Source organism: Aythya fuligula, chromosome 2 (genome assembly GCF_009819795.1).
Source record: "Aythya fuligula isolate bAytFul2 chromosome 2, bAytFul2.pri, whole genome shotgun sequence".
NCBI classification, from domain to species: Eukaryota; Metazoa; Chordata; class Aves; order Anseriformes; family Anatidae; genus Aythya; species Aythya fuligula.
In genome coordinates, this window is record NC_045560.1 from 26,793,899 (window position 1) to 26,865,987 (window position 72,089).

Below are 72,089 nucleotides of genomic sequence, written 5' to 3' on the forward strand. Positions count from 1 at the left end.
AACATAACAATTTCTGTGCTCTTTTTGTGCTCTTCTGGAAGGAATTTTAATGTATTTGTGGAAGCATCTTTGCAGGGCTTGAAGTTTTACAATGACTTATTAAGGAGCCCAGGAAAACAAAGCTTTGCCAATGAATGGTGCACTCTTCGTATTGTCGTTGGAATAACAAAACATGCTATTTCAAACTGTAATTATGTGAATTAACAGGAGAATATTGCATATTTCATAGAATTTTAATGCAGTTGAACAAAACAATACACGTGGTAGAATAACCAAATGGATTAATAGTATGTTTGCCATAAAGACTCTTCATAAAAGGAAAAGACACCGAGCGATTCTAAATATTGACATTTTAAATTTCTGTTAGAATTTTCAAAAGTAGAAAGATTGTTTTACAACCCAGGCAATCTTTTGCGTGTATACCTTGAATGTTGAAAACAGTAATAGTTTAAGGACAAAAAAAGATGAAAACACAGGTTCTTCGCAGTCCGTCACTCTTTCACAAGAGCTTATCTCAGAAACATTAGTGGCTCTGTGCTCAGGGGCAGGACTTGAGGCCTGGCTCTGAACTTCAGAGAAGAGAGCTACAGGGAGGAAAATGGGGAGATGGAGAACTTGAGGGTCCGTGTTTGAGCCTAGCACTCCTCCTTGGGATTAAAGGTGCCTAAATTTGTTTCACTGCAAAGCTCTGTTCACACACGTTCAAGTAGAAACTTGGTGAAGTTTGGCAGCTAAAGTCTCTAAAGATTTCCAATACACTTGGCATCTCTCAGGTCTGCAGGAGGCAAGCAGAGCTCAGGAAATTCTGCTTTGACTGTCAAAAAATGTGTTTTGGATGATACCAATTACGTGCTTTGGGTAAAGGAACAAGAAATCCTGTGATGAATGAGCAGCTCAGGCAGAAGCTTAACCAAGACAGAATCTCCTTTTAACATCGACACGCCAGTTACTCAATTGACAGAAGCCCAGAAACAGCTGGCTCTGTCTCCCCTTGACAATCATAGTGTAGTTCATTTATTTCATAAGAAATAATTTCTATTATTTGGTTTCATCCCACTGTGAGACACATACCTGAGTACCCAAGGCCATCCTGATGAATTACTTCAAGCAGCATTTATTATGGCACCTTTTTTCCTCCTTGAAATGGAGCTTTTGAACACAAACCATTTCTGTCCCACTCCCTGTGTCGTGCTCAGCCTGTTTGAGGAACCCTGGTCTCACCCAGCCCAGATTCACAGCGGACAGGCTGTTGCCTCCCCTACAAACTGCAACCACAGCTGGTATCTTCACCGGCCGGGGTTTCTCCAAGTCCTGGGGAAACAGCCTGTCTATTTTCCATGTATACCCACCTGCACGTACAATTTTGAAGCAGGCTATCCCATGCTAGGACTCATCTCACTCCTGCTGAATCAAGGACAAAGCTCTACTCGACTTTGACAGGGGCAGAGTCATTCTGCGGAACTCCAATTATCAGGAGCTTTTTCTAAGTCATTTATGAAACTATTCATTTTGTAGTTGATTCCCACAAAGAGATAATTTTGCATCTTTATGAGGCACACTGGAAGATGCCACAAAATATCTAGCAGGCATTTAGCTGTCATAACAGATCTTTGGCTTGGCTTCTGAATCAGAAAAGTCTGTCTTGGTCTGCAATAGTATGCAAAAAGGAACAGTCTTGAATTTATTTGAATATTTAGAGGGCTTATTACAAACTTCACGGCTCTGAAGTAAGAGATGGAATTTGGTTGTGACCTGCACAATGAAAAGATAGGATGCATAGGACAGGACTGTATGGTTATTTTTGATCATGGCAGGAAATTAAACACCCCGGGGTTCTGTACTTTGACATTTAACCTACAGTCTAGAAAAGAAGATTGCAGATTATCCTGTTATTTTAACAGATGACAATATAGTTTTGTTTCATCCAGATTACCAGAGGTTCTGGAAAGGCATATCATGTCATTACACTCTATATTTAATCACTTATTTTGATTCACAAAGAGAACTCTTCTCGGGACGGTCTTATTAATTTTTAAAATTACAGCAATTATAAGAGCTCAATAAATAGTTCAGCTTCATCTTCTCTAGTCAACACATTCCTGATAAAAGCAAAAAATAAACATGGAAAAGTTCCTCCAGTCTTCCTACCCTTGGAGGTGGGACTGTAGCAAACAACATCACTACTCTGGCAGATTCAGAGGCTCAAAATCTGTCTTCCACTTTTTATTACTGGCTGCTGATACAGAAGCAGCTCAGCACCTGGAGCAATGGGCTGGGACTTTGCAGCTATGCTGTACTACAACTCTTTTGTGCACCCTTGGGAAAAGGCTGAGATGCTACTCATGCAGTCCTAGCCATGGAAATAAATATTCGGTATATTGGCTAAACCACTTTGCCTGGCTTTGTGCTGCCCTGTAGCAGAGCTGGTATCACCTCCCCAAAAACAAAGGCACTACGGCACAGAGATATGCTGTTATCTTTGTAGGATCTGCTCCAGTTTTAGCATAACACCGAGCCAGTGCTCATGAGCCCAGCTGGACACTGAAGAATTCTTTATGGCTTATCTAAATCACAAACCGCAGTAGGGAAAAATTGCCTCCACTTGCTTAGGAGGGGCAGGATGTATCGCCTCCCTGAGGTGCCCATCCTTTGGTGCCAGGAGGTGCTGGAGACCTGGGGAAGGCAATGCAGATATCCCAGTGCCCACAGTGAGGCAGGACTACTGTCACTCCTCTTCTTCATGTTAGCTGAAACTGCAGCTGGACCCAAGCTGTTTATGGCATGGGTGTGCTATGTACAGATGGCTGAGAGTTCACCACATGGAGATGTCACGAATATAATACAAAAGATGGGCAAGATGTCTTTTGGTCCTTGTGGACAGAAAGACAAGATGTTAAAAAAAAAAAATAAAAAAAAAAAATTGCAGATTACAGACTTCACTGAGGTATCCTTGTTAATATTTGAGCCACAAAGCAAGTGTCCAGCAGAGGGCTTAAGTAGGCCACTGAAGGACAAGGACTCCTAAACTCACATGAGATGGATGTAGCAAGACCGCTGTCAGTGTGTGCAGTGTGAGTGCTGGGGTCGTTATATGAAAAATATTTAAATGACTTCTGCAAATGAATGCACGCCGAGGTAACTCAGGGGAACTGCACCATTGCAAATACAACTGATATTACAAGTCAGTTTTTTAACCCTGGTCTTTCAAAAATGTGAAAATCCTGACGGACTCAGGTGTGAACGAAATGCATTAAGTTTAGAAATCCTTCCTAACATAAATATCTGCAGAAAATGCAGTTTGAGAATATAGCAAAACTGACTGAGGATTAGGCCTGCCCAGGGTACATCAGGGGCACTAGGAGAAAACTGCCAGTGAGGAAAACTGGAACTGTGAGAGCTTTCTGCTGCTTCAGCCACTTTTCAGTTAGTTACTGGGAACTTCAGTTTTCCTTCACTGAAGTGCCTGGGAGAATAAATAAACATCAAAAAATAGTAAGGAGTAATGGTTTGTACTCTTTTCTGTATTGCTTGGACATAATGACCCGGGCTTTTGACAAGGCAGTATATTTTTATTACATTTCTCGGTATCCTGGGGAAAGCTTAATGCTCCCTGGGCCTATGGAAATGTTTCCTTTTTGTTTTGAAGAGTCAATTATTCGAGCGGCTGGAAGGAGCTTAACAGGACGGTGTGATTAGGCCGGACTTCTGTCACTGCTGTTGCTGCCTGATTTTCAACCCCTTTTTTTCTTTTGTCAAAATATCTGTGACTGTTGAAGATTTTTCCACGTGGGTGGGTTGGATATGATGTTAAACAGCTGAAAAAACCGTATTGCGAGCTGCAGAGATGAAGCTTGCTCTGCATGTGGGAGGCAGCAGAAAGCGGGAGCTCGGAGATAACAGCGCGGCGGCATGAACCCTCAGCAGCCCCATGAAGGCGGGAGGGCTTCTTATCATAGCTCCCTCTGATACAAGCTTAATAACACAGATAGATTTAAGCTGATGAAGTTTGGTTTTAGTGGACTGCTTTATTGGCTCTGAATTCTGCCCGGGTGTAAAATGCAGTTTTCTTCTGCATTTCTTTCTGGTGGTAGCAGAGCTCGAACGTGAGGGAAGGGCTCAGAGCTGTGCCAGGCAGGGCATGAGGAAAAATGTCAGTGCCGTGAGGGTGGTCACACACTGGGACGGGCCTCTTGGAGAGGAGTGTGGTGGGTGCCCTGTGCCTGTCAGCACCCTGAGGACGTTTGGGCGATGCCCTCGGCGACACGTTTCAGCTTGCGGTCAGCCCTGAAGGGACCAGGCGATCCTCGTGTGCCCGTGTGCCCCTTCCAGTGACTTCTCACTCACACCACATCCCCTCCACCCCCTCCAGCCCCATTTATTCACCCGCCCTCCGCCCCCTTGCGACAGCGGCGCTTGCTCCGGCGGCCGGGCCCCGCCCGGTAGGAGGCCGGCAACGGCTCCGCCTCACGGCCCGGCCGCCGCCGCCATGCCGGGAGGGCCGGGCGGCCCGCGGGGCCTCTACCGCCGGCTGCTGCGGCTGCACCGGGCGCTGCCGCCCGCCCTGCGGGAGCTGGGCGACCGCTACGTGAGGGAGGAGTTCAGGAGGCACAGGGCCGTGGGGCCGGCTGAGGCCCAGCGCTTCCTGCGGGAATGGGAGGCAAGTGCCTGAGGGGCGCCCCGTGGGCAGGGGGCGGCCCCGGGGGGCTGCTCTCCTCGTCCCGTGTGCGGGGAGCCGCCTGCACGCGGCTGTGTCCTCAGCTGTGTGCATATAAACGTATCGTCAGCTGTATGTGTGGATAAACGTAGCAGCTCTGTGCATATAAACATATAACCAGTTATGTATGCACATATGCGTATAGCTGACGATATGTTTGTAAGCATATAACCAGCTATATGTGCATTATAAACGGCAGCCACGCAGCCGCACGTGTGATTTGCATATAATATGTTATTACAGATGTGTATGTATAGCTCCATATGCAGCTAATCGTATAAATACAGTTAATATGTATGTGTAAATAGCTCACACGTGAGCTTTCAGGTCATTTTTGAGCAATCTTCTTCGCTTTGCAGAGTGGTTCCTAAGGCAGCAAGTCCTAAGTGAGTGTTGCCCCCCGTGACCCGGATGGCAGTGACGACAAGGCAGATAGCGCACGAGGAATTGGGACGAGACAGGCAGATAATGCCCAAGTAATTGGGATGGGACAGGCTTCATGGGACAGGAGGTGGCTCTCGAGGTGCTCCCTCCACGATCCTCAGCTCTAGCAGGTGCTAGCGCACTAATAGTCCCCAACAGACCTCTCTTCTGGGAGCTGGTTGGAATGGGCAGTGTGCAGGGCTTCAGACTGGGCAGCTGAAGAGTAACGGGGAGACACCTGGCCCAGCCATCTCTTCTGCTTTTAGCTACAGGGGTAGCTAAAATACAAGGGGCGAAGCAGCTCAGTTAGCCTTGCACTGGGGTGTCACGAGCAGGCAGGGAGAACGCTGCCTGGTTTTCTCTCCAGGGGAAATGAATAAATATATTTTAATTGCCTCTTGCCAACTGATAGATGCTGAAATCGGAAATTTTGTATCATTTTCTCAAATGGCTGATGCTATTATAATTCTCAGTTGCAGTTTATTTGATATTGCCAAAATGTTTCTGCATCACTGCCTCCAATTTTAATGAGCTAAAAAAACAAGTTGCACGTTAACTATTTTCGGTGCTAAAATCTTCTTTGAAATAGTTTTTTTTTTTTTTTTAAAGGAAGACAATGTTTAAATTGAAGAAGCATTAGCCATTTCTGTGAATGTGTTTCTCAAAAGTATTTTAAAAGTAGGTTACAGGGAAAACTGGGAAAAAATAGATTACAAGGAAGAGAAGTGGAATTTTGAAACCTGGCATGCAGTGCTATTAGTTATGATATGTTCAAAGAAAGGAAGCTAATTTAATAACTATTTTGAGAGTGTCAGCGTAAAGAACTTTACAAGTATGTCTCTCTTTTAGCGAGATGCTAGCATGTAGTTAATGTGGCTCTTCTCATCTTTCCTTTAATCTTTTGTTTTGTTCTTGTTTTTTTTTTTTTCTCCCTTAAATCATTATCTACTTCATGGGGGAAATCTGTAAATCAGACTTCCAGATTTTTGGCCTGCAGGAATCTCTGCCTCTCACAACATGCTGTGGTGTGCAGTACCTTGAAGACTTGAACTAGGAAGCTGAGGAAGGTAGCCTGTAGAATACTTGCTTTAGGTAAGAGAAAGATGCTCCACTTCATTTTGGAGTCCTCTTTCTGCCTTTCTTGGGCACCAGGACACTCTTTTTAAATTTTGATCAGAAATAGACTGGAGGCTCCAGAACAGTTCTTGCAAAACACAGCAGCGTACCTGTGAAGGCCCAGTTCTTGAAGGGTGTGTGTGTTGCTCACTCAGTGATGCTGAAGCTGTAACATGCTACTTCATATAGATGAACCATTTTTGTATTTCTTGTCTACATATCTATTTTTATTAAAAAAAAAAGAAGAGTAAAACACAACAAAAAAAAACTTAAATCACTGCTACATTAATGCAAAATGTTTATATTTCATGTCCAGTTTTAACCATTTTTTTGGGGAAAAACAAAGTTACTGCTCAGATAACAGTATTTTGGCATATTGCATGCAAAGCTTTTTTTCTTCCTGATTAGCTTGTTCATTAAAGTACTCATGTACCTTAATGGTTGCAGTTCAGTGCTATAAATATTCAACTTCAATGGGAAAAGTTCTTTCCTCACATCTTTTTTTTTTTGCATGCATGCTATCTGGTACAAAGTGGCACGTTGTCTGATGTTACAGAAAAATAGTATTTAGGAATTTATGTAAGGATAGTGCATCCTAATGTATATTCTTCGTAGGATAGACCAGAAGTTGTGGATAGGATGATTGCACTGACATTTCTTGACTTTGAATGAGGACTCCAATATGATGTGTAATCTTAACAGGGGTACAGTCATTTTGAGTATACGTGCAGGGCGCAGAAACACAAGTAGAAGGTTAAAGAGAGATTTCTGAGATGAAGTTTAAACAGAAATGGAAAAAAAGAGGTGAAAAGACACCCAATTAATAATTGCCTTGGTGTGTGAATGATTCTAGAACAACTTGTCTATGCCCTAATGTTGCTGCAGTGTCAGTTTCCATTAAAGGAGATGAGAAAGGATCTCCTTGTTTCGTACGTAGAAAAAGTGAGGGATTTATTGTTCTGTCCCAGTTTGGGCAGGTCACAAATGACATTTTTTATGGGGAATCTAAACTGACCGGTTTGAAATTACAAAATGGGGAAACTGTTCTTTGAATATTCTTGGAATAGTTCTTAAATAAGACTGGTAGAAATAGTCTGCAGGTACATAAAAAGTTATAAAAATAATAGAACAATACAAAAATTGCATTTTTCCTGTCGTTGCTGTTAGATTAATGCTTTGCCTCTTGAAACCCGCTGAGAAGTAGGAAGGGGAGATGCAAAGAAAGCAAGCTTTGTTTTTCAGGAATCATGGTTGTTCAGGTAGATTGAAATTAAGTATATAAATTATTAATATACGTTCCTTTCTATTTTCTAAATATTTAATATTTTAATTAAAATAATTGGTACTCATTTACAGGAGGTGGCTGATATAATTAGATTGATAGTGATTATTACCTTGGAATGCTATTGAATTAATGTTGACAGATATGGTAAGTGAATTCATTCAAGTCATCTAAATTGTGTGGTAGCTGATGAGAAAGCATACTTAAGAATAGGTAATATTAAGATAATATTGATTACTTCATTCCGGGTTACAAATGATAATGGTGTAGAATATTCAGCTAAGTAATTCAGGTAATCATTTGTTTTACATCATTTAGGTTAATTCTTCTTTTGAGTTGGAAATAGGTCATTTCTTACTTACCTTGTTAAAAAGTCTGACCCTGTAGGCTGGAAGGTCTGGACTTCCTGAGATGAGCAGAATCATCCTGCAGAATTACATGACATTTTCTCACATCAGAGAGATTGAATAAATTGCCTTTGAAATGCTTTGGCCTCTCTTGACTCAGAGAGCCTTTTTATAAGCTTTCAAATTAACTGCAACTGATTTGGGAGCTGGCATCTGCTGTTGTACGCTTGGAAGGAAGGTGACCATTTTTCATTCCTGGTAACATGTCCAGGCATTGTATTGGCAAAATGAAGGTGGAACTGTATCTTTCCACCTGGGGAGCTGGTCACTTAGCCTCTCAAGAATGGCTAATTTTTCTAGTCAGTATGATATCAGGTGTGATAAAAATAATTATCATTCATCAAATTTGTTTTCAACCTTCTCGCTTGCTGTGTTTGGTTTGCCTGGATGATTTGTGGCATGGACCCATAATGTCTCCCAGGACACAGCTGTCATGATGCATCTCTTTCTGTTGGTGGTTGGGTATACTGAAAGTTTTGCATCTTAATTCTTTCAGCTGGTGTGATCCTCCCTCCCCATTTTTGATCTGTGTTAAGCCTCTGGCACTGAAAAATAAGTTGAGAAGTTGAAAAGAGAATTTGAAGAGCAAATATCCGAAGTTGGGTGGGTGGACGAGGAAGCTGTGGCCAGTACAGGAATCAGACAGGGATAGGAGTGGGACATGTGGGTTGCCTTTTCAGCAAATTTATAGGTTGCATAAGTCTGAAACTGCTGCTAACTTTCTGTATTCTGAGTTTCCGTGAAGTACATTATATAAGTGATCTTTTCTTTGCCTGACAAAGAAATACATTTTTGGGGGGAAGTGAAATATGACTTTCAGGTTTTTGCCATTTTATGACTTTAATAAAAACTGTGAAATAGGATTTAAGAGTAGTATTTCATTGTAACATTACCGGATACGTTGGAATTTGCTTTTAGTGATTTTTATGGCTATCTGGATGAAAACCTTCTTATTAAGAGTAAATTCCTACTGAGACTTACGTATTTAGCCCCCACTTAGGGTGTTCACTGGGTCTTAATTTGTAAGCGCAAAATTGGAGACAATTTTCTTGATTCTCTCTGATATTTCTCAAAAAGCAGGAAGGAACTTCTCACTTTTCTGAGAGCTGGGTAGTTATGGCTGATGTGGGATTTGGGTATGGCTGGACACAGGGAATCAGCCCTGCTCTGCCTTACTGCCAGGGGTGTCCTGCTCCGGTGTCAGATGTGAAGCCTGCCTCTGTCAGATGGCCCTTGGGTGCAGCACCCATGATCTGGTGAGTGCCCTGAGCCAGCTTTCATGTGTAAAGCTCCTTTTGACCACAACTAAACCCAAAAATCCCTGTAACAGAATTTCACGGTGAAGCATCCTTTTGATATTGTGGCTTTACTCTCATCTTTTCAGTGCTCCTTCCAATACAGGTTTAGAAGCAGGAGTGGGGACCTGCTCCTCTTCCATGGAAGCTGCAGAGAGCCTGGGAGCTGGACACAGCCAGAAGCAACATCTGAGCCATTGGGGTCTCATCAGACAGCCATGGCTGCCAGTCACTTCAGGTTATACCCCTTGCGTACACCAGTTACCTTAGGTTATAATAAATTAATTGTGAGGTGAATGCCACTGAAGTGATGGAACTTCATAGAAACATTAGTGCTTTCAGATTCAAGGACATCAGGGGAAATTCTGTGTGTGCCTGCTCATGGACACTTTTAAAATGAATACAGCTTTGTGACAGTCAGCATGTGATTAGATCTCTAAATAAGAAACTAGCAATAATGTCAGACCCAGTAGAAACACAACCAGCAATGACATTTGCAGAATTGCTGTTTTTAAAAAGTAACTCAGGTTTCCATCTAGTGGCTGTATAAAATTCTGTCCAAGCTATGCGAGGCACAGCATATGCATAACCATGCTATGTAGCGTATCGTAGTACTTGTGTATGTGGTTAAAAATCAGGAAATAGCCTAAGGGCAAAAATTACATGCATAATAGCACATAACTCTGAGGGTCTCCTTATTTTTAAAATGAAGTTGTAGTGGTCAGGAATCAGTGATTTTAGTGGTGTGCACTCAGGCCCCTGAGTAGTTTTTAATCTAACAGTTTATTTCATTGCTGTAAATTAACCTCGTTCTGCTTTTTCACAGTTCCTTGGCAGCCATTTCAAAAAGTTTAACTCAGTACAGGTCTACAGAAAAAAAAATAAGTCTTAAAAGTTGTCTGTAAGTTGTATGTGTACGAGTCTTGTTAGATTTCTTGTTTCCTCTATGACTTAAAAGGAGAGAAGAGGAGATGGGTATTCAGATTATTTTGTCCTCATTTTGCTCTTCTAGCAGTGTCTGTTTTTCTTACATAAGTGTTTTACAGTAGAATTAAAAAATCCTTATCAGTGTGGGCTTTCAGGTGGAGATGATAACAGGACAATTGATCGACAAATGACTTTGTAGTGGGTCAAACAGACAAACTGGCTATAAATTGGAATTGCAAATTTATCAGGAGTTCTGCTTGTTTGTATTTCACTGAGACCTTCCTTGCAGCATTTGTTTGGTACTTGTGTGAATATTGTCAGCTTGTAGTGTTTTGTAAGCATGGTAGGTGTTACCGTGTTTTCAATGCGTTTCCACTATCAACACTATAAACACTGCCAACTTTCCACAAGTGCTGTCAAGTACCATATTTTGTAATTACTGCAATAATATTATGAGTGCTGTAATTGCCTATACTGTATGGATGTGCTTTTCTGTTCTGTGTAGACACAAAATTGATATTTTTCTGTGAGTTAAAATGGAATCTGGAGCACATCTAAATAATTGTTGCAGAACTGTTTTTTTACCTTTCAGCATCATACTGAGGTATCTGCACAAGTGATACACAAACTGGAGGATTTTTAAAGCCCCAGATTTGTATATAGCATGTCTGAATATACAGCTAATGTGTTTGAACCCATTAAAGGGTCAAGGCTCTTTTATACAGTTCACTAATAGTAGTGTGAGTTAATCAACTGTGTTTTTGCAAGAAGCTCAACCTCAAATTTCAGCTTCATAATCTTGTGTTTAGCACCATTTTTATCTTTTTTTATTATTATTATTTATTTTTTGCTGGCTTTCATGATGCTGAAAGCTTTGGCTGTTTTAACGCTGAAGCTGATTCTGTCTACAGTTATATATCTCCTAATTGATATCCTAGTGATTATACTGCAACTCACTCCTTGGAATAAACTGAGCAGAAAAAATATCCTGAAATATTTTTATTTCCGTGCCTGTTAATTAAAAACTACATTTTTTGAAGGCTGTGATTTGAAAATCTTACTTAAGTCTGACAAAATGTTGGACTTGCTGGTTCTTAAAGGTTAATTCCAGAAGTAATGTTAATGGGATTTTTTTTTTTTAATGAAATGATCATTATACTAGAAGTAAGTTGCAAGCAATCTTGCAAGTAGACTTAACTAAGTTTTATATCTTAAGGCTATGTGAGGAGTTTAATATGCTCTTGTTAATATGTTCCATTTTTTTGTTGTTATTCTTGCAAGGATGTTAGTGAACAACAGAGCAGAGTAACGTAAAAGACATCATGATGCCTTTTTTTTTTTTTTCTCTTAACTAGGTAAAGCTGTAGAATACCTTCTAAGATTGATCTTGCACCCATCTTCCAAGAATGACTAGCAACTGATCCATAAAATGTAGATGCTTATTCTCTTGCTACGTGGGAATTGCTGGACAACATGAAATGGATACACTAGTTTTATGCTTTTTTTTTTCTTCCTGAATTATTCTGTTCTATAATTTAGAGGAAATGGGCAGATGATTAGGTCACTGCAGCGTTCTCTAATTTGTTTTCCCATTTTTCTGAGGCCTGGTAGGAGGGTGAGACTTGAGACATCCCCCCATCACCATTGTTTCTTTTGAGATGGCCTGACTGGAGGTATGGAACTGTGTTGCTGGTATGGGGTGAATCAGAGTGATTGGTTTATTTTCTGTAGACCACCAAATATCACTTAGCACATAATTGGTCTCTTGCCTTTTACAGTTGCATAGCGGAATTGAATTGAGTTTAAATATTAAATAAAAATATAATAAATATTTTAGTATTATATTTGCAGTTTTTCAGGGTTTGGCACTTTCAAGCTTCAGGCTGCAGTGCCCTTATAATGTAGTCAGCTGATTTTTGACTTTGTTGATACATCAGGAGTGAGTACCCTTCATAAGACTGCAGTTCTTGAAGTGTGCGCGTGGTGGCAGCAAATACTCAAATTTATAAGGCGCGTTCCCATACCAGGAACAAGTAGGGCTTTGAATCTTCTGATACAAAGTTGAATTTTCACAGATTCATTTCTTGCTAAAATGTGTTTTGAAATATGTAGTGTAATTCACTAAACTACTGCTGCAGATTTTGAGAAGGCTTTTTTATTTTAAATATGTTCCGTGCTTTCCACCTGATGTAGCTGTAATTGTCTCTTGCGGTGCTTTCTGGTTTTGACTTGCACTGGGGTAGTTTGCTTCCCCAGCAGCAAAAGCTGTTACCAACCTGAGTAGTTTGCAATATTTAGTGACTCTCTGATCCCTTGTCACAGAAAAGGGGACCTATACCACCCTTTTATGCTTCAAAGTATTTGTCTGGCACGCTATCCTCTGGCTCCCTGTTGGTGCTGTAGTTTGCTTTTCTGGAGCCCGTGGTTGTTTTTCTCTACTTGAGAAATGTCTTACCTCTCTGCAGTGATATCCCATGTAATGTGCTCCTACTCACCCTCTGTTACTCTCCCTCTGGTCTCTCATTTTGGTAGGATTTTCACTCAGATTGCTTTTCACAATCGGATTTGCAGTTGAGCCAAACCTGCTACAGAAAACCAGCCTGACATAAGCACCCTGAGCTAGCCTTTATGCAAAAAAATATAAAAAAATCCTCATCATCTTCTAGGAACTTAGTAGACTGCCAGTGTGTGACAGCGTTAATACTTTTACAGCAGACATTGATGTGGTAAGAGTCCCTTTTTTTCTGGAGTTGGAAAGTTCTGGGAGTTCTTTGAACTATTTTTTCCTCATCATTTTGTGACTGAATGGTCCAATGCAATAGGTTTGCTTCTGTTGTTCCTCTTTAAGCCTTGATGGCACATTTATTACCTTAGATACTTACATTTTCCTGTACTCTTTAATAGATATATGTTTTTTTTTGTACACTCTGTAGCATTTTGTTTATTTTATTCCCTTGCCAGTTAGTATTTCCAAGTTCTCACCTCATAATCTAGACCACTACTAGGTTCTCCAGCAGGTGTCCTCTGCAGGATAACCATCCTGTTCTTGGCCTGCGGATCTGGTGTCAGATGTCCTACTTCAGTGACATCAAAGCACACCTTTTCTTGCTCCCGGGGTGTCGGGAAGGAGATGGACCTACACTGTAGCTTCCTGAACTGGTTCCATCCGACTGATCTGGCAACTGAGAAGAGTCATTAAAAATCCTCATCAGCCACAGTGGGCCACAGCATAGTGTGCCTGGAGGAGATGGAGCCTCAGTATGTAGGCACAAATCTTTTTTAATTAGTCTAGTTTATTTAAAGGATCCGCTGAGTGTTAAATTGATTATGTCTCTGGAAGTGTAGCCCAGTATGGGTATGGTCTTCACCTAAAAAATCAACCAACCAATCAAAAAAAAACAACCTAACAACAAAAAAAAAACCACCAAATTTTAGATTCTGTTGCAAAGTACATTGGTATTGCATGGTGTTTTTAAGAGTAGGAAGTTTTATTCAAAAGGTAAAATAATAAATATATATGTATATATATTTATTCCTGCTTTCATTCCTGGAAATGGCTGAAATGTTTAAACTGAATATTGGACTTTTTTCTTGTCCATTCCAGAATGCATACAGGCACGTGTCAGTGAAACACCGTGATATTTTAGACCAAGGAGCTGTAGTCTGACACAGATACAGGAACTGTGGCTTACAAGAAAAGTGTAGATCGGGTTTAGGCTGTGCTACAAGCACATTTGTGTATTCTGGTTCATGTGGAAATGACTTATCTTGCTCTGTGTATGTACTTTATTTACAGGAGTTTAAGTTTGGTTTAACGCTTAGAATTCAATATAAGGTGTACAGCAAAACACGATATCCAGTTGTTTTCTTGACCTCTTGAATTTTTAAATCCAGTTGATTGTTCTCAGTGTTCTCAGCATACTGGCAAGGTTTCTAACACCCGTTGTGGTGAGTCATTGTAAGGATTTGAGAGCCGTGATGTGAAGAGTTTTAATTAAATAACAAATACGTATTATGTCCTTAGTGGTTTTACAAGGATGAGATCTTGTGTAGCTGTGTTTTTTTTTTTTTTTTTTTTTTTTTTTTTTTTTCCCACCGGTTCTGCTGCTAATTGACTAGTGAAAAGAAATTTCATGGGTAGTGTTAAGGGTGTCACTCTATTTCATGGCAATTCCACCATCATTGCATTATAACTGAAAGAAGTTACGTTGTTAAGAAGAAACATCGTGTCCTCAGTCAAGAAGGAAATGAAAGATACTTTGTGAATAATGTGAATGCTGATTTATTTACTTTGTCCTTGGTGAATCTGGTTTCTCTTGAGTGCCTGTCTGCCAGCAGATGCCACTCCAAAGCAGGAGACCAGTTTCCCAACATGGACCAGATAGAGGAAAGTAGTTGTGGTGGACCTTGTTTTTTCTTAGGAATATTGATGGCAGTTTGCCTGGTGCTGCCCTTGTTTTCCTTGATGAGAACAGCTTATGCTGTAAACAATTAAATATTTATCTTTTAGGAAGGAGCTGGTTAAAGTTTTGTTTCCTGCTGATGCATTAAATCCCGTGGCAGGGGAGATGGCAATACACAGAATAAGTTGCTTTTGGTCTTCAGCGTGGAGGTGTAGAGGTGTAGAGCACTGTTTTGGTTGAGTAGGTGGTGACCCAGGAGTCCTGGGACTCCAGGAGCATCTTTATGGAGGGGTTCTCTGTGGTACAAAGGTGCCTGTGCCAAGATTGCTGAAAGCCTGTAGCAAGGCAGGTGACTTAGAAGCCCAAGTCTCAATGAATTTCAGCAGGACATGTCCGTATAAAACTGTAAGAGGCATATTGAAAAAAAAAACAGGCCAAGTTGTTAGTGTATCTGCCAAGAAAGTACTAGGAAGCAGTGCCCTAAAAATAAGGAATCCTAGGCAAGAGTACTCTTGTCCTTTCTAATTTTGGAAAGGGATTCTTCTTTGATGAGATGGCCTGGGTTGTGGATAATGCCATTTTGCCATCTCCAAACTGTAAACAAAAACACATGCACCATTATTCTTTAGCAGCTGATGTTTGGATGTCGATAGAGGTTGTTGTGTCCCTGCAGACACCTGCAGCAGAAGACTGATTTCACAATTGCTGGGAATTTAAACGTGGCTGAGAATGGCAGACCCTGGACTGAGGTGGTGGATGCCGTCCTTCCAGACTTGATCCATGGGGCTCCGTGACATTACTGTTTGGGTTCTCTAAAAGTTTAGCTAGAAAGGAGCCCGAGAACCTGCAGGATCTGAGTAGAGCATGTTCAGATGCAGCCTGCCCAGATGCAGCCCTCACCCGCTTGCTTCAGCCCTCGTGGTTGGTGTTAGAGCATCGATAGCCCTCGGCTGGCCGACAAAGCTGTAACTGCAAGGTGAAAGTTTGCCATTCTGCTTTGCTTCTTAAATTTTAACTTTCTGTGCAGGAGATGATTCAAAGCTAGGGTGTTTTAATGATCTTAAGTGTATGTTTTTCCAGTGGTAAACTTGATTTCTGTGGTCATTTGGATTTGATTTATTCTGAATGGAGAAGTAAATAAAAGCATGCTTAAAATGTTTTAGTCCAGTGGAGAGCCATGAAACAATTAAAATGCAAGGATTAAGTGAAAGGTCAGTATTGACAACTACAGGTCCTTCTCCTGAGTGTATGTTGTCTGATTCTGGATGAACAGCTATGAAGATGTTTTATAAGAAATGGGGAGATCAGGAATAGTGTTTCTGAGGTACTCTGTGACCGATGTGTCCATCAAGCTGTAGAGGTTGGCTCTATATCAAAGCTTAAGGTCTGAAATAGGATTTAACAAATTGATCGAGACAGGAATGGGACCACTGACTGTATTTAAAGTGATACTCTGCGATGCTCTGTGTGTGTGTAGTTTGAAAACCTATTCAAGGTATTTTTATCAGCATTCATTTAATAATTACTTCACCAATAACCTGTTTTCATAAAGGATAACATGGGCTTGGATAGGGTTCTAAACCTTGCGCTTGAATTTGTTGAAGTTTTTCCAAATTTTCCATTCTGCATTTTGTTTAGTTCACATTGTCTTCAGGACAAAGTTTTTTTGTCTGACCTCATTTGGCATCGGAACCACCTTGCTTCTCCTTTTGAAGATACTTCCTGCAGCATGACCCAGTGTTGACTATTCCGTGTTAGCGGGTGTTTTACACGCTGAATTTTCTAGGTGTTAACTTATTCCTTCCCTTAAGGATTTTCTCCCCCCTTGTGTTCGTGTGTTTGTGTGGTATATTTCAGGGGCTTGGTGCCTTACTTCTCTGAGTATTTCACGGTCATGCTAAGCAGCAAAGCATGTGGAAATCAAGTGATGATTTCAGTGGCTCCTTCTGAAGCACCAGCAATCTTTTCTGTGGGCAGCAGTGGCGTTGTGCTGCCTGCTGTATGTGAGCTGCGGCCACCTGATTGGTAAGTTCAGTCACAAAATATTGGCCAATTTTGGCTTCCCTTTCCCCGAGTTCACCATGGCAGAGCTGTCTGGCATTGAGGACTCTGTGGGTCGCTCAGGCTGGAAGATGGCCGGGTCAGCGGTGATGCCAGGGTGGTGAGTGGAGTCCGAGGGACAAATGAAGCGCACCAGGTTGGTGGCTGCCAGGGAATTACTGCTGGTATGGAGCAGTACCTGGAGGAAGCTGATTTGTCTGAAGAGCTTTTAGGCTAGTAAGGAAAACAGTCTTGAAATTACTGTAGTTTTGTTACGTATGTTGGATAAAATAAGCACCTTTCCAGTGTGCTGTGGTTTCTGGCACTGCTGGCTGAAATAGGGACAGAAGTTGGGATGGGATCTGTTAGGTGCTTCCTAGCTTTCTTGCTGTTTCATTTTACCTTTGCTAAATGGAATTGCTCCAAACTTCTGGTCTTAGTTACCGAATGTGTGCTTGACTCAATAATTTGCCTGTTGTGAAGACCGAGGGTACTTTTTGCAACAATGCTGCCTAGAGAGCAAACCTGAGGAATTTTGTTGGCGTGTTGCCATTGGCACTTGGAAGGTGCTGCTTCTGTTAAGGAATAAACAATTGGATAAGAGTTTGGGAAGACCTTGGAAAGTAGCTTTAGTTTCCAACTTCTTTTAAAAAATTGTTTTAGTGAGATCTGTCATATTTATCCATTAAATATGTGATTTTTTTTTTCAGTTAATGAGATTAATTGCATGTAATATTTAAGCATTTAACAGCAGGAAGTCATTTCTGCTTTTGCTTCATAGCATTCAAATCTTTGATAGAACTTTGAAATGTTTTAGTTTTTTTTTGTGTGTGTGTGTGGCACAACCTTGGTGTAATTTAACTCTGGTAAGATTACAATTTTACCTGTGTTTTCTTATCTGAAGAGTTTACTTTTGGAAATGCATGTTGTTGTGGTGCTTATAGTACTTGTTTTTTGACATACAAACCATACTATTATATCTGTCCATGTGATTTTAGTTTGGTTTAGAGGACATGGAGAAGAGATTTGACTTAAAGCATAGTTTTCTGGTGTTAGCTGGGAAAATTGCTGAAGTTTCTGGAGTTTAAGCAAAATAAATTACAATGATAGCAATCAGAAAGCCGTAATTTAAATCAACATTCACAACAAAGTAGGGCTAAAGTACAAGCATAAACTCGGTACTCTCAAGGTACGCGGTCACTGGCACACATCAGCATCCTTTGTGGGGCAGCTAATTGCTTGTTTGCAGTCCAAGAACAACGTCCCTAAGAACTGAAATCGTGCTGTGTTCATTTTTGCTTAATCGTTTGTTTAGTTTATGTGTAATGTGACGATGTAGATGTGTGTTGGCTGTGTGTTTCAATGATGTTTGGTATGCGCTAGTATGTGACATTCCATATTATGACACCAAAATCAGCCATACAAATTATGTGGGTTTTCAACATACAAACAATGAGGGTTACAGTGTTATTATGAAGCACAGCTCTGATGAAAAAACCTTTATGGCAGTTAGCAAGGACTTGGAAAATGGTGTTACACAGGATGCAAGTGCTGTCTTCATCGCTGTTAACTTCTTTTATTTTGTTTTCCATGTATCGTTTGTGCACTTATTTGCACAAATTCAAACTTTCAGAGCACAGCAACAGGTATAGGTAGGTTTAAATTAGGTGTACAAGTCTGTGTAGATTTTTTTTTGGTTTGAAAATCAATTCCCTGATATCAGAGACCTGGTTCCAGTTAATGTCTTTCATGGCATTACAGTTTGAGGATGCATTAGCTAAATTGATATCTACCAGGGCTTCACTTGAACGCATTCAGTAGTCTAACAGAAAGCATGCAACAGCATGTAATGGGTTTAATTGCAGTATGAACGAGCACTTTGAACTTGTTGTATTTGGCTTTGTCTTTTCTTTTCACCTTCAGATGTTCCCAATCTGTTGGGTTAGGTGACTTCTCAAGCCCTTTGTGCTATTCAGCATATCCCATTTCCTGATTAAAGCTTTTGGTACAGCAAAGGATCAGTGCACGTTACCTAGTTACTTGCCAAGGGTTTCCTTTCTCCTGAGTATTTTTTGTTTGTTTTCGTTTGTGACTAGATGCTTGTAGGCAGTGTTTGTGAGGGAAGATAGGATCCTAAAGCTATTTCAAATACATGTGATAATTTTGACAGCACTAGTGGCAGAACTTTTCTAGGGAAATTCAACACCCACCTGAGGAAATAAAACATTGTGGTGCTGGGTTCTGCGAAGAAAGGTGTTTTGCAAAGCTATTATTTTTAAAATCACTCCTATAGCAGGTATAACAAGCAGTTCAGTGAAGATAAGGAGATCTGTTTGGTGTTTTTTCTCATAAATGAATACAGTAGAATACAAATGATCCCACTGCTTTTCTGCCAAAGGAAAAAAAAGAAAAGGAAAATATGTACAAGGATATGCCTACAAACCTATATATTAGCTTTAAAGGGATTTTACATTTCTATAGCTTAAATCATATTTAACTAAATAAAATGTTTGGGTTTTACAACCATGTCTCAAATTGGTCTCTCAAAACAGCATTGACAGTGTGTTCATTCACTCTGGCTGAAATTCAGAAGGCAGCCAGTCTTTATCCTCACCCCCAAAACAAGTTGTCGAAGTGCAATCTATTAAACCGAAAACAAAACAGAACAAAAGGCCTTAAAAGATGTGTTGTTGTTGGTTCTTCCACCCCCTACCATCTCTCTTAAGCTTTATTTTAGGAGAGCTTGGCACTTTTTTTTTTGGTAGGGTATTAGGCAAATCCTCCTGACCGAGCCTATGTTGTTGTAGTGATGCGATTTCATTTCTGATACGTACGTTCCTGAAGTTCATTTAGAGGTAAGCAGTGTGCAAAAGAAACATGAGAGCAATCGGTCTCCTAGTGTCTCTTTTTCATACCAGTGTTCTGTTTTGTTTTCAGTGTCGCCCTGCTTTAGGACATTAAAAGTAGATGTTAAGCCATGTTATGGAAAAAACCCGTAAGTTACCATCAGTGTGGTTCAAGGGTAAGCATCTCTGATAGGTGATGTAAGTGTTATCCAAGATCACCTTGCTGGTGTCTGTAGGTAACTTGTTTGAGTTTTTTGTGTTGGGTCTCTAGGTCTTGGTCTAGCACTGTAGGAATCCTGTGCCTAAATTACAAAGCAGACACATTTAGTTGTCCAAAAGCCACCCTACAGAGTGGAGAGTGAGAACTACCTGCTTGTGAGCTTGAGATACACATCAGGCCTTCTTCTCCACTTTTTTCTTGATTAGTAAATAGAAATCATTGATGTATAAACAGATCAAAAATAATTCAAGTTTTTAATGTTAAAATAGCATTGAATTGCTTTAAGCAACTTTGGAGTAATTTAAAAGCCTTGCTAATATGAGTTGAGATAATTCTTTAATATTGAGAAGTCTTGAAACAAACTGGGACCTCTCACTATTTTAAATACTCTCTACCTGGTAGAAATCTTGAGGCAAGCTATTTATTCATATTATCACTGGATGACAACTAAAGATTTTTTTGTAGACTTACTATGTAGTCAGATTGAAAACTCTTCTCTTCCAGGTCGTCATACACAACAGAAGAAGGACATGCTTCCTAATACAGTACAAATAAAACAATGCAGCAGTTTGTCATTGGCACTAATGATAAAAGCATCTTGGTATCAGTGTGGAGAGAAATTTAAAGGGATGCAGATGTGCCACACCGAAACGAGTAAATGCTACCACTTAACTCAGAGCAGGGGTAGTTTATCTCAGGAATCTTTGACCCACAAGTAGAACTAATACACCTCACTTTCCATTCTTGCTATCTTACATACAGGCAGCCCCTTCCTGCTCTGAGTGTTGATACCTCTTCACCTGAAGCTGGAGAGCGTCGCGCTCAGCTGGGAAAGCACCAGAGAGCAGGACTAAGCCAGTGTGACCGATCTCCGCAGGGTGTATTTGCTTTCCTGAAAGGTTGCCCTGATGTTTTCTTGACTTTAGTGTTTTCACATTCTTCTTATTGTCTTTTCCTTTAAATGATAGAAGCAAATTGCTTTGTTTTCCAGTCGGACGGGTATTTTGGCTTGGTAGGGGACAGCCTTTGGTTGCACAGAGGAAAGGAGGAATACCAAGTGCGTGAGAATTTTTAGGAATAAGCAGGCAGCCTGAATTTTTGTCGTGAAGGATTAAGGTTTGGTAACTGAGTGTTCATTTCAAAGTAAATACAACTCTGAACGATTTGACTTCCTTGATTTCTGTACCTTTCTTACTCCCCACCCTGTTTTCCCTCTCATCTGATAATTCAAAGCAAGCTCCCTTTAATAGTAGAAAAGCCTTTTACAGTGGCAGAAACAAGAAAGAAGTAGTAAGAGAAGATTTAGATGAGTTGAAGTATTTGTTGTATGAGAGATTATTGGAGAATGTTCAGGCATGAATTTGATATATATATTTGATTTTCAGAAGAACAGTACAGAAATATTTTATGGAAGAAAAGTACAGAATATTTTATGGAGTTTTTCAGAAGCACTTTTAAATTAGCTCTCCCTACAGTACTTTATTGAATTTTGAAACTTGTTCAGCAGATCAGGAGCTAGACTGTAATCCTTGTGGGTCTCTTCCAACTTGGAATATTATTCTATGATTCCACGATAAGTGAATTTTCCTTTTTCCTTTTGTACGTAATCCTTCCAGTCTTTTGCTCTTCCGTGACAGCTCAGCCCATACTTGCTGTAAAGTGAGAGGTGCTATAAAAATCCTCCTAATCAGAGCCATTGGGTAGAGGGATAAATAGATAGTGGATTGCAGATGATTACACAGGTTTTTTTCATTTTCCAGATTTGGGGCTCTGATGTAGTCAGTTCTACTCATTTATAGCTACTCTTAAACACGGCCATAGCACACTTGCTTTCTTCAGTTAACTTCTCTGGCTACTTCTGAAGCAGTTCAGAGGTTGTATTGAAATCTGCAGACTGCGAGTTAAAAACCCTGGTAGGTTGCATAGATTTGCAGGCTTTAGAATTTCTTGACCTCAAGAAACCAGAAAAAAAAAAAAAAAAAAACACATCACTATCTTAGAATTATGTTTAGAAAGGCAACTTTTAATTTCTTTGATCTTTTTGTCTGCAGCTTCATATCAGGAGATTTTCTGGCTGCATTACATCAACCTGTTTTAAGAAAAGCAAAACAGAGTAAAGAATCTTTTATTGCAATTTTGAGAGCAGTACAGTTTAAAAAAAAAAAAAAAAAAGTGCTGTGATTTGTTCTATTGTGTGGAGAGCGTAGAAGGTTTTGTAAACGGTTTTATTAATTTCATTAAATGGTGGTAAGTTTATGTATATACGAAATGTATTTCTGGGCTAAAATGTGAACGTCATTTAGCATCTTTTGTTGCTCAGCAGCAAGAACTTTAAAAGAATATGCCTCAGGTCTAGCAGAGAGACTAGTGAGTTAATCTTTTTGCCTTTTATTAAATACATGCTAATTGCGTTAATAAACCTTTTTTACCACAAGTGTGAATATACAGATACAAGCCAGTATGTTGTAGTTGTCTTAAATAACATCAGTTATATCAGTATGCATTTATTTTCACAGAAATGCTGCATTAGTGCTATTTGAAAACAAGAAGGACTGAACTTCAACCAAATCATTGTGATTAACTATACGGAGTTATTTCTATAGAGTAGGATTTTAAAAATGACTAGACCGGATGTCCAACTTGTCGAAGTAGCACCCTTATAAGAACTCACTTGCATTTCCTAGCAGCAATATATTTCTTATTCCTGAAAGCTTGTGAGTCCACCTGTACTCAGGCTTTCTTTTATTGAAGGCTGGTTTCCTACACAGTGCTCTGTGAAGAGCACTCATTGAAACGTGTGTGTACACTTCTGCTGAAGAAGCAGGTAGATAAACTTGAAGGACTCTGCTTTAAGAGCTACTGCAGGGTGGTAGTTCCAGCCAGGCTGGGCTTGTGTCTGTCCGTAGTTATCAGAGGGACCACGGCAGGGCTGGCCAAGGAAATGAGCCTCTGGGACAGACTTTGACTCAGGATTATCTGTTGCCAAATTTGCTTTGCTAAATGAGGAGAGAGACTGGTGTATTGCATGGGAACAGGGAACATAAAAAATGTTCTGTTGAAACTGGGGATGCTTCTGTCTGTCCTGAGGAATGGATCTGACTTTTATGCTAATGACCTTCTGGTTTGCTTATTAAATAGCACCCATGATTTTTTACATAATTCGTTCAATCACATTATTTTTCTGCAGGTCCATTACAGTGAAAAATTCAGTGCACTTTCAGCAGGAAGGTTATTTGTGGTGTCATTGAAATCAGTGCAAGATTCCTATTTGCGGATTAAAATTTTGTTTATATTTGAGTTTTTCATCGTTAGTTTATTGAAAACTTCGGCTCTGATGAGTGTACAAGACTATGAGCAATGGAAAAAATAAGAATGCTGAATATCCTTTTTATGTGTCTGTATGACTGAAGTGCTTCACTGGGTATAAACGGAGTAGAAGAACATGCATGGTGAGTCTTTCAAGTGTCATCAGTTGGGATATGTAATCTTCTACATGTTCTTGGTTAGTATCTAGCAGTCTAGAAGCTAACGTGGTTGTCTTGGAAACAGGCTTTATTTTCCTTTTGCAAATATCTAGATGTGAAATCATTGTCTTCCTTGAAAATCTGGAAGTTATACTTCTCAAAGAAATAATAATAAAAAAAAAAAATCAGTTGTTTGTCTCCTTTTTAGAGAATTGGTACAGAAGTCTGTAGGTGATGTCTGTATTGTGTGCTTTAATTGTAGTGTGATTATGTTGCTAAAACAGTCTTACTTTAAAAAACCTAAAATGTCTCTACTCACTTGTTAAGCTGATGTTTGTGTTGGAATTACCTGCTGTAAACCACTCTGCCAGGATTTTCTAGGTCAATATTAAAATAGTAATATTACAGTATAACGGATGTATAGAACAAGTTACGTTCCTAAAGTATGTACTGAGACTATCACTTCAGGTCTTTTCCTTTACCCTGCTTTAAATTAGCTGCATGTGATAAATCCTTGACTTTTCTGTGAGTTTGTAGCATGAGATCTGCCAGACAAAACATCAGGAGTAGAAAAAAGTGCACAGGACAGCTCTGTTTAATGAGCCTGAGAGCTGCCACACGCAGCATTAAAAAATAAATCAAAATATAAACTGAGTCAGGGAATAACCATCTTTCAAATAGTTGAGGATTTATTAGGATTTGTTTAAAAATATGAAACCATGTTCTTGAAAGAAGTTTGACATTTCTGGTCTGTTGCTTATTTGTCCAGTCACAACAGCCTTAGGGCTTGTCGTATGTAACGCTGTAATTTCATCGTAATTCTTACAGATATGGTCTAGACTGAATAATTTGTTGTGTTTTGTCCTTCAGTTCAATGGCATTTTAACGTATTTCTCTTCAAGTATTTTTGTCTCCAAGTACCAACTTAAAAGCTTCTCAAACACTGGTTTATGCTTCAGAGAAGAATTTTATTACATAAGAGAAGATTTTTTGGCTTAGTAGGAGCTTACAGTTTGAATTTTGCAGCCTGTCCAAGGAAAGAAGACCACTGCAGGAGCGTGGCGAGCTGTTGGAACCCATTCACGCGACCGTCTCTTTTGGCTTACCTCCCATCTCTTGTTTCTGCTCCACTTCTTGTGCCGTATCTACATTGCAGCTTGAGCTCTTCTCAGAACTTAATCGGTCAATTCATTTTTTCTAAAGAGTTGTTTTTTCCTACCCAGTATGTGCTGAATTTTCCTCTCTCCTTCACTAGAATGAGCTCGAGCTTTCTATTTAAGGCCTGCGATGAAGCTTATTAATGTAAGTGGAATGGATCTCAAAGGCTGTGATTGTGACCAAATGGTGCAAAAAGCTTTTAGTGACCTAGATTTTGGCCCTGAGGCACAGTACTTACATCGGTATTGTACATCCAGAAAGAAATGATTAATCACAGCTTGTTTTCCCACAAGTGACAGTAGAGTCACTCTGATGAACTGTAACAGTGTTGCATTCCTTTTTTCTTTTGCCTGAATAGAATTGGTATACGTGTATGTTTACCTTGATGGTCAAGCCACGGGCTTTCCACTTTTATCTCAAATTATGATCTCATAAGTCTTACATGTAAAAAGGATGTTAAAATTACATATTATTTAAGCTACAAGCAAAGCTGAGTTGGTCCTTGAACTTGTTTCACATTCCTCTCAACAAATGTCATTTCTTCCAGTTTAACAACATTAGTAAACTCTGTTCAAAAAGGAGTCTATTTATACCTTCCCGATCAAATAGTAATTCTCCATGCTGATTACTAGGTATTGCATAATTATGTTCTCTGGATCCATTTTAGCTGAACATTTTTTAATTTACTCCTTCCGAACTGCAAAGAAGCAACCAAAAAAAACCCCAACGAACCCCAAGACAGTTCAGTATAGTTGCAGTGTGTGCATCATTTTGTTGCTGTGGTCACCAGCCTTAACTTTTGGTTGATAATCACATATTCTAGCATCCTTCCCAAGTCTCCAGGGAAAACTTGGTGTTCTTAAAGTTCTCATGGCTTTTTTTTTTCCAGCTCAACTTTTAGGACGCTTTTTTTCTGGCTGTTTCCAGTCATTACAACTGTAACTTTGTACTGGAGAAATCTGTTTTACCCCTGTGCATCAGAAATGGTGACATGGTCTTTCATCCTCAGAAATTAAAATACCACGGAATTCAAAGTTCTGTAAAGATAAGAAGGAACTGCAATTTTTGTCATGTGCTTCATGGTGTTGCTGAATTCGAGCAGCAGAGGTCTATGTATGAATGCAGGGAGGGTAAGCATATTATTTAGGACCTGTGTGAAGACAGCACTTGAGGAACATCCTCTTGCTTACCTGCTGCAGCCTGTGCTAGCCTTGGTGCTATGTCAGGTCTGCAGCTCCGTCTGCTTCAGCCCAGCCCCGCTGATGAAGGGCTGTGCTGGGGTTTTGGGGTGTGGGAAACTCTTCCTGATTTGGAAACCGGAGAACTCAGTGTAACTTAACACAACTCTTCCTTTTCTAGTAGATATTAAGCATTTTGTTGATGGATTTTGCAGTGTAATAAAGGAGATGCTAGAACAAGAAAACAAAAGGCAAAATGCTGATTTCTCTCATAAATAAGCTTGCCAGTAGTTCTGACTTGTTATAAATGTAACGGGTATATACTTAGTCATATTTTATGAAGATCAGCTTGTTTCTAGTGCTTCATTTAAATGTGATTTTAGAGGCTTTATTTTAGCCTCTGAATGTAAGCGCTGTCTGTGGCAATAGGACTGAAACATTTGGCCTCGAACCTTTTGGATGTTGCTGTTTTCCATGTTACGTGTGAAATCCCGCGGCATTGCCCAGCAGGAGCAGCGTTAAGCCAGTGCTGAATGCTGGTGAACAGCTCCCTTTGCTAGGGGTTGCCTCTGGCCTGGTGTTACAAACATAGTGGCTGCTCAGGTGGTTTAAATGCCTGACATTTCCAGCATCTGCCCACGACCGCGCTGGGTACCTGCCTGCCTTCGTTCTTCTTGTGCCCTTCTCACAGCAACTACTGCTTTGACTCTCCACATAAGGGACCCTGAGTGCTGCAGGGAATATGTCACTTTCTGGTATCATTCGAATACAACTGAGTATTTTAAAAAGCAGGAGGAGGGCTTACTCACCACCTTTTCTAGTAGATTCTCACTTTGTCTGAAGTCATCACGGCGTGTCCTTTACACAAAGACAGGTGATGTGAAGTTGTCTAATATATTCCTGTTAGAGGACGTGTGACTTAAAATAGCTGTTTATTCAGATCGACTAACTTATTTGAATGAGTAATTGTATTTGAATGAGTAACTGTATGCAGTTTCTAAAAGTTTAATGGGATATTTTAAGTGGTTTTAAAGGGTGAAGTGTAGGTTGTTCCGGTTTTATGTGTACATGAGTGTATGAAAATCCATTGAAATAAGGCATTAAGCTGAGCTAATGTGTGGTAAATTTTTTCTGGGATTGCTCTTACATTTCTAACTATATTTACAGCTGCAAATAAAATCACAGGAAAATGCTCTGGAGTTTCACGAAGTATATTCCCCATTTAAAATTCACTTCTGCGAAGACTTTCTTTTACTGTTAATTAATTACTTTAACAGAATACAAAACAAATACATTATTTTTTTTTTTAAGTAAAAACACAGTAAATCACCTGCAGCAATCTGCGCATATAATCATGCGTTCAGCATCTCTCTGTTAAGATGAGAACAGGTCGTTCCTTGCTGTGCTGTTTGTTCACATCATCATTTCTTCATGCCACAGTCCTGTCAGCATGTGTTTGGTTTTGCTCCTAGCAGCAGAACGAGAATTTGAAATGCTGTGATTTTGAGTTAACTCACGGTGACCGATGAGGGTGGCCTGCCAGGCCATGCTTGTTTTTCGATGTCACCTTGGGAAATCAGTTTAAAATAAGCTGATACCATTTTTCAGTGCCTGGCTGAGATGTTAAACAAACAGGGCACAGAGCAGCTGCTTCCTACCTGGCCCCAGTAATGCTGCTGTTTGATCAGTGCTGTCATTAGTTCGGCTGCAAGTGAAGATGGTTGTCTGGATGAAACAAAAACGTCAGCTTTATACTTTAACTGCTTATCACGTAGAAGGGAGATTAAAAATCTTTAGACCTTTTTAAGAGAAAATCTGGCAGCCAAATGAACCATACAGGTAGTTACTGTGAATAGGCATATCCATCCTGAATGTTTCTATCTTAATGAATGAAAGCCTTTCAGAGATTTTGGGAGTGGTTTAAGATGTAAAGTACTACATGTTACACCTACCTTTGAGGAAGATGCTGAAGAAGATAGGAAAGACGATTGCAATTCTCCCAATGCAAACAAGCTCTTAACCCATTTAATCTTACAATTAAATCACAAATTCCTATCAACATTTCCTATCAACATATCAGATCTACCAGCAGGTACTGGGCAAGATGGCAGTCTGCACCTGGCAGTCAGGAATGGGGCTTTTCTTTTTTTGTGTGTGGTTGTCACTTTTATTTTTGTATCTAATTCTTTCTAAACTTTGGAAACAGCAAGGCTTACACCGTTTCTGTAATGTGTGGTATTTTAAAACTTCTGATGTTGCCTGTCCCATGCCCTTTTGATGAATTTGTGCATTCTGTGAAAGTTTATGAATCAGAAGAGGAACACTGCTTATTCACTTCAGGAAATTAATTTATTTTCAGAAAGAAAGGTTATTGATTACAGCAAATACTTGCTTTCTGAGTTTGTGTAGCAAACACAAGCTTATGTATTTAACAGTGACATAGGATTTTAAAGCAGGCTAATGGTTGGGCATCTGCCTTGCTTTGTTGCCTGCAAGGAGAGCTTCCATGTCCTCGTGTGTGTCATGGCAGTGCAGGGACCTGGCTGCCTGCACCCTGTGCTGCTCATAACCTGCTCTCAGCCTGGGACATTTGCTGCAAGGAGAGGGACTCCGAGTGTCTGTGACACCGATGGCCACATACCGTGAGATAAATAGTTGTCTTTTGACTGAAACCAGCAGGAGAGGTTGACTTGACTTGGGCTTGATTCTGGTCTTATTTGTTTCTGGTGGCAGTCATATACAAGGGGTAAGTCATATACAAGGCAAAAACATGGTGGATTTTGCTTTGGCTTGGTTTGATTTTTTTTTTTTTTTTTTTTTTTCATATAAATGCCTGATAGGGTACAGCAGGTTCAGACAAGGTATTGTGACTATCAGAGCTTCTTACACAAACAAACAGAAAACCAACCAACCTAAAAAAAAAATCCTAAGGTGCAGAAGTAGTCCCTGACTGTCACTCTTTGCCATCCATGCAAGGGAGAACACCTCTGGTGCTGTGCATGTACTAAGTGTGGCTCTGCTGTGTTTGCAGGCTGTTTTTTTTTGTTTTTCAGCTTATTTCTGAACTTCATCTGAATTAAAGCTCATGTGCAGTTAGAAAAATGGTGCATCTTCTATACAGAAGCTGAATCTTAAATTACAGAACTACGTACCAGCAAGACATGTAGTGCCTTTCCACAGATCCCTGATATCAGAAAAAACTATGAATTTCTCAGAGCACAATAATGTGTAAACAACGAGGCATCCTGAGATTTGTTTGTTTCTCAGCTGGATTTGTAGATGGAGAAAATGAGCTATAGTGTGTATTTGTTCTGCTTCCAGCCTTTCTGTAAAGGCGGAAAGATATTTTCATGGGGGCATCATTGCCTTTTGGTAAAATGAGGTGAGAACCATTTTCTGTAATGAGCAAACAAAACCCCAGCATTTTTCAGGGTCCAGTTTTGAATTTTTGTTCTTTACACTTTAAATCGAAGTGAAGCCATAACTACTGTGGCTTTCTGGCATGTGCAGAAGATTTGTTCAGCTAGAGAATGAGTGGGGAAGAAGAGCCAGGGGTGACAGGTCCAGATGGGAGCCACTTTGGAGTGATGCAAAGCAGAGCCCATCATTAGGGGCAGTACTTGTATTATATATGTATTTTAAACTATCTACTTAAAATTGATCACAGATGTTAGAGATTTCTTAACTTTTCTTTCTAACAGAAAGTATACTTTTTTGTCATTTGGTGTAAATAGACTATTATAGAAGGTTATGTAAGAGTATGATACTATGGTAAAATGGTATTTAAAAAGTTGACATCCTGCACTTGTCATTTTTGTGACCTTTGTATTCTTTCTTTGTTAGAACTACGCGGCACTGATACGGCAACAAATTAATGAGGACAAACAAAATTCAAGAGAAAAGACTGTATTTGGCATCCAGCTCACAGAAGAAAAACTTAATGACTTCCGCGATGAGCAGATTGGGCAGCTGAAGGAACTGATGGATGAGGCTACCAAACCTCAAAAAGAAATAACAGTTTCTAAAGACTCAGAACACAAAAGCTAAAAAGGTTTTAAAGATTCTTTTAATTCATACGGAAGCATTTTGCAACTTCCCTTTCCAGCTGGGCTAGAATGTGATTTTTGTGGAATGACGGATGCTGCTATTGCTATAACTTATCTGAAGCTGATGTCTCTGGCTTCTTGTGCAAGAATGACTGCTAAAATGGAATCATAACACTTTTATGTTAATTGCAGGTTTTTTTTTTTTCATTTTTTCTCCTAATGGAAGGTGGAGACTTAAAGAATTTGGTAACATTAAATTGACATTTTAAAAAATCAAAAGTTTTATTTTTAATTTAAGCACCCATAGAGCAAAACTTCTTTCCATTTGTACATCATCCTCTGCCATGATGGAAAAGATGCAATTAACATTTGTTTTCTGATGTGAATTCAGTAGACAATGAACAAAAGTGTGGTGCTAAAGAGTGTTTATTTCAACAGAAAGAAATGAGCAGTATTAGAAACACATAGAGCTGCTGAAATTGAAAGTTGGTTTTCTTCTTGAGCTGTATTGTGAAATTTGCTTTAAAATAAAAGGTATGATTCATTATTAAATTGACTTGTAAAGAGTTGCTGGTTTATGAAGGAAATTAGATATGAATAATAGCTTTCAAAAATAAACTTTTTTTTTAAACACATTCATTAGTTGGTTGGTTTATAGTTAGAGTTCAAATAATCTTTATAAGCTCTGCATCCAATATTATTATATTATATTATCATATATAATATATTATATTGACCAAATTTATGGAGTCCTCAATCACTAAAATCACCTGGTTCATAATAATGTATAACAGACATCAGTTTTTTGGGGTAACGGGTAAGTCTTCATCAGGACAATGCATATCTATTGTAATACTCATATTATTGTAACTAAAAAAAATAACAAAAATCCTACTTTATCTGCTAAGAAGAAACAACCCCCTGTTCAAAAGACAGTTTTCATTTCATATTCCAAACCTAGTTTTATATTATTAGTTTTGTTCTATTTCTGGACCTTTCACTGTCTCCTTACCCGTGGAGCGTTCGAGACAACATAATTTCTTGCTTCGTTGGGGATAACAGCTTTGACAAGTAAGCACATTTCCATCTGTCTCAAGTTGTAACAACATGCTGTTTGCCAAAGCTACACTCCTGGATCCCAACAGGGGGCAAATACGGGGAGCAGCCTGCTTCGGTTTCCCATACCTCTCTTCCCAGTTCTGAAGCCTTTGCTGGGATTTTAGCTTGCAGGTGGCTCGTATCTATTAAAAGATCAATTGCATGACTCTTGTATGCTTACAGACTACATCTTCCTGTGGCAGCCTCAGCCTCTGCTGTTTGTGCTGTAGGAACATTCTCTAGCATAATGGACAGGCTGTAGAGTTCCTAATCCAAACAGAGATTAAAGAGGTGAGATGACACCCAGGCTGTAGGGCTGGGGCTCACAAGTCTCAGGTGTTGGTGTTTCAGGCAGATTCTTGGGGAGAAGTGCAGCTCCCTTCTGGCCTGCTGCCTACTGAGATCTTGCCCAGTAGCAAAGTGGGAAGACGATGGGATGTGTGTGCAGGAAGCTTGAAAATTGTCTCTGATACTGCCATTTACACATAACTGAAGCTTTTTTTTTTTTTTTTTTTTTAAATATATCAAAGGCTGTAAGAATCTAATCCATCTCCAGAATTTAGGGCAGAAAGATATATTCTGTTGCACTTATCTTCAGGTTTACAGTAACTAGTAGTTTTCCACAGTAGATCTACTGAATTTTAATATCAGAAATAGTGTTCATGTGTTTGGCAACATAGTTTGGTTCTGTTCCTCGATTGCTAGTCCATGACTCCACTTTCATGTAAGTATCCAGACTTTCAGATTTCTTTGGAATACTGCAATAGGGAGGACTGCGATTAACGTTTAATGAAACCAGTTAGAAAATACAGAAATAGAAACTACAACTTTTGTATCTGCTAGGTACCTTTGTACCTAGATAATGCACATTTCTAGAGGCTAAATTAATTTATAATGAAAATTGTTCTTTGGTATGAGAAATTTAAGCTTGTAATGAGATCTAAAGCGAGTTGATAAGGTAAACATCTGCAAGCTCACAGCCCATTTTCTAATAAATCTGACAAGTTTTTTCTTTCATTACCAATAGAAGCCAATATTTTGTACAGCGTTTGTATTTTTATTGTTTCAAACGACTCTTAGAAAAGCCAGAATTTCACGAGGGAACAAAATGTTTTTTAAGATTGCTGGCTTTAAGACAGCCAATGCTAACAGTAAGGCATGCTATGATCCAAGCAGCACTCAGACAAACACCAGGCATGGATGGCCTGCCAAGCAACACCAAGGATTAGTGAAATTATTTGATTTGTAAGTGTATGTATTAATGGTTGTTAGTTGAGGCAGGCAATGGACATCTCATGATGTCCATAGAGAGTGACAAAGATGATTGTTTATTTTATTTATTTATTTATTTTTTTAAGGTATAGGATATTTTTTGTAGGGAATTTAATTTTTTATTTGTGTAAATTATAAATTTCGGGAATTCTACACAATGGAAGGCATCCGTCAAAATTACCCCCAAACTACTAGCAGCTTGTGTTTTCGAGTGGCAAAATATTTGCTTAGGAAAAAGCTATCAATCACCTTCTGAAAAATATAATTAATTGTATTGAAAAAAGATGATGAAGAATAGTTACAGCCACATTAGAAATTAGTACAAAGTTTTAAGCTGTGCTGCGTGTGTAGTGGGATGGATTGCTTTTATGCAGCTGAAGATTGAAAAGCTGCTAGCACTCTTTTAAAAGGCCATTCAACTTATCCCTTAAGGAAGATCCTTTGAATTTTGGTGATCTTAAAGTCATTGGCTCTCTTGAGCTAAAAGAGTGACAAAATTCATTGGTTAAGTTGGCTAAACCTTGTCTGTAGTAAGACGTGATGGCCTGGCAACTGGTAGGAGCTGGCAGGAGATGAAAATGAAGGGAAGGTTGTGAGAGCTGAGAAAGACACATGGGCTGAGGTCATGCCAACAGGCAAACAGTCTTGAGAAATATGTCTTATTGAAAATTACCACACTTTTGATGTGCAAAATACAGCTATATATCTCAAAAAGAACAACAAAATAATGTCATTCCTCCAATGTTTTATTATTTCAGTGATGCGAGCTTATCCATTTATTAACTGGCTGCCCAGCAAGAACTGTTAAAACATGACTTTTCTTTCCTGAAAATAAATAAATAACATTGAAGAGAGAATTTATGAAGGAGTTACATTTCTCAGCTATTTGGAGTTACTTTAATCTTCTTGAATTAGTAGTGGGCTTTCCATTTCTTCATCTTGGATATGTATTTATGAGAGGCTGGTTCTCCACGGATGATTTAGTGGCCAAGTTTTCACTGTCTTCTAAGTAACGATGTTGAACAGTGAGTGAAGGAGTAATAATTAGATCTTACCCTGCCTGTTGTAATCTAGTCTATTTTTTACTCTATTAGCCAAGGTAATAGTGGAGGATCTCTCAGGCATGCTGTTGCCTGTAACATGTCTTAGGGACTACAGTTTTAATGCCCATAGACATCCCAAGAACATAATTTTTAGCATATATTTGATGAATGACTTGCTAGCTACTTCTTTCAGAGAAGCAACTGTGAGATCTGCCCTTGACAGGAATGTGATTTAATACAGTTGGATTGGCTAGAGCAGATTGATCTGATCCCTGTGGCTTTTGAATATACCAGAGGGTGCAGACTCCAGTTTGTGCCCAATTCAGTCACCTGCCCTAGCAATAGCTGTGTTTCTGGCTGGTTCTCCACAGATTCCTGAAAGCCCTCATACATACCTTTCATTTAAAGGAATTCACACAGCAGACGTTGCCTTTCCCTTAAATACTTTCTACCCATTTCAGAAACTGAAAGCGGTTTGAGCCTCAAAACCTGATCCACCTCCTTCCCATTCACGTCGCTGTGCTGGACCCAGCCCTGGTAGTGTTTGGTACCAAGCAGCCCCACGACGAGGAGTTCTGGTGCTGGAAATCCAGGCGTTTTGAACCACATCGGGAAGTTCTCAGTAAAGCCTGGCACAAATCAAATGATTCGACTTCTTCCAGTACGCTATGTATCCTTAGAGCATTATACATTTCTCATGCCACCCCTGCATTTTTCAATGGGTGATGGAATTCACCGAATGTGCGCTTAGAAAAGAAAGCAGTTTTCATTTCTCTGCCGGGTAAGGGGCTTTACACTTCTGGAATTGTCTTTCCATTTACATTTGCCCAACGATGGAATCTGGGTAACAGAAATACTTTCAAAGGTGCTGCCTCCCGAGGGAAAGTAACCCTTTTCATCATTAAAGTGCCAGAAAAGCTGCTGGTTTACAGTGCTTCCAAACAATCCATTAGGATAATATGAGTAATTTCAAATTGAGCCTTTTTTGACCAGGTGGTTTGTGTTTACTACCACCAGAAGCTGACAATATTTTCAGTGCAGGTATTTTTACATGGCTGGTGTTAGAAGTGACAATAATGGCATTTGAAAAGGATCTGCCCATGTTCACGGATTACATACCTGATGCAAAACCATGGCTTTGGTAGGAATTTATTCAGCATTTCAGTGGGTACAGCTCTGCCCTGGGAACAGCCTCGACAGTGCTGAGTTCTTCCAACTTTTCCAGTGATTTGTGCCTATTGATTAAAGCTCCTGAAGGTCACAGAATTGAAATTCATTTGGCTGCAACCATTATACAAAAATAACACAAAGTATTTGTTCATCAAAATCAAGCTGTAAGTCAACTTGAGTGACCAAGAATTGAAATGAGATTTTGCTGCTTGTAGCAGTGTTACAAGTAAATGCCAGGTGTTTCAACAAGCCCTGTTAGGTGATAGATGATCCAGCCAAGCCCATCCTTGTGCCTGGGGAGTTCACTCGGTTATCTGCTCCCTACCAATTTCAAAGCCAGTACTTGAGACTGTAAAACAAGAATCCCTTATTTAATAAGCTGACCTTGAGTTACTCAGTGTCTGCCAACGTGTTATAAATGCTGAGGAACGTAGAAACAAGTGTGCGTTGTTACTGTAAAGCCCTTAATAAGTAGTTTGTTGAAACACTGCCATTTGCAACACCATTTCCAGCAAAGCTGAGCCTTCTGTTTTATGCCAACTACACTTATGGAGGGTTGAAGTGGAAGCTAAATTGCTAAATCCTCTTTTAAGAGAGCTAACATATTTAACATTTTTCATTTCCGGAAGGTTACTATTTCTGTTTTGACTGGTAAAACATCCAGTACAGAATCTAAATGGCGGTACGCATTTATCATGGTAGATCAACAGCAAAAGTGGTAAAATATATACAGCCAAGTACGCTGTTGGGGTTGTAGAAAGGTAGGGTATCGCTTTGCTGTGGAGGAATAATGCACAGAACCAGTAGCACAGAAAGTCCAACAAGGCAATGAAAGCTCCCTTTGCTCAACCATTGTACAAGAGACCCACATCAGAAATGGATGGTGAGGTGGAGGAACCGGTGAGTAACCCAAGTGGGTGACAGCCTGGGGTAGGACCTTTCACCAGGCTCTGCCAACCAGACTGAGATTTAACTTGCCCACGGCTCTGTCAGCACCTTAAAGTCTGTGGTATGTGTCCCTGTTCTGGGTTGAGAGGGCTGCTAAAAGAGCCTGAATTCTCTCTTGGTACTGCAGAAAAGCATAAGGAGCTGTAGACTGATCCCATTTATCACAGTCCACGTTTCCTATTCAGAGAGGGATTCTTTCCCAGGACATTCTTTCTACTGTTTGAGTGCAGATTAACGGGATCATGCTGTCTGTCATCAGTGCTGTTACCTTTGATTATGCTCCAGTAAGTTAAACTTTTCAAAGCAGAAAAAAAATGCTGTTTTTCAAAGATCTATTTAAAGTTGATTTGAGAATTTGTATTTCTTTCTATTGATTTTTCTAATGCAAGTGCATGCTACCAAGTGGTAGGAAAATGGATCTGACCTAAATATCTTTAAATGAGAATTTCTAAGCCTCCTAGGACAAATCTTGCAATCCTTTATCACTGAAAAACTGAAAAAATATTTAGGAAGAACTGGTTTACAAACAGAAAGGTCTTCCAAGCACCTGTAGGTACTTTCCTGTAGAGAGGTGGGGCAGTCAGTGTAATCAAGACAGTTCTTGCATGCTTTCTCATCTCCATCACTTTGGGCAGCCCTTCCCTGCCCTAGCTGGCTTGTGTCACAGTACTGTGCTTTACCACATACGAGTCCTGCAGGGCTAAAAAAGTCCCCAGTGTGTCATTTCCAAGCCGCCGTGTCACACCATAGAGCTCAGGAAGGCCTCATGACCTCACTTGGCCCCTCACCCCTCTCCTCCATAGCCTGCTTGGCAAACTTCACAAGTGAGGTGGGGAACAACTCCACCTCTCATAGGTTAAAACCCAGCCTGCCTGTGAGACTATAGCATTGGGTTTGTAAAACTGAGGGAGGAAAGCACTTCCCATTGTTGCTGCAGAGGCTGGAGGTTGTGTAGTGTTGGCCACTGCTCCGGGCCCCTCAGATCATGCACAGGTCATGATCAGATGCCTACAGATAGCTGCGTGATGCTTTATAACATTCAGACCTACACGTATTTTCTCTATAATCCATTTTTAAAACAACTTGGCTATGAATTCTGGGACTTTACCTTCTAAATGGCTGTGGAAGAGTCTTCCCATGCTAGCCCACTATCTGAGGCAAAACCTACTGCAGAAACTACATGGCTGCGTAGTAAGGCACAAGTATATAGCTATTCCCTTTGGGTACACGATCAGTACGATACAATGACAGTGCATGAAGTCTGTACCCTTCTGTATTGCAGATCAAAGTGTGAAGTGTGCCTGATCATGTTGCTACACTAAGTAGATCATTGCAGTATTTGCTTAGGCACAGTTTCAAAAGCAGCTTGGAAACTTAAAAAAAAAAAAAAAAAAAAAAAAAAAAGACACATCTTAAGCACAACAGATTGCCCCTTCAAAAAATATTACATCTATACCACTGAGTGAGACCCTGCCAGACTAAAGCTATGTTGATGTTATGGGATCCAAAGGCTGGAGCAGAGGCACAAGACATCGCTGACAGAGTGATCAAAGAGGTTTCAGAGCAGCATGGAGAATCACCCCTTTTGGTTGACAAGTGTTGAAGTCCTGTGCTGGAGGAACACACGGGAGGGCTGTGTGGCCCCATCCCTGACCTTTCAGATCCATGGCTGTCACCATGATCCCATTGCAGGACATACCTGAATCACCGTGCTGTCCCACCAGTCTGTGTGAGCCCAGAAGAAGCAATCTGCTAAATGAGGATGCTCCAGGATAAGCAAATCATATGGAATTACTGTTTGGGTTTTCTCTTACTTTCATCTGCTCACACTGGCTCTGCAAAGTGCCGTAGGCTGTCCTGGACAGTGCTGTCCTCCTAGCTATTTGTAAACATGTACTATAACCACCATGCACTGAGGGCAGTCAGGCTGACCACGTACTGCCTTTTGTGCTGACTGGCACTGATTTAAAGGACTCTCGGAGTGAAAAATAAACAGAATTGAGTGACAGGAATCACACTATAGGAATTTACTAATTTGAACCCTAGTCTCGAACTGCAATAGTGGTTTTATAAGATATCGGTATAAAAGCTCACTTCTGAGCTCATTGTATAGCTTAGTAAAATCTATGCAGTAAGGCAAAACAAACAAGGAATATTGACCTGGAATGCCAGGGGGTATTTGGAGTTGGAGGAAATCCTGTAAAAGCTGACCACATGTTATTAACATCCTGTGATGTTCTCTCAAAGCCAATTTCCAGCAGGTCTTTCCCTCTGTTTCTTTTTTAGCTCTCATTGCCCTACACTCCTATCAACTGGCAGTAAATTAAATTAGCCTTCCCCAAGCTGAGCCTGTTTTGCCTGTGTTGGTAACCAGTGAGTAATAGCCCTGTCTGTATGTTAACCCACGGGTGTTTTTCATCCTATTTCTCCCCCTGTCCTGCTCAGGAGGGGGAGTGAGCAAGCGGCTGGATGGGCATCAGCCAGGGTCACCAACCACACCTGGGCTACTAAGATAACCATAAAAAAGTTCCTGTAAGAACCTGAGGTGCTAGAAATCAGTGCCTGGGCTATACCGCAGAAAAAAAAGAAAAAGACTTAGTGAATAATGTCACTGCTTGTTCCTAAAGAGAGTGTGCGGAACAAGATGCGTGCACAGTTCTGTGGCTGTGTCACAGGGACGCTACGTGTGATTTGTAATCTCTTCTGGGTCTAACCACTGCCACATAGCCCCTTCTACTAAAACAAACAGATCACCGTGTAATTGGCTATGATGTAATCACTTGTAAGAGCAAAACTTTGTTTCCTGATGAAAGGGAACCGGGGAGAGCTATAAAGATGAAATACCAGTGCTACCAGTGGGATTCAGCTGCTGTTCTGCAGTAGCTTGATACGATTAACAGGATGCTATACAGCGTATTTCTGCAGCATGGATGCTTTGGGAATGCAAGGCATGATGCTTAGCCATGATTAAAAGCTAAACCACATGCTCTGGCTTCCTTCTAAAGCAGATTTCATTGGGATGTCACACCCCTGTAGCACCTCCATGGCCCAAAGGGTGCATCCCCATATGGGAGAGGGGACCCTTCCCATGTTGTGGGGAAGGGAACTCCTGGCACAGCACAGAAAGCCACTGGCAGAAATCCCAGTGTTATCTGCTGGGGCTGAAGCTGCTCAGCCTGGACAGGCTTTGTCCTCAGACAGCTGAGGTTTGGACTGCAAAGGGTTTGCCTCTTCTCCACCTCCGTGATATACCCGCAGTCAGCATTTATCTTCCCCTCGGGAAACCCTTTTGAAAGTACTCGGTGAAGTTGATCAGCTTGATGTGGTCAGGACAAGTGTCACAGCATAGCAGAGCCGCTCAGGATGGAAGGGACCTGGGGAGGTCTCCCCTCCAACCTCCTGCTCTGTACCTGGTCAGTCTTGAAAACCTCCCCAGATGGAGCCTTCACAACTTCTTCCACCCACATAATGAACATTTCTCGCTTTATACAGAACTGGAACCTCTCTGGTTAAATTTCTGTCTGTCATTTCTTGTCTTACCACCACACACCACTGCAGAGAGCCTGCAAACCTTCTGCTCCATGGCACAGGGAGCCAGTGCCACACTGTCCTCTTTGGGACATTTGGGGAAGGCTGATCCCTCTCCCCTTCCCATATAGTGAGGGCTGAACCAGCACAGATTTAGAGTTTTAAAATTGATACAGTTTTACTACTATATCTGAAAATTCAGGAAACTCAGTGCCCAGCACACCACGTAAAAGATCACCTCCATCCAAATGAGCAGGGACCTCCAAGGGTTTTTTTTTTTTTTTTTTTTTTTAATATAATGTAGAGGGCAACAGAAATGAGATTTTTTCTCATCTCTTTGTCCTGGGCTGCAAGTGAACCTTCTGGACTCTGCTGGTCCCAGGCTATGGTGAGATGAGCCTGCTGGCTCCTGCTGACTGGTGCTTTTCAGGGTGCCCCTTCAGCTCTGTGACATCCCCCATCTGCCTCTTTCAGACAGCACAGAGAAATAGGATCAAGCCTGAGGAAGGGAGCTGGTCACTAGAGATGTAGTCTCTGTACAAACAAAAAATTCCTGGGTATCCCTTTGCCAGTGGGTGGGACAGACAACACCTCCTTTTTGGCTGCAGAGCAAAGATCTTGTGATATTTTTGGTGTGCAACATACTTTGAAGCATTTAAATGTGCTCGTATGAGCAATTTATAGTGCTTGGCATCTTCCTATGAAATATTTATAGAGGCAATATATTCCAGTGAATTATACTGCTGGCCCATGCAGCTTGGATGATAAAAAAAGTCCATTGTAATCTGCAGAAAAGGAACTCATCAGCACCATGGAAATAAGATTTGTAACCAGCACCATCACTATCTGGAATCCAGGACATAGGAAACCATCTTTCCTCCAATAAATCCCTGGTGCAGTGAAGGCGATGGCAAAGTTCATCTGTGCATGTGGAGCTGGGCTGGTGTTGGTCGTGCCAGCGAGGAAAATGGGTCAGTGCTGCAGAGCCAGCCAAAGCAAGGGCAGTGGCTGATGGAGAAAAAAAGCAAAGCCATAGGCAAATAACTTCACAACCCTCCCTGGTGGGAGATAGAAATCACAAAATCCGTAATGTCTGTCCAGAGGCAGGAACAATATTTCATTTGTTTAAAGGAGCCCTTTCCATTCCCTGGTCACACAGATAAATGCTGGTGCAGAAAAATACACAAATGAATGAGTTCTCATCAAAAACAGAATTGAGCCATGAAGCTGTGTTCATTATAGTAGTGATTTTCTCTTTTCTCTGCAGAACAGGACTCAAGGGATGCAAGATAGAAAGTCTCCGAATTAAAGTCCTCCTTGCCTATGGAGGTTTTATTTTTGTTTTTCCTCTGTGAGTTATTTTCCTTCCTTGAAAGTCAGTGCACAGCCAGGAGCCCCTGGCACGCTCCCTCTTAGGGAAAGGCACAGGCTGCAGGCTCCAGGCTCTTGCCATAGGTAGGTTTCCTTAGTCTGGAGGTTTTTCAAAACATTTTCATGTAAACTGAAAATAAATCAAGCAGGTACATGTCAGAAGTCTCAAACAGTCAAGTTCACCCCATTTCTGATGTAAATACCCAAGTTAGAAACCATTCATCATCTGGAGGGGACAGGTGGGCCCAGTTTCCTCCAGTGCTGTAAGTGTGGATCTTTGGCCAAGGGATGGCCATCCCTTGGCCACCTTGCCAAGTCCTTCTGCTGCTGTAGGACACACACTTGTGGACCAACAGGGTTAAATTGCTACCAGAAGGCTTCAGAGGAGCCGATGAGACATGTAGGGAAAAAAAACAAAAACAGCTGAATGGCTGAAGGTCCTGACCAGACAAGATCTGGGGCAGCAGACACCTACTTCTGGTGAGCACCCTCATCTGTCTGCTGAGAGGTGAGGTGCCTCTGTCTCCCCGTTAGCCACCACCTTGTCCCCGTTAACGTCTTTAGGAGGAGCTCTGAATCCTTTCCAAAGCCATTGCTGCTTTCCTTGAGCAACTCCTTTATCATACTAATTGTATAAGATTATAATCATTGGTAATTTTAACTAATTACTGAGGCAGTTGTTCCTTCTTTAATACTAAATTGATTCAGAGAGGGAGTTTCAATTGGAAGCCAAACCTATTACTCATGTTAAGCCCTCTGATGTGTTTACACTTTGCGTACTGAGGATTAACAGCAAGCTGGGAAACCTCCAGGGGCTCGCTCTTTTTGACCTGGGCACTTGCATTTTCTCTTGTCCCTGGGCCAAAACAAGAGATGTCACAGTGGCTTTCCTCCAGGAATGGGGTTTTGCTCAGCAAAGGGCTCCAGCACACCCAGGAAAGGACAACTTATTTTTTTGTCATATCAATCCTCTGCCCTCACCAGTCTGTGACAGCCAGCTCGCAGGTGGGGGGTTCTCGGGAGTCAGCACCTGGCATCATCAGTTTGTTCATCTCAAAGCAACACAAATGCAGATAAATGTGTGGGGTTTTAGAAAAAGAAAGTCAGTTTTCCATTGTTCAGAATTCCCCTACATTTTAATTAGAAAAAGGAGAATGACTGCAAATCCTAAATACCTTGGCCATCTAGACTCATGCCACAGTGCATGCAACAGCAAGGTGTTTGCTGAGGGTGAGACATCCCATCCCATCTCCCTCATCTGCGTTTTTGACAGGAGCCTGGACAAAAAATTTAGTCTGGATTTCCAGCTTTGGGCAGATGAAATTGGTCTCTTGCCCTGTTGCAGGACTTCCTTCCTTATGCAGGTCGAGGGCAGCAGGCTGGAGGATGGAATACTTTGAGCATCTGGATTATCAAGGAATAAGGCTGTCATTTTTCAGTGCAGAAAAGTCACCTTGTGGGTTGCCATTCTCCTGCTTTGTGGTATAACTTTAGCCTTGTTGAAACCAAACCTGTTTGGTGCCCTCACTGGTTGTCTGCATCTCAACCTTGTGTGGTTTGTGATGCTGGAAAACATCACCCTTTCCTCCTCCCCACTCACATCACAGTTTTCTCAATTGTTAATAACACAAAAGCATAAATGATGTTTCCTGCAAGCAGGCTGTTTACAAATAGGTGTGCAATAATTCCAGGATCATCCTTATTTCAGTGTAGCTTTATATGAATTTGTCTTCACATCTTTTGGACAGCTAATTCTTCTCTGAAACTGATATAGAAGCATGCAGTGATTCATCTCTGAAATAATAATCACTATACTGGCTGCACACAGTTTAATCTTCCAGCAAATAAAGAAGTGATTGAAACTTGCTATTATCAAACCAGATCAAGTTTGTTCAGAAGAAAAAAATCTGTTATTTTAGTACAAATTGGTATAATGAGCTGTCTCTGTGCTATTATCTCTGAGCATTAACTGGCTCTACTATGCAGGATAATACTCAGAATAATTATTACTTATCCACATGTACATACATTGAGTAATAAAATAATTAGACCTTTTAAAACAGAAGATAGAAAAGATTCCACTTACTGTAATTCTGACTTTCTGATTATAAGGTTGAAATAAATAATAGGTGATATTTTATCAGTGTGCCAAACCAGTAAGTGCTGTATTTGTAGATGTCAGTACAGACTGCACATAGGGTATACATTTTCTCAAACTCATGAATGAGCAGAGGTTTCAATAAGGATGTGGAGGATCTGAGCTCTTGAAATTCAGAGGTGGGCATGGGCTGCTGAGGGCAGCAAGCTCTGTCCACAGGCACGCTCCCAACCCCAAGGAGCTCCTTGTGGCCAGGAACCACGCTGGGCATGGGGCTGGTGTGGGACACTGCTGCAAAAGCTGACACCCTGGGGATCATTGGAGTCTCCTATCACATGGGTCCAAGCAAGGAGGGATTGACAGGGATTGCTTCAGGGGGTAATATTAAAGTGTTGCAATGGGGAGGTAACACTACTGAGAGCTTCACCTGCATGGCGACTGCTCCTTATTTCTAAGAGCCACATTTCTATATATCATCATTATATATAATTTCTCTATATTATCCTCTTTCCTTCACCCACACTCCCCAGTGAGCACCCTGACCAGAGCCATACGTTTGTTCTTGGCCCATGATTCATTTTGCTTCATCTGCAGTCTCGAGAGAGCAGCGTTTGGACATGCATATACCCTGTGCACTGGTCCTGAGGTATGGCAGTGGGTGTTATCCATTTCTTGAAGATAGTTGTTTTAAGGGGGGTTGCTTGTTTGCCTGTTTCTTTCAGGACACCAGGAATAACCGAACCACATCAGATAACGAAGATAAGCCAATTCATCTCATGCTCCCTTGCAAATCCCAGACACTGGGTTAATCACTCAGATGATTAAGAGCTCGAAGCAGACTGGTGGAAGGTTTTAATTCTGTTTGTTGAGAGCTGTAAACATAATTGATTTACATTTCTCTACAATAAGTTAATTTGAGAGAGTGTTCCCATTGTAAATAATATCAGATTCAAGGCTATATGCCTTACAAATCTCAGTGACTCCACTGGAGAAAATACAGTTCACTCCTTGCTGCAAAAGGATGAAAAGGATAAAGACTAATGACTGATAAATGTGGACTTCCTGGAAACAGAAAATTACCAAATCTGACAACTGCTATACATTAGCACTGTAACACAAGAAGCAACATGTTCCCTATTATCCTTGATAAGTTAATGGATCGGTGATGAAATTCAAATAAATAATGAAAAAAATCTTTGAAAACAGTCACTCGGGACTGGGGACCAGGACTGCAGATCAGGGACCATATATTCTCCCACTCTCCCTGCCACTTATAACTATCCTGCCTCTTGACACATCTCTGGATTACACTCCTAAGGATTTCTTTAACCTTAGAGAAAACCTCAAGTGCATTCTGAAGAAATACCGAGGAGAACGTGCTCGTCTGAACATCCCAAGGATTGCAGAAGCTTTGGAAGGCTGCCATAACTCTCCTGGAGGAGAAGAAAGGGAGAATGAACAAGTAGGAAAACACGTCTTCCCCTGACCCTACCTCAGAAACTATTTACAATGATACCTTTCACACTTTCTTCAGGTAGCTGGTCTATGGAGGGGTCAGGTGGAGATGGCCAACAATAATTTCTTTCAAGTTATCTCCTTGGAACTGTAACTTCTAGTAGTTTAAAGGCTTTTGACTTGTGTATTGTGAGAACAGCATTTCTTTTATGAAAAGCACATTCTCACAATTAACACTTTGCAAAAGTAATGATAACGCCACCAGTATCTACCCAAATCTGTTTCTTCTTACCACAAAGCAAGGTCTGAATTCACAGTAAGGCACCTTTTCCATACAGCCTGTTGTTCAATCTTAAAAGGGGATGGGGAGCAGAATGTGGCCCTCACTATCCACGAAGAAATGGTTGGCAACCTGCTACTGCACTTGGATGTGCACAAGTCAATGGGGCCGGATGGGATCCACCCGAGGGTACTGAGAGAACTGGCAGAGGAGCTGGCCAAGCCGCTTTCCATCATTTATCAGCAGTCCTGGCTATCGGGGGAGGTCCCAGTTGATTGGCGGCTAGCAAACATGATGCCCATCTACAAGAAGGGCTGGAGGGCAGACCCGGGGAACTATAGGCCTGTCAGTTTGACCTCAGTGCCAGGGAAGCTCATGGAGCAGATTGTCTTGAGAGTCATCACGTGGCACTTGCAAGGCAAGCAGGCGATCAGGCCCAGTCAGCATGGGTTTATGAAAGGTGGATGAGGGAAAGGCTGTGGATGTGGTCTACCTTGACTTCAGCAAGGGTTTTGACACCGTCTCCCACAGCATTCTCCTCAAGAAACTGGCTGCTCGTGGCTTGGACTGGCGCACACTTCGTTGGGTTAGAAACTGGCTGGATAGCCGGGCCCAAAGAGTCGTGGTGAATGGAGTCAAATCCAGTTGGAGGCCGGTCACTAGTGGCGTTCCCCAGGGCATGGTGCTGAGACCGGTCCTCTTTAATATCTTCATCGATGATCTGGATGAGGGCATTGAGTGCACCCTCAGTAAGTTCGCAGATGACACCAAGTTAGGTGCGTGTATCGATCTGCTCGAGGGTAGGAAGGCTCTGCAGGAGGATCTGGATAGGCTGCACCGATGGGCTGAGGTCAACTGCATGAAGTTCAACAAGGCCAAGTGCCGGGTCCTGCACCTGGGGCGCAATAACCCCAAGCAGAGCTAGAGACTGGGAGGGGAATGGTTGGAGAGCTGCCTGGTGGAGAAGGACCTGGGAGTATTGGTTGATAGTCGGCTGAATATGAGCCAGCAGTGTGCTCAGGTGGCCAAGAAGGCCAATGGCATCCTGGCTTGTATAAGAAACGGTGTGACCAGCAGGGCTAGGGAGGTGATCGTCCCCTTGTACTCGGCTCTGGTGAGGCCGCACCTTGAGTACTGTGTTCAGTTTTGGGCCCCTGGCTACAAGAAGGACATTGAGGTGCTCGAGCGAGTCCAGAGAAGGGCGATGAAGCTGGTGAGGGGTCTGGAGAACAAGTCCTATGAGGAGTGGCTGAGGGAGCTGGGCTTGTTCGGCCTGGAGAAGGGGAGGCTCAGGGGTGACCTTATCACACTCTACAGGTACCTTAAAGGAAGCTGTAGCGAGGTGGGGATTGGTCTATTTTCCCACGTGCCTGGTGACAGGACGAGGGGGAATGGGCTAAAGTTGCGCCAGGGTTCTTTTAGGTTGGATGTTAGGAAGAACTTCTTTACCGAAAGTGTTGTTAGACATTGGTACAGTCTGCCCAGGGAAGTGGTGGAGTCACCATCCCTGGAGGTCTTTAAAAGACGTTTAGATGTAGAGCTTAGGGATATTGTTTAGTGGAGGACTGGTTAGTGTTAAGTCAGAGGTTGGACTTGATGATCTTGAGGTCTCTTCCAACCTAGAAATTCAATGATTCTGTGATTCTGTGAAATGGTTATCGTTACTCTAAAATAAATTGTGTGAAATAAAGCTGAAAGATAACTGTGCACAGGGGACCTTGCTCATAGCAAAGGCTGATATAGATATTTGCCTGCCCTGAAGCAGGTGGAAAGTCTTGATTTGTTTTGGTGAACTGCAATGCACAGGGTCCATGTTCAACTATGGTGACTCTGTCATTGATAAATGGCTTCACTAAATTAAAGTTTTATGGGAACAGATATTTCAGGAAATATGTCACTGACATAAAAGTGAAAAAAAAAAAACGTATGCCAGGGAGTAAATTACTTGTAGCAGTTGCAGGCATATACATGTAATGGTCTCTGGAAAACTGATCTGTGGAGTCAGGTTCTGGATATTTGAATGGAGCTGCTCAGGGACATCCTTGCTCTGATCTAGAGAGGTGTGTCTGTTACCTACAGTATTACATGCTGATTGTTTAAACAATATTTAGAAATCCTTTTTTTTTTTTTTTTTTCCTTACTATGACAAGAACAAAGGCCAAAAATATTAAAGCTTTTGCAACATAGCTATTCATGCCCACTGCCCAAACGTGTATTTTGACAGGCAGCACTAACTGCATTTATTTTCTTATTGAAAGTCAGTAAATGAAGCCAAGCTGCCATTAGTTTTTAAGGTCATTATCTCTGAGCATTTCTGTTTTGAAGAACCTGGTATTAATTCTATTTTCCAGCACAATGACAATGGCTATGTCCTCCAAAAATGTATATATGTATCAAATTTGTTTTAAGGTAATTGCATTTTTCTCTAATCATGAGCTGAAGTAAGTAACCTGCAGGATGCAAGCAATGCTGTATATTTAATAAAGTCTGAAGGAATAAATAATAGACCTTTTATGAGAGGTTACTCTTGAGTAAAGAACAGATATTAAAATGATTTCTTTATTTAATTTCTAAACAAATGGTAGCTATTGAAATTGGAACACATCCTTTTGACCTAATGCATTTCTATACTTTACAAACAGGACAGTGTTATGTTTTCTACTGCGAGAGAGTGCTATATAATTGATGTAAAAACAATATGAAAGAGGCTTTAATAAAAAAAAAATAATGATTTGATATAACCTGGGTCTTATTAATACAGTCTTTCTGGTATTTTGTGGCTGTTATTCCTGCACCCAACTTCTTCAACTCAGATTTTCATGGGAAATGGTGATTTATGTGATTATGAGAAACAATATTGCTTTAGTCTTTAAGAGACATCTACCTTTAGTATGGCTCCAGGCAAGATTTACAGACATGAACAGGATACTGCTATGTATTAGGATCCTTAATTGCACATCCTTAAGCTGATATCAATAAGCACTGGATATTAATCACTGGAAATTGCAATTTTCTGACAATAAGATCTCATTCAGATAGACCCACTGAATTAAGTGGGATTAAAATCTGTGCCTCATGTTAAAAATGCATTTACATCCGAATAGGGATGGATTGCAGCCTAACCATGTAACTATTTTATAGCCTTTCTTTCACCAGCCTGGACAAGCTTCCACTGCACTGGTATGCATGAAGTCAGTTGTTCTGAACCAGCAATTTTCCAGATCATTGGACACTGACCAGGCATCAATTTGAGTCTTTAAGAAGATTTATTTTTAAAGATCTTTCAAAGCAGCAAATTCAACTGCCTTTAAAAATAATATAAGAAGCAGTTAAATTATATTGGAAAGCCTAATTTACAGTCTGTGGGAATTACTTACATTGCAAACTTAGAGGTGTGAACAAGTTTTTAAGCAGATCATTTAAGCAGATTTACAGGCATTTTTCACTTTTGTCTCCTGTACTGTGACAAGAAGCTTTTCTTCTAGCGAGGCACAAGAAGCTTAATGAAAACAGGACTGCCTTTAGGGAGAAATCCCTTATAGACCAGGACTCACAGGAAGGATGTCTGTAATTATTACTTTGCAAGGTATAGACCAGCAGAGAGAAAAAATCAAATAGTAACACTAATGGCATGACAGCAGGTGTTGAAGTCTACCTTTGTATGAATGAGATTAGTGAGAACAGCAACCTAAAACTCCGAGGGGAAACATCTAGCACTGAGAAAACCAGCACGCAGGCAGTGCACGATGAAATAAATTACGCTCAGCTTACAAGTATGGGGGTATGAAGTACTCTTCTGTTCCTCACTTCAAAATGAACTTGTTTTCAAAAAAGAACAAAAAGATTATTAAAAAAAAAAAAAGATGTTTTTTAAATGAAGCCTTCTACTTTGCTTCATATCAGGACAAACCCAAGGTACCACAGCATCGTTTGCAGCCTAAACAATGGTACCTCATTCACAGCATTCTTCATTGCTCTTATCTACACAGTGAAGAGAATCTGCACACATGCACACTGTGGCCAGAAGTACTGCCAGGCTAATGTGAACTACTGCTCTCTTTTCCTCTGCAAATCGTCCTACTGGTACCCGGGGGGCTGACTGGGGTACACCTCTATTCACCAGCATGGGGCATCTGTGATCCCCGATATAAACAGATAAGGGTATCTTCCATGCTGCATGACAAGTTTTGCTGTAATCAACACTGTTAAAACTGCACTACCCCGCCTTCATCATACAGTCCAAATTACTTACTCTACAGTATTTCAGAAATTGTTAAAATTTTAATTGACCAGTCAAGATACCCTTGTCAGGTTCTTGTCCTGTTATGGACTTCCTGTATGAGCTTGGCCAAGTTGCATTTCCTCTCTGTGTCTAACTGTTAAATTAGGACACTACTTGATACTGGGAGATAGGCTTAGGAAAATGTGGGAGATATTTTGGTGCTTTGGTACTAGACACCAGGAATGCACCTAACATAGTCAAAAAAATATAGTTCATTTGCGATTGCACATCAGTGGAATAACACTGCCACTTTCTACTTTAAAGTATGTGAATGTACTGTATGAATTGTTAAGGCCTTGCTATAAAATAAGATGTTTCTGTTACAGCAAATTGTTTGGCTTTTAGTATTTTCCCTTAGTATTCATTATGCATTATAGTTTGTAAGTAGTTGTGATTATAGCTAATAAGCATCATTGTATTGTGTGTGGACAAATTAATTTGTTCTCTTTGTGCTGTACACAAGTAAAGTTTCAGTTAAATCACCTATGAGATATTTTAATCATGAGGCATGTGGATGACATCCCCAAGTGATGTAATTACATCAGTGAGGGATGTGATGAAGTCTTCTTCAGCGTTGCTGCCTACCTAACGGTATGAGACAGACACTCTTATACATTCTTCTACATTTTTTTTTTTTAAGTGGTGGCAATGGTTTCCATGAGTTTTGTTTATTTACTTTTTTTCTCCTTGACTGAAACCTGAGAGTCTAGCCTTTCCTGTCAAGCACAGTGTCCTGGTGGGTTAAGGCAGCCTCTGACAACTATCTTCACGTGACAGAAGTGTCTCCATACAATAGGGTAAGAGCTTTCTGACTGAGGAAGAAAATGAAATTTTGGTTCTTTGAGAGCCAAAAATAAAAATAATTTTTTCTCCTGCCTTCTCCTGGCAAGAAACGTTAGAGTGCAAATAAGCCAAGACATGGACAAAAATTGTGTTCTTTTTTTTTTTTTTTTTTTTTTTTTTTTTTTTTTTTTTTTGAGCAGGTAAGCCTTACCCACACTGTCTCAAGATTTTTGGTCATTTGGAAAACATTAGAAATCCAGAAAGAACAGCTTGTCTTGAAGGATTATATTGTTTCTGGCTTAATTTGAACTTGAAAATTCAGGGATGGAAATATTTTGCAAGAAAAAAAATGAATCCAACCCTTTCACACATCAGAACAAGCTTGGATTGAATTGAAGTTAGATTATGTTGTCATTTCCATATCTGAAAAATTTTGTTCCTCTTGAAAAGTAACATTACAACTCTCCAGCTTTTATAAGGGTAGCTCCCAACAGACAGAGCTGTGGCAACTGAGTGTGGTATGGAAAGCCCATGAATAAGGAAGACAACTCCCTTTGGTGATGGAATGGAGAATAATAACAAAGATCTGGGATCTTAACCTCACTGCTGAACAACACAGAGAAGATAACTATTGAAAAGACAGTAAGTTGTGTGCTGTAAGAGGTTATAAGAGTATGTGTGCAGAGCCAATAGACCTGGTAGCATCCAAATGCAAGCATTCTGTGGAAAGTCAGAAATAAGACCTTTTCCCAGCTGTCTGCCAGAGCTGGATGTCCTCAGTGTGGGCTGGAGTTTGGTTCCCATGGGTCCTGAAAAGCACCCAGTGCAACATCAGGACTGATATACAATGTGACAAGGTCATGTCTATGCTTTTAAACCTTGCAGAAGTCACCCAAATTTAAAAGAACAAAACAAAAAACTTGATGAAAGGCTTCTCTTTTCAGAAAGTTTAGGAGAACTGCAACAAATTATATAAATCAAGAGAAAAAAAATCCCACTCTTTCAGAGTATAATGAGTTGTTCAGTACTATGCCATGCATTTTGACGAGAACAAAGGTAAACACTCAAATTTGATATTAAATAAAAAAGTTTATCCTCAGCCACAGAAAGAGTTATTATTTACCTTCATGTCTTTCTCAAGTTTCTAGTGTTTCTTAATGACAATGAATTGAGACTTCTGTGCCTTCAAAGGTTTGTAGATGAAGCCTTTAGATGGAAAAGAAAACCTGACTGAGGATATCTCCTTTGAAATGTGTTTACGTTTTATTATTTTTCTCCCCCATTAGTTAAAGGAATGTAGATTGTTCTTTATATTTAACACAAATCTCTTGATAGCTTCTCATTTTTCACAATTTAAGCAAAGAATAAAGGGTTCTGAGTTCTCTGTTCTGCCCTGGAAATGTATTTCTCCTAATTTCCTTTATAAGTCATGGAGTTTTGCATCTCCTACACCATAAATTAATGCCTTCCATAAAATATATTCAGTTGCAAAATACTAAACACTTGCCTTTTGTAAAACTTTTGTTGTCTCATGTCTGGTTTTCTTACTTGCCTTGATGAACATGAGAAATGTAACCATCTGCCATGATCTATTTTATTCTGTAAGGGAGTGGGGGAGGAAAGCAGAGAAAATAAAGTGAGAGAAAAACAAAAATCATCACTGACCTATATATATATATATTTTTTGGTGAGTATTATTTTGAAAGCAGGATATATTTGAGACACACTAGATTGGTTCTCATAACTAATAAACGTGTGACTGTGATACAAATGGGGCCAGTCACTTTGTTGATATAAGCAGTTCTCATGGTCAGATACCACATCTCTGCCAGTTTGTCCTCTGCTGCAGTGCTGCACAGTATCTCTGAACACAGAAAAAGTCCAAGCAGTTAGAGCAAAGGTGCATAAACTTCACAGAGCCATTAATTAGAGGCAAGTGTGGCATCACCTGGCTTTCCCAAAGAGAATGGAGGACCTGAGCCTGTCCTTGCCTTTTGCATGGTCCCACTGGGAGACCCTGTGCCCAAGGGATGCCTCCTGGGAGGACACAGGACAGCTGAGCCCACAGCTCCCACGTGGCACAAACCAGTAGCCTAGAGTAAGACTAGATCCCTACAGGATGGGGGGACAAAGCCATGGACTGGAGGGACAAAGCCAGCAGCTGATCTTCAGCACATGGAACAAGACCGTAAGTTAATGAAAACGTCCATGTTCCCTTGATATGCTGCCACTCAGGATTTTAATCAATACCTCAATTACTTCTTAGCACAGAAATTAACAAAGGCACACCTCTTACAATCTAACTCCACGGTATAGTCTTGAAATCCTCTAACAAGGTGCTAGTGCTCTCTGAACAAAGCAGGTTTTTTCATTGTTTACTCTTGTATTTGTTCAGCTATCCACTCCAAACAGCTCTAGACCTTCATCACTTGCAAAGTCCTGTTGCAAATGCTGCTTTCCAATGCCCCTTGTAATTTTATTTTCCAGATGGTTGCAGGACTCCCTGTGACACCCAAACCCTGTCTTGTGAAAGTGGACAGAGCTGCAAGTACTTTACATTTGGAAATGATGGAACATCTTTTCCATTTACCAGATGATGAGGCACCCACACTAAGAAGGAAATGGTTTGAAATACACAACTGCAGTAGCAAAGCATACACTACAGGCTGCTGCTTTGCAGTGGAGAATCATGCAGGTTATGAAAAGAAGACAATTTTAGCCGTATGGACCTAACAATGGCAACAATTTCATACATTCCCAGCATTGAAGTTTATTATGTGTGGGTTTAACAATGAGGGAGAAAGGAAAGTGAAAGAGCTAGAGTGGGAATCATTAACAGATTCACAAGCTGTTTAATGTGATACCACTAAAACGGTCTGAGGTGTTTATTACCCAGTCAGGTTTGATATTTCTTCCAGTGTTCTGATGAGCACGGCTTGGATCAGCAAAGTGCATTGGCTGAAACAGTTATGTCAGGTCCATCCTGGACTTCAGTGGGACCAGAGTTCAGCTCAGTTTTCACCATTTTTTTTCCTTAACTTTAAACTTTTTATGTTTTCCCTTATTTTGTAAAGCAGATCGTACTCAGCTCAGGCACCTTTCTTCCATTAAGAAAGCACTGAGGTTGCTCTTTAATATAAATGCATGAGACTGTATTAATCTTCCACAAAGGTGGAAACTCCCCTGTTATGTCGCTTCCAGGAATTTCATTTATGTGCCTTAAAGAAGCTCCAAGGAAATGGAAGCTGCAGAAAACGGGAAAGTTTCTGAAGACAGCAAAGATACTCACAGATTTTTTGTCATCCTCTGTGTCTTGGCACAGTTATTGAAATATGAATTTGAGAAATATATAAGGCTTGGACACATCCCACCAAACTACAGGGCATGGTTATGTCTCCCCTTATAATTCAGTTTTGCAAGGATTTTGGAAGGAATGATATCATTGTGGTACCATTTTTTTTAGGGAACAAAACCATAGAAATATTCAGATTTATTTTTTTTTTGTTCCCTCTCTTTCTGACCAGAATTGTTACTTTCAGTGCCAAAGTGTGGTCCCCAGGTTATCATGCCTCCATGCAAGCGAGCTAAAGCAGCGAAAATCTCAGCTCAGAGAAACACAGAGAGAAGGAAAGCCTTGTGGTGGATTTGGTTTCCTTACTTGTCTCATGTGACTGGATAGTTGAGGCCCAGAGAAAGCACACTGGATGCTGGTCAGGAGGTATCTCATTCATGACTCAGGGTGGTACAAGCTCACCCAGTGCTGGTGGATGGATGTCGCTTATGGAGGCTATGGTTTGTAGGTTTAAACACTGGGCTACAGGCAGTCACAAAGTTCTTGTGGGGTTTCACCCACTTACCTGATCGGTGAATCTCATCTCAGAACGATGGGGTCATCATGGATGGGCACCTTCCATGAGCTGGTGAGGCCCACAGCATGCCTGTGAGACCACGCTACTTTCTCACTTTCTTAAAGCAATTCTACAAATGTTTCCCAAGCCAGCCACAGATCTGTAAGCTTCCCTACTAACAGAATAAGTTACAATGTCTTGACTTTTAACTCCTGCTCCTCCTCATTGCAAAGATCCCTCAAACTTTCCACCTGATCAGTCACCAATCAGGTATCCAGTACCTGTTACATGCTTGAAGAACCCCAAACCTTCACAAGTTTCTGGTGGGTTAAATTCTCTAAATTGCTGCAGACGAAATGGAGGGAGGGTCATTTTTTGATAACAGTCATCTGCTGCTAAGGCCTGCCTCTAAGTGGAGCCAAGCATCTTAACAAACAGTCCTCAATGCAGACCTGCAATTTCAATTACCACTCTTTTGTGGGAGTTTCACAGTGCGGTGAAATCTCATCTTCACAGTTCGCTGCCATCTCCTAACAGCTTGTAACAAAGCTTGGCCTGAAAAACATCAGTCGCAATGAAATCAGTGCTGAATGCTGGTTGCTGCTATTCACTTCCCCATCAACGGGAGCTGCACGACCTTCTTCTGGAAAGTGGCGGCAGGTCCTGACTGACCTGATCCATGAGAATGTGCCAAAGTTATTGCTGCTTGTCATATGCCTCACTGTGATTATAGCGATGCTTTGAGGGAGCAATGCTTTGATGGCTTTTACTTTTGACACCAGCAAGTTTTAGGAAGAGTTTTTTGGCCACGTGGTACTTGGAAAGAAGCAATGTTACAGACAAGACAGATGGGGTCAGAAGAGTTTGGGCGTTATTATGGATCTGCGTGGGCACCTGAATTATTTTTCGTTCACCAGTTCAGGTGTAGGAATTACCCAAATGGGTCATAGCACTGAATAGTCTGATTCAGGACAGTAGTAGTAAGAAGGTGGGTCCCTACAAACCCCTCTGATTTCCTTCTCAGAAAATGTGTGGCTACCATACAGCTCTGGTACTCTGTGCCTTCCTGCTGGATTTGGGTATAGGATCATGTACCCAACCTTTAATCACATATGTCAGTTTTTTTAAACAAATATAGAAAGGTAGGAATTTTCAGGGACACATAGTTTTAAGGGTATTCAGAAACAAACAAACAAAAACCCAGCTATATCTGTCATCTTGGAAATTCTTTGTTCTTGTCTTCCATCTTTGAAACCATGTAGAGTTTTCTCTATACAGGACTGCAAGAGACCGAAACCATGCGACCTACTGGAAAACTCTGCAGTTCATTTTGTCATTGTAAGTCCCCAGAGAAAAAGGAAATAATCAAGGAAATCCATGGGACAAAACATTTTGTGAATATAACAGGAAAAAATGAACAGTGTTAAATACATAATGATTATTTTTGGCACTAGAAACTAAAATTTGGCTTTTAGAGTGGGAACAATGACAAGAGTTGAGAAATAAATTGATTTCATTAGCAATGCCTCTTACTAACTAAACAGCCTGTCTGGATTTGAGGGTACCAAGCACACTGAATAAACTGTAAACCACAGAGAGTTCTGTAATATATGTTATCATGAAAAATAGAAGCAAAGAATGTAAAAATTCTAGCCCTTTATTTATTTATTTATTTATTGGGGGTGAAAATTCATGTTATATCAATGTAAATGTGCATGAGAAGGCTGAGGATTAGAATAGATTCATTAAATTGCCAGGTCTGAGCTGGACAGTCTGGCTTTCAGCTCCCAGTCTCCATTCAGACTGCTGCCCGGAGTCATGACACTCTGGTTGCACAGCTCATCACAGAAATTCCTGAGCAGCACCAGGGAGCAAAACTGGCCCAGACTGCAGATCCAACAAGTCTAGAACAGATCCTGAATAACTGTGCTAAAGGGAAAAACTGGAGCATACCTATTCATATTAAAAACTATTATGTCACATCTGTGCACTCTTTCACCACTACCTTCCTATCAACTGAATATCTATTGCTGGTTTTGTTCACTTTTGCCAACATGAAAGAACATGTATCAGTAACGTGCATACCCAGTATGTTGTTTTGATCCAAATGAAGGCATCACAGAGGATTTTTTCCAAAGGTTTTGTCTGTGTCATATGCTCTGATGATTTGTGTTCTTCACTGCCTCTGGTTTCTCTCAGCAGCAAACATTTTTCACATTTAAGTGGCTCCTGTCTTGCAGCATGATTATTTGCATTTCAGAAGAATCTAATTGACATCCCTGAAGTAAAAGATACAAGACTTAATGGAATCTACTTAATAATGTAAGTTAACAAAAATTCTCACTCATCTCCCAACTTCCCCATTATGTACGCAGCTCAGTAAAAGGACGTCAACATTAAATTAGAGAACAGTGATTGGCTCAGTGCTTGGTGGCAGGAACAGAGGATGTATCCACAGAGAATAATATCTTTAAATAAATTCTTGAATAAACCATTTGGTGTTTTGGGGAAAAAAAAAAAAAAAAAAGTAGAAGAAAAAGGAAAAGAAAAGAGGAGAAACAAGATGGCACAGTCAGGTTGCAATGATCTGATCTGAAGATCTGATTTCAAGTCTCACCTGAATGCCCTGAGGGGGCACATTCTGGGTTTTGGCTCTCTGTCCAGTTCAGTGTTGTTCATGACAAAAACCCTCACAAAGATTTAGCGAAAGACTGTCTTTGTTCACAAGAACTTGGTCCAGCAAGGACCACACAGGGCATGGTGTCAACACTTTATTGTAGGTCAAGAGAGGGACAACACCTTGTGTCAGAAATGTCACTGTGACAGTAGAACGTCTGTCTTTTTGAGAGATGGAAACTGAGGGCATGCAGAAGGCTTGCAAGCCTGTTATCTGTGATTCCATGGGCAGTGCTCACGCTTTATTCCCTTTGATTCCCTTTGAGAACTTAGTCAACAAGTTTTCTAGTAACAGCAAGGAATATGTAACAAAAAAAGCTCAGTGAAGCAGGTGCATAATCACTTGGATGTGCCAGCACCCTGGGTTTATAGTAAAAAGAAACCAAAATATCCTCAAAGCTCCATACATTTTCCCTCTTCCAGGGACTTTTTCTTCCAGGAAATTTTATTTTGGTGATATATTCTTACCATCAATTGTAACGTGGAAGCAGTCAATCTAAAGATCCAACACAAACGGCCACAAGCTGTGGTGAAAGAAAACTATATTTCAACACATCGAGTGATATTTTGAGATGGTCTCTTGGGGAGTACATTACTAATGAGGTGAACCCACAGTGTTTACAAATAAAAATTTGTTTTCTGTAGCTCATCTGTTTCTGATGAGGCTGCTGTTCTGCTCTGAAGTATCACCAGAATGAAAAACTACCATCCTTCATATTTCTAAACTTCCTATGCAAGGTACTTAATTTTCTTGACTTGTATAACCACACTCAGTTTTCTAGTGCTTTGCATTTTAAGTAATTTAACAGGATAAATTTTATTTTAGTTTATAGAAAAAAAATGTTCCTAGCATGTTTAGATCTGTAATTTTAGGCTACCAAACACCAAGACCAAGGAGAAGATATTTTTTCACAGAGGAATCTTGACATTTCTTCCTATACTATATATTCTAGTGTCTTCTGAGCTGAATAGCTTCCAAGGGAATAAGAAAGAGTTTAAAGTACCAAATTTAAAGGCACACAGGGCTTTTATATGCCACACTGTGTATAGGAGTATGTTTTTATTTTTGTAAAATATGCCTTGGGTTTAGTGAATGAAGAATAATCCTGTAATAAATAAAGCTATGAGAGCTTTACTTTAGAAGTCACCTTCAGTGGTGTTTATATTTCCTTGAAAGATAGTGAAAAATTTAACTAAGTGGCAGAAATAATGGTAAATTGTATTCATGACATATTTATTAAATCTGGTTTACTTTCAAAAGGAAACATTCAAAGTCAAGCCCACCTGACTAGAGCATGAAACTTAGCCTAGCTATTAAACTTTACTGAGGAGGAGCCAAATTCCTTGGTTTCACACCATATTTTAAATGTGCCATCATCTCAAAATTCATTAGACCCCAATCCAGAGGTTAAGTATTCAATTGACAAACACACATTTGTATTCAGAAACTGCAGCAGCAAGAAAAAATGTTAAAAGCCTCATTTTTTCCACTTTGAAAGTGGAAAAATGATGCTATCATACAGCCAGATTGGGCACTACAGCCCTCCTTGAACACTGCTGATTTGGGATCTCAAGGAGATCATCGTGGACCCTGATCCCACTAGTTACACTGCAAATGGGAGGCATCATGTGCATTCAGGTCTCTTGTGGTTGAGAATCCCATCTAATGTCTGTGGTGTATGCGTGCCTGGGTAGGGCTCAGTTTGTAATACAGAGGCACCTGTACCGACTTTTTGACTCTGAGTTTGACTTCTGCCCAGCTAGAGAGACTGCACTATTTTCAGCCTAAAAGTTGTAAAAACCCTGAACTTCTTAAAGCAAATTGGAATCTTCTGATTAAAGAAAAGAGAGTGACCCAAAGCCTGTCGCTTTTACATATTTTACAGTGTACTAAAAGGTAAGTGTCCCTTGTCATCAAAGGACAAGAGAGGCATTTTTATCCCTGTGAGATGACCCAGTCACCTGTCACATATAGGAACAAATAATCCATGCTGTAAAGTGTAAAAGGAAAGATCTATCTGGAAGAAACAAGTATTAATGTGAGCTTTTAGCTCACCCCATAGCCTTACATCAAAGGTGTGTTATAAGTGACTCGAAGCCTCTGCCTTCAGAGTTTGAGAATATCCCACATTATTATCAGGAAAGTATTTTTAGTACATTTCCTGTAGGACATGCAGGGAAAGCCAATTAACCCTACTGGCTGATTACCAGAGTGCCAGCTCATGTGTTTAATTCAGGCTAGTCTTAAAGAAGGTGTCTCTCCAGAGGTGCCACTGAAAAGCTTCCTCTGCATTAAAGTTAAATGCAGTAGAAACCTCACCCTGAGTGCACAGGCAGGCCAAAACAAGAGCTCAAAGCCAGCTGGGGCCAAACTTTCCTCTTCAGAGACAGTCTCAGACCAACCACCCTGGCAGGACAAGCTCCTGCAGGCTGGGGAACCTCTGCCCACGACACCCACAGCGATGTCTGGGGCCTGGGCAGTTCTGGTGCCACTAAGTTACCTTGCTCCTGGTTGGGGCAGTGGGGCAGACATCGGCTACACATCCCTGTCCTCATCCTCCCAAGGGACCCCTGTGGCCCTGGACTCCAGGGAGCCCCTAGCCTGCATGACAGCCCAACACCTGAACCCTACACCTAAACCTTATTCCACATTGCCCATCTCCTTTTCTGCACTTTTTTCTTGCCTTATTTAAAAAAAAAAAAAAAAAAAAAAAAAACAAAAACCACCACCTTGTAGAACTATGATTCATGACTTAGTATTAATAAATTCATGTGAGTAAATATTTGGTTCTCTTCAGCTCTGTGGAGAACAATTAGATGATGAACAGATTGTGACTAAGTACAATTAATAGTGCCAGAGTGTACCTTCACAGGGGAATAAATACAACAATTAGTGTCTTATTTTATCAGTTCTGTAGGATTGTTTCTAGCTATAATGGCATTCACCGAGCAGGCTAAGACTGCATACAAAACACCAGCTCCTCTGAAATTTTACAACTTCAAAAGAAAAATAACTACTTTGAAATCAAAACTTTTTTCTTGACTGGCGTAACTTCAGAGATGACCTATACTTTTTAGAAAGCTAGGGAATAGCTGATTAAGGAAATTTTTGAGCCCCAATGTGCTCAAGCCACTGGGCTGTGCTGGGAACCAGGAGGTGCTTGAGAGAGTGCAGCACTGTCCTGCCACAGCTGTGTGGCCTTCACACCAGCAGCTGGCTCTCATCTGCCTATGCATTATGTCTAATTTTAAATTACAAGGTCACACCATACCCTTCATATGAGATGACTTCTCTCAGCTGAAGCTTTTTAACTGTGTCTGAACCTGAGCAGCTCTTTTAGGGTATAGGAGGAGAGCTGACCTGGCCATGTACAATATCCAGCCAAATTCCACAAGAATAATTGCCTGAATTATTAGGATGGGCAAATGAGCTCTGAGAAATGGTTATATCATTTTCATTATAATTTCTCCCCTCCTCCTGCCTGCATTGTAGCTTTTTAGGTGGACATAGTCTGTGTTTGGCTAAGATGTTAATGACTGAAGCCAGACTCTTATACTGGAGGTATAACTTCAAAAGCAGGTTTCTACCTACATCAATAGGAACAGAGCTTATGTTGGTCAATAATACCATATTAGCTCTTGATACCAGTAAACTGCCTTTTGTTTTTGGAAATCAAGGCTCTCCTGGCTCTTTACTGAGACAGGAAAGTTAGAATCATTTCAGGGCTCTCCACAGCAACCTGACGCTGTCAGATGCACATGCTGCATTACTCAAATGGATCCACACTTTAAGTGCTCTTGCACTTTCCTGTGCATTGTTAGAACACTCAAGAAGTACTTCAAAGGTGCTATTGTTTTTCTAAAACATATCTGATTGTTAGCAGGAGAGCTGAGGTGTTCTATGCAAATGCTGCCTTTGAGATTTTGCTTTGACACTTAATAGGATTGTTTTGAACAAGGGGTAACCAGTACTTTGCTAACCTAACCGCAGTTCGCGTGTGGATAAACCCAGTGTCTCAGGGGGCAGGGGTGTTTTCAGCTGGGGACCATTGATACAAGTAGCCCCCAGCTGCAAAAGTAATGTCCCTGCCACTTATCCTGGCAAAAACCAGGCAGAACTGCACGGACCTGACCCCTTCCACTGGCCACCATCACAGTCTTGGTGATGATCCTTCTCTTCTTAGACACTGAATGTTGAAGGAGCACAGCATCAGGAAAACACCAGCTGCAATGTGAGCAAATAACAGAAAAAGCAATTTAAACAAACCACAAAAAAAGAAGGTTCCAGAACTACCACCAGAAGCAGAATGAGTTTATATGTATATTTTCTATACAGTATAATGGTTCATGCTGCAGGACCCAGTGATGACTAAAGCTAGCTTTGGGCCCTGCAAAAAAAACCACTCTTGAATTGTATGAAAGTATATTGTAACAAAGGTGGTATTAGAGACTGAAAGCTGTTGTTCAGCCAGAAAGGACCTTTTGTAATTTAAATTAGTCTAAATATGCTTGAAAAAAGTGTATATTAAAAAAAAAAAAAAAAGAGTTTGGATTCTTTTCTTAAAGACACACAGAACTTCAGCTGATTTAGTTTAAAAATGCAGAGTTCCTTACGAGGCTATTTTCAGGGAGGCAATCTTTTACAGCCCTCTTTCCTCCTCCAAATAAGCTTCTACAAATCTGTAGAATGGTTATTTTCAGCCCTGTTTTCTGAAGTCATTACATATATTCTTTTCCTCATGAAGATTTACAGAAGTTTCAAAGCAGTGCATTTCTTGAACCTAAATTGACATAAGGTTTTATATTTCAGAAGAAATCCTAATAAATGGTGAAGATCTTTTATTTCCCACAATAAAAGAATTTTCTGCTGTTTTCCTGAGGCAGCATGCACACTACCAATGCTCTAGTCTTAAACCCCTTTGTCTATATCAATTTGCAAAAGAACTTTGCATTCTGCTTCAGCTCTCATTGACCAGAAAAAAAAGTAAAAAAAAATAATGTCTGCTTCAATTGTTTTTCCTTTCATCGATTCCAGCATGTTGATTAGATTTATAATGACTACAATGACTCTATAGACTAAGAGTGGACTTAATCTTAGCAGAAAACTCAGACCAATACAGAAACTTATCACAAGCTGGTGTCTGTACCACTTTCCTGTAAAAGTCCTTCCCCAAAGTAAAACAGCTGTATTCCTTCCATCTGCCTTCAGCAAAGCAAGTCATCAATAGCCTGTAAGCAGATGCTTTATTAAACTTTACCCACAGAATGGAAGGAGCCCCAAAAGTATTCTTTCCTCCTTGGCACCTCAAGGCTTGCTGTGGTGGTTTCAGGTGTGTCTTGCATTTAGACATCTTTATTGGCTCAGGTAATGATAGAGCTAACTCACTTTAGTACAGACATAAAAAATGAAAATAAAAGAAAGGTAGATGAGATCAAGACTGTTTTCTGAGCCGCCCTACACCAAACATCCTGAATGCTTTGCCTATTCGTGGTAGCAATTCCCATTACCACCTGGTGAACTGGTCTTTCTCTTGCCAGAAATGACTTTGTGCTGTTGACCCAATGTACCTATGCATGAAATCATGAATTGCAGAGGTATTCTGCCCTGCCAGGGACTATAGAAGTAAACACTATAAAATTATAAGCTTCTGCTGAGCTGCTATTCTCTATTGTCAAACAGCCTTGGACAGCCAAGATTCATTTCGTTCCCCCAGGAACTACTATTATGCCAGTATAAATTCATTTGACTTCAGTGAAGTTGCTCTTCACTTACACGGACAAGAGATCAGACTGGGCCAATTGTCTTTAGCAATGGTTTTCTTTGTTGCTGGATAGATAGCATATCCAAAGTTTTATTTAATAAAACCAGCGTGCCTAACATAAACCAGACGGACTAAGGTTTGTTGACAAAATGGATAGAGTATTTTCAAGGACACTGATTCATGGTCTTCCAATGAAAAATAACATTTAACAGATTTATTGTTGCAAAAGCAGCTGAGAACTGGGGGAAGTTCTATTTACCTAATGTTATTTTTATAATTTTAAAAGCCTGTTGCACGGTATCAGAATACATCAGGCAAAAAAAAAAACTTTTGTATTTTACTGTTTTTTAAGATCACAGAATTGTGTAGGAAGGGAGGCCATTTCCTCCAACGCCCTGCTCCAAAGCAAGTTCAAGGTTGTATGGGCCATTTCTAGTTGGTCTTTGGATGTCTCCAAGTCTGGAGACTTCACAATTCTGGATGATGTACTCCTGTTCTTGACCACCCTTGTAGTGAATTTGTTTTTCCTGTATGCAACTGGCCTTCCCCTTTCTTCAGCTTGTGACTGTTGCCTCAACCATTTCTGAAAAATATAGATTAGCAAATATTGCCTTTGCTATCCACTGAAGAGAGAAGAAAGGAAGAGTCCTCCAAAGACAACGTGAGCTGAGGAGAAAGAAATCCTTGGGTTGCCTGTGAGAAGGAAGGTTTCAGCTCCAAGCAATTGTTTTGACTGAGTTTACCTCTGTCCTAAAGCTAGGACAGCTGAGCTGTTGTGACTTCTTGCTGAAAGAATTTTCCTCAGGGAAGAGCAGAGGGGTTTAAGGTGGGAGGGAAGCATGTTTCCATTTCAGTGGTATCTCTGTAGTTTTGTTCTGTCTTCAACAAACAAAGATACAAGATGAAGCAAAACTAAGGTTAAAATTTATTGTGGAAGAAAATTCTGGAAAAAAAAATCATTTTAGGTCAATCAGGAAAAAATCCTCAAAAGAAAAAAAAAAAAAAAAAGTTAGTTTCCATTGTTAGCTTTAGCTACGTTCTCAGATTGTGTACATTAAAATAAAATGGTACCACTTCATCAGCAGTGCTATTTGGGGTCAAAAGATGGGGCAGGAGAGGTAATTGAAGTATCCTCCAATTTATCACCAGATAAGGAGAAACAGCAGCTCTTCTCCCATCCTTTCTCCAGTTGACAAGGCTGAAGAACATTTTTTTCTCTTGATCAGTAATGCATCCACTCCCCACTGTGCTCTGCCAGGCTCTTGGGGGCTGGGACTAGGCTTACTCATGGGGTTCTTCTTTTAGAGGTTCTCTAAGGATTCTCCTTTGAGGGGGTTGTACAGCTCTCTGCCTCTGCAAGCTGGGGCAGACCAGAAGAGGCTGGGAGGCCGTGGAGTACCCAGGCTATAGTGCACATCACATCACTTTGGCTTTGGCTGATGAGCCTGGCTATTGTCAGTGGCACCTCTGGCAATTAGTTTTAAGAAGGCAAAATGGGATCTTCCCACAGCAAAGGGCTTCATGAGCCACATACTGTATGGGTTGTATTCTAATGCCAACTGCTAATATTACCCAAGCTGATTTTTGAAGCTAATATTGATTAGATCTCATTAGGTAAACAAACAAATGACATAGTACCTTTACAGTGAAAGCTTGATATTCTTCAGAAAGGCAGGGCATTAGTATGCCTGTTGTTTTCCTCTTTTTGAATACGATCTCTGAGCACTGGCAACATTAATCTAACATCTGAATCTAATATCCAAGCAATTTTAGTAGTCTTGATACTCTAGTAGTTCCATCTATCTAGAAGACAGGCACTTCCAAGGACTCCATTTGGGTTGGCAAAGATGCCTCTGTACAGAGCAAGCAGTGTGCAGATATGAAATGTTACATTAAAATATCCTTTCCCTGCTCTATTAAGGCAATTTCAGCCCTTGAATATCAAAGTTACATAAATGAGCAGAGCTCCAGGCCCTAGATGAACAGAAATTATTTCCACCATAAATAACACCGCACCTATCAGGGGACATGTGCATTCATACAGACAGGTACTTTGTAGCTGTCACCATTTTGTCTCTCCTTTGCAGTCCTGCTTGCCTTGCCTGGCACCACAGCCCATGAGAAACAACAGAAAGACCAGCAAATGCAAAAGGGTGGCTGCAATATTCGCAACAGCAAAGAAGTACAAAATATGTTCTACTTTCCTCAACATTAGTTCAGTCACTACTGGGTGTGTTTTAGTCCAACGGTCCCAATTCCTCCTCCTTTACCTCGCTCTTACACAGGCAGCTCTACTGATTTGGTGGATTGAAACTCCAAACTCCATCTGCTCAAACCTGCAGCAGAGGAGTGCAAGACACTGATAAAAGGAGAGGATGAAATGCCTGCCATGTGGGAGTGCTACGTTTTGTGTCAACTTGATCAAAAGCAAACCCCTCCTCTAAAACATTTAATAATTATTAAAATACATTTTAATTACTTAGCAAGGGCTACAAAGGGCTTTGGAGAAACAAAAAACGTACAGAGAGAAGTGCCAGTTTTTAGAAGCACTTAGTGCTCTTGGAAACCCACGCGCTGCATGAATACTTTCAACACATATACATATAGATGTATTAATAGAGCTGGGAAAATTAGCATCTTTCCCTCTCTGGGGTTCTCACTGTATCAGTTTCCTGAACTTTGCCTGCAAGGCACCCTGACATTATGGGGACAGCACTATGAACAGAGCAGGGGAGGCCCAGCAGGTGAGGAGTTTGCTCGGCTGTGCACCAGGGGAGCCTCGCTGTGGCAGAGCAGTGAGGCAGCTGCTGTGCTGAGCACAGAGCCACACAGCTGAGCTGAAGGCAGCAGAGAGCTGGCAGAGCAAAAGGGTGTGCTCAGGTAACTCACAGACCTGTCCTGATGTGTCCGAAGGAGCCTGGTTTTAAATTACTTGGGCATGCTGAGGATGGTGTTCTCTAAGGTCTTTGTGCTTTGCTGCACAGCTTGGGCAGTGTACTGCTGTCAGGGTAGATTTTATGGACTTGACCTTAATGTTAGATACTAAACCTCTCCTGGGAATGCTTCAGAAAGCAGAGCAGAAAGCCTGGCCCAAAGTATGCTGAAGAGGCAGCTGCATCAGTTTCTCCTACGTGAGAACTAGCAAGAAGACATGGCTAAACAGCCGGGCGTGCTGGGACTTTGAAAGAAGGTGAAAATTAATATAGGATACGGATCCACAGACAATCCCTTCTTACACAGCAGCATGCTTTTTTGTTTGTTTTGCTAGAGCACTCTACTGACCAAAAATGGAAATCTGATTAGGTTAAAAGCCTTTGCAAATTCAGCTGACATTTCTGACATTTTTGGAGACGGGGAAAAAAAAAAAAAAAAAAGAATTGAAAGAAAAGTAGGAAAAGACTGAACATCTTCTATTATCATTATTATTATTAATAATAATAATTATTATAAAATGATGTTGGTTATTTTTTACTTAAGGAAACAAACACTGGAAAAGAAAAAGTTTTCATGACTGCTGTCCCAGCTGGGATTCTTGCAAGCGGCATTCCCTCTCTGCAGCCTTGCTTCTTTGATGACAATAAAAAAGCAACTTACATAAAAGAAGGCATCATCTCTAAACTGCTAGCACATTCTGAAGTGGGTTGTATAACATTCCCTATAGCTAATATCAAAAGTGGGCTCATATTAGGTCAAATATGCATTCCCTGTTACTATACTGAGCAATGCTTTCATCTGGGTATTTCAAGTGTTTTATAGGGAACATTCTTGTAGAAAGTTTAAGCACATTTTGGAACAAATTTAAATTGTACCCTATGTTAAAATATTGCTTTTTACCAGGTCACATGTACCAGAAATACTGGTGCTTACAAAGGGACAAAGAGCAACGTTGGCAGTGAGAGCAGTGGTTTAGAAAAAAGTTTAATTCACAAGTTGATAAAAATGTCTGTTTATGAACAATTTCAGTTTCAGAAGTATTCCTGAATTCACATCAAATCACACATTGAAATGTGAGCAGCAGCACTATGAAAGTCAAGGCATTTCTTTCATCATTTTTAAATACATCAGTTTGATTTTTTGTTCCCAAGGTATATAAAATTATTTTTAAATTTCCACCTCAAAATTGAAACAAAGCATTCAATTTGAGGTCGAACAAACTGTTTCTTCAACCTGGGCAAGCATTGTAGAGGCAGAGAGGAGGCTCCCTTTTGCACGACATAAAAATAAATTATTCATACAGTTTAAATACTACTTATCTATTATTTAGTGTAGCCCTGGTGTTTTGGTTTCACATTAGGCAGACAGCACAAAAGGGAGAAAAAAGAGCTGCATTTCTGTGAAGTGATCATATGGGTTCATCACGTTTGATATAATAATGAACAATATTTGTCTAATGACACGGTGTGCCACGGGTTGGTAGAGGAGAGCCCAAGTAATTAAAAGTGCTACATGGGAAAACAGGAGAGCTTTGCATTTTAACCATGGAGAAGGAGCACTTTGGAGTTCGTGAGGCTGGTTGCTGCTCTCTGTTATTTCTGCTGCCAGTCGCAGGCAGCTCTGCTGACAGGTGCCATTGATTTTTCTAAAATGCCAGAAGGCTGACTGCCGACTGCCTCGCCTCTGCTCCTCCAGAAAATGCATGGCAGTCCTGAGGAGGAAAGGAAACAGCAATCCAAAACACAGGGATTCGACGTGTTCACTAAAGAGAAATTTCCCAAAAGCTTGCAGAAAGAGGGGGGTGCTTGTGGGGAAAACCTCAAAAAGATGAAAGCATAAACTGTCGGTATTCTGATTTCTACAGCGAGTCAAAAGAAAGAGAAATTTTAAGCAATGATCTGCTGAGATTTGTTTTTGTCTGATTTACAGATTGGAGAAAACAACCTGTATCCTTCTAAAAGCTCTGTTCCCCATGGAAATACGTACCAATAGAAGGGGAGCCGATCCCCAGATTCCCTGCCTATATGTGACTTTAATCCACAGTTGCTTTATTATCTCCCTCGCTTCTTCCACAGTTGAATTCAGCTCTCCACAAGTACTTTCATGCCAGGAAGCCAGGCATATTCAGAACAGAAATGCCTCGTTACATATTTTATGAGGGTCCTTAACCACATGCGTGGAAAATGTTTATTTTATAAGTGCGGAATTGTCCCCTGGGGATGTTTTGCTTCACAAATGAGCCTAATGAGCATTAGAGGAGCAGTTTTCTTCAGGAAAGTGGTAGATTTTTTCTTCCTTTAATTTTTTAATTACAGCCCTCAACCTGAAGGACTGGCACGAAACCCTGAGCAGAGCACAGTCACATGCAGCACACCTTTCCCACCAGCACCCCCGCGGCACATACCCGCTGCACACCACAGGGGTGGTGTGGGGTGAGTGCTGGGATGCTTGGTGTCAGCACATACCTTGCTGCTGCCTGCAGCATCCCCCATCCCCCCTGCTCTTTGCCAGGGACTGTGCAGGTGTAGGGACATCAGCAGACATCCCCTGACATGAGCCCCATGCTCTGGTGTGGGGCATGCGGCAAAGGAGGGGTGTTGTGGCTCTTTGAATGCATCCCGGCACCCTGAGGAAGGGAATGGATGTATTGTCCATGCCACACAGCTCAAGGTTTTCTCACCAGGCAAGGTTATGAGCACAGATGGGAAAAGGTAAAACGGCAAAATGTGTACTTAAGGCTATGCTTCCTAGAGGAAACCCACCTCAGCTGGCTGGCAGGCTGTGCCCACTGCCAAAGGTGGTGATTGGTCCTCCCCTGCCCAGGAGCAAAGGAAACCTTCCTTTTCCCTCTCTATTTGCCTTCATTTTGTTCCTTCTGATTGAACACAGGAACAGTGTCTTATTTTACCATAGGGGATTATGTCATTTTCTTTCCTCCTCCTCCTCCTACTCAAGATTATTTGATTAACATGCCTATAGTATATTATAAATAGTTTTTCTTGGTGATACAGAAAGCTGACGAGCACCCAAAGGACAGCTGTCTCTCTCTCCTCAGAGAGAGTGGCACTTGCAGAGTGGTGAGGTGGGGAGCATCACCACCAAACCCCCAAAAGCAGTCTGGCTCCTTTGGCCAGGCACTGCTTGTCTCTTCAAACAGAAACCTCAGAGCAAACCTCATGCCATAGCTCTGAAAAAAAAACACAATAGCTTTCTCTTGATGCTCCCATTCATGCTGTGAGTGTTTTGGCACAGGCCATGTCACTCGTTGGTTTAGCTTGGGGGAAGTTGGTTAAAACTCTAAGGAAATGGCAACTACCACTGGACTGTCTTACATAACTCCAGGGTCTCCTATTGTCTCATATATATATATATATATATATATATTATTTTTCCCCCTGATAAAGTTTCTGTAGCAACTAAGACTCATTGGACTTAATAAAAAACCAATTCTCTTAATTTATCTCACTTTTTTTTTTTTTTGTCCTTTTATTGAGAGTCACTGTTGCTTACAGTGGGTTTTCCTCATTGATAGGTTTCATTACACAGATTTTTAGATGATTATACCAATCTCTGTACCTATTGTTTTTAATGAAAATGGGTATTTTTAAACATCTACTGAAATAGCTGCTATTACCGAACGCTCAAGGCAAAACTGAAGAAAAAATATTGTTTTGAAGACTGTTCTTGATTTTTATGTTTGATTTACTGTGCTAGAAATGTACCAACTAAACTCAATGTGTAATAAATGGAGGCCCCAAAAGCTTTGGTCATGTACACGTACATCTGTGTGTATCTCTGCTTTATACACACGCAGAGCCAGGATCACATGCAGCTGTGGCTGATGCTCTACTTGTGTAACTGACTTGATTTTTTTATGCTAGGGATGTGGAACTGCTGAGACAAAAGAGGACAGAAGTGAGTTTGCTCAGATGGGGACTGGAGGCCTGGCTTTCAAAGTAATGAAGCTCTTCTGCCAGTAAGAGCATGGAAAAGCAGCCCATGCCAGGAGGTAAGGATATGTGCACTGCACTAACAATCATCAGATTTTTGCCATGTAAGCCCATAAAAAGGTGTTTTGAAAATGGAAAGCTGGATCCAAACACAATTGCAATTTTTGCTGGTGCCTTGAGAGTCCTTTATACGGTGTATTTTTGAAAATAGCTCATTTTATCCTAGTTGGAGAGTGCGTTGCCCTGTGCTGACTTTGCTCAGTGCTCTTTGCAGAATGGATGTCTTTTTGTTTGGCAGTGGCTGGGAATACAGAACACACAGAATGGTTTAAATCGTGCCAGCTGCTAGCAATACCACGGTAACGTGAGTGCAGCTTACACCTGCAGAAGAAAAAAACCCCAGTGTTTCAAAGTGTTCCTATTTTCTTTTGTACTTCTGTCCCATTCCCTTTTGTGAATAAAGCATCATTTATTAGATGTCATAGACGAACTGGAAAAAAAGTCTGATTTCTGGCAGAAAAAAATGTGGTTTCCCAAGCTAAATAAACCTGGCTGAAGTCTACAAAAGAGTGCTTGGTGGGTCACAGATCCTCTGTGCAGATCCCATTTCCAGAGAGGCAGTTTATGTTGTGTCCATACTATTTTCCTAGCATTTTTCTTCTTAACTAATACCGACTGGGAGCATGTGTTTTCCTTGAGAAAAAATGGACTTTACTTTTCATAACATGCTCCTTTCTTTGCTAGGAGGCAGTTGCTGGCAACACTTCAATCACTTTTTACCGTGCTGTCCTTTGGCATGTAGGTCCTGCTGGGCCCCTCTGTTGGTGAAGAAGGTACCTCTTTAATATCAGAGACATCATATTTGAAATAATACAGGCTATTAGGCATTAGGAATGAAGAGGAGGCAGTTTTTTAAAGAACATTTGTTCCCCGTCTCAGAGGTAATTTTTTTTTCTTATAGGTGAAAATCCTTACAAAAAGGGCCATATATTAACAGTTCTATGTCTTAAGTGCCTGTTATCTTATTTCTAAGACCTCCCCTGCTGTGAAGCAGTTAATTTTGACATTGTCAAAGAGGTGACAACCCCTTTGAGCAATGAAAGACTTGATTCAGTGAAGCAATGGCATTACTTCGCTGCATAGCACCAAAGTGTGAATCTCAGGGTAAGACACATTTAACACAGCAGGAGCTCTTGATGGGATATTGGTTGGAAAAAGTGTTTGCATTGTCTAGAGAAGAAAAGGATTTGGGGGAAAAAAAAAAAAAAAAAGTGAGGAGCATTAGGCAGTCAGGATTGCCTGTTACCTTCTGACCCCCTAGGTACTGTTTCTCCTGAGACCTGCAGTGACAGTATAAGCGCAGGATCTTAAAAACATTTTCATGCCATCTCTGATTTTCTTCTTATAATGCTAAAATCACTAAAATTTTACAAACCTGTTTTGCTCACCATTTGTTTTCATTTTTACCAAATCTCCATCATTTTGTGACTTAAGAGTGTGGCAAATGCACACTGTTAGTCTGTTAGCTGTAGAGAGGACTGTTTTGAGAAGACTTATGAAAATACCTTTCAAAGTCTGAAGGTTTGAAAGAGGCTAGTTCTCTCCTTGTTAATGAGATAAGCAGTTTTCTACCTTGCCATCTAATGTATTCCTACTGTTTTTTTTCTCTTCCCCCCCCCCCCCCCCTTTTTTTTTTTCCACTTGTACTAGTGTTTCTCAAGGGATGGATACTCCCTTCCTCAAAGCTGACCCAGCCTTTCATCATCCTGCAGGCATCCATCCCTTCAGAATGAAGCAGCAGAACAGGAGCCCAAAGTCAGCGTTGAGACCTGTGACTCTTCTTTTAACTCTGGTCTGAATTTCACTTGCCTGATCACCACAAACTGGTACACTTTCCTGACAGGGGAGAGGTGGCTAGGGAGTCTTGGAGGAACAACAGCAAAGAACGTTGTGAACTCTGTGTTAACACCTTCTGTCTCCACCTTCTGTCTCTGTTTCTTAATGTAGGCTGTGACTTACAATAGAAAATAAGCAAAATAAACCTTAAGATTCCATCTTACCTTCATCAAGTCATCCACAGCATTCATGCTCAGCAAAGTCAATACAGAAACAAGCATCAGTGACAACATGTAAAGGATAGATGAGGTGTCTGTAAGGAAGAGAGAAAAAAGAAAATAGACAAGAGGAGCAGGGGCAGCCAGAACTGATGAGAAGTTTCAGTTCAGTTGCCTGGATCCTGGGCATGTGACATCTATACACCTGGTTACACCCCTCATCTTCTATAGTAGGTCCTGGCTGACCTACCCGCTCCTGTTGCTTTATTTCTGAGTCTGTTCCATCACATCCTGGTGTTATTAAAGGCTCCAACCAGGTGCACAAGGCTATGCACAGGAACAGAAGTGAGGACAAGTACACACATACTGATAACAGCAGCTTCCCACATTTCTTCTTCCATAATCTGATCGTTACAGAAGTAATCGGAGGGTGTAGTACTCTCCATTTTGTAGATTCTTGCCAGTTTTGCAGACTGACACCATGTGGTACTATTGAAATTTCAAAAGATTTCCAGAGCTTTGCAAAGTTTCCCATCTGACAGGGAATACCTAAGCACTAGCTACCTGTAGGGTCCCAGGCAGTGAGAACAGAAAAAGACCTGCTAAAGATATGTTGCCTGACTGTCAACAGAGGACGTCTAAATACTACAGTCCTTGGATATCCTCTGCAGGACAGGAGATGCCCTGGTGCAAGGATCAGGCTGTGGAGGATCAGCAGCACAGAGGCAACTGGAAGAGAAGGACCTGTTGGGGTAACAAAGGCTCTGCAGGGAGTTTCCCCTGGCATCAGCTGCATTAATCCAACCACAGGTGATGCAGAGAGACCTTATTACCACAAAGAGCTTGTGAGCATATGCGTGGAAATGAATCCAGCTCCTTTCCCCTGGTACAGAGCACAAGGGCAGTCTGAGGCTCCCCCAAGTCTCACAAGGTTTTGGCTCTTGTCCTTCCCACTGCTCTGCAGTTCTGGTGGTCTCTTCCAAGGCAAGAAAAATAATGACTGATTGAACATTTGCTCTTTTTAGCCCATAAACACCTGAGTTTAATGAGTGGGAGTTATCCACTCTTTTGAGATTTCAGGTCTAAAAAGGAAGGCAGAGAAAACACTTTGAAGGTGAACAATCCCCGGAGGGACTGGGTCTCTCTGACCTCTTCCCTTTGCTGATCCTGCTGGCACACGATTTTATAGAAAGGCACAAATGTGCTGGACAGAACAGAAGCTGCGTTTACCAAACTTTCTCTGATGCTGGAGTTTTAGCTTAGCTTCTAGCTTTGGGCAGAGAGCAAGGACAGCCAGCTAGCAGCTAGGCAGGAAAGAGAAAAAGAGTGAGTCTCCAGGGATTACTTGCAACTGCAGACAGTTTTTCTTTCCCACCCTCTATTTCACCTCTCAGATACAAATGCAAGGAGGCAGCAGGTCACAGCAGCTTCTCAGCACATTAAGAAATCACAAGTACTTGGTTAACTCTGAGCTTCTCATACATGTGGGGATTTTGTGTCACATATGGGATCATGTGAAACGAGAGGGGTGAGTGCATTTTGTCCCATTTCCCCCTGCTCTGTAAGAAGCAGAAAGGCAGGCATGCCACTACAGTGATCATAGAATTAAGATAAAAAATGACACGGAACATAATTTTGCACTCAGTTGCAAATAAAAGTGGTTTGGCCCTTTCAATGCAAAATATGGTTCTAGCGAGTGTTGTGTTCAGTAGTCATGTGCGTTCAGAAAAACAGTGAATCTGGCTCCAAAAGCTCAGTATTCTGTGAATGCCAATCAAGTGGTGGAAAGCAAGTGGCTTCATTTTATGGAGTTGTAGGTGACCTCGCCCCTGTGAACAAACTGCATCAGAGCTGTGTGCATCTCTGGCATGTATTTGAAAGAGAAAATGCCATTTCCAGGTGAATAGGAGAAGCCAGCAGAATTATACTCACATCCCAAATGTGTTCACAGGATTCCCCATAGGGGGCTATAAGTGCCAGGATAACAACCACAGTAGACGACAGAAATTGCCACGCTG

At 40.8% G+C, this 72,089-nt stretch overlaps 1 protein-coding gene across 1 annotated transcript; it reads left to right on the plus strand.

Moving 5' to 3' along the window:
• The first annotated feature begins 4,486 nt into the window (after positions 1 to 4,486).
• Positions 4,487 to 30,154, plus strand: SDHAF3 (succinate dehydrogenase complex assembly factor 3). Its single transcript, XM_032183316.1, has 2 exons — positions 4,487 to 4,657; positions 29,317 to 30,154. Exons 1-2 carry the CDS (start codon positions 4,487 to 4,489, stop codon positions 29,518 to 29,520), a joined length of 375 nt encoding a protein of 124 aa, XP_032039207.1. The 3' UTR covers positions 29,521 to 30,154.
• Positions 30,155 to 72,089: the final 41,935 nt, after the last annotated feature.

Excerpts from the sequence above, each read along its gene's own strand:
- SDHAF3 (XM_032183316.1), top strand. The coding sequence starts at position 4,487 with ATGCCGGGAGGGCCGGGCGGCCCGCGGGGCCTCTACCGCCGGCTGCTG. Across the intron at positions 4,658-29,316 it reads GCTTCCTGCGGGAATGGGAG|AACTACGCGGCACTGATACG; the intron begins GCAAGTGCCTGA and ends TTTCTTTGTTAG.